The 72089-nt window shown below is 39.2% G+C and overlaps 1 protein-coding gene across 2 annotated transcripts; it reads left to right on the forward strand.

Annotated features, from left to right (window-relative positions):
- The first annotated feature begins 22125 nt into the window (after positions 1-22125).
- On the forward strand, positions 22126-49967 carry hdac9b (histone deacetylase 9b). Of its 2 annotated transcripts, XM_057340211.1 has the most exons (12): positions 22126-22323; positions 24756-24824; positions 31768-32009; positions 33082-33232; positions 34526-34649; positions 34934-35055; positions 41460-41591; positions 43014-43129; positions 44498-44620; positions 46164-46356; positions 47184-47395; positions 48468-49967. In XM_057340211.1, the coding sequence occupies exons 2-12, from the start codon at positions 24803-24805 to the stop codon at positions 48792-48794; spliced, it is 1764 nt and encodes a 587-aa protein (XP_057196194.1). In that variant the 5' UTR covers positions 22126-22323; positions 24756-24802; the 3' UTR covers positions 48795-49967. The 2 variants fall into 2 exon arrangements, with proteins under 2 accessions (XP_057196194.1, XP_057196193.1); XM_057340210.1 differs by lacking the exon at positions 22126-22323 and having other exon boundaries at positions 24047-24824.
- The last annotated feature ends 22122 nt before the right edge of the window (positions 49968-72089 follow it).

The raw sequence follows: 72089 nt of genomic DNA on the forward strand, positions 1-72089 counted from the left end.
CTCCCCGGGTCATTGTGAGAAGGCGGAGCCAGCATCGCTCGTTAGCTGTGTTGTTTTGTGGTGTTGAAAACACGTACGACTGCAGAGATGATAGCGTTAAATCGCTTGCACATACACGTTTTCATCATAAACACATTCAGTATTTGTTGTCTTAGTCAAAGTCAACATAATCATTCAGAAACGTGTGGCGAAACGTTTCCGTAACTTCAGGAATCGAGTTACAGTGGATCTGTCACAGCCCAAACTGCAGCGTCCGGATGAATAAGAAACCAAGGTTAATTTTCGTAAGGGCATATCTCCACTTTGGCAATGTTTATGTATATTTGTGCATAATCTATCCCCTTACACTGCCTCCAGCACGAAAGTAGCACAGTACAGACAGGTGTTTTTTCACGTGGAAGGATCGCGTTTGTGATTGTACAGTTAGTTACTGAAGAGTGGTCTCACAAAACGATTTCTGAACGATTGTATGAAGATATTGTGACAAAAAAAGACAATAATCTTAATACTGAATGTGTTCATGATGAAAACGCGTATGAGAAAGTCAATTTATAGTGATTATGAGACATTCAACAGGCGAGCTCACCGCTTGATAAGGCAGAGAATTCTCTACGAGATGTTCTAGCTACTAGTTCTATCGTCTACAGACACGTAATAATCTTTAAAAAAAAAGTTATTTTTGTCTTTGTGCTCCAATTCGTGTGCATGCGATTTAATGTTTTTATCAGCTCTGCAGCCGCACATCCATGCACATAACGAGAGATGCTGGCTCCGCCTTCACACAATGACGCTGTACGGGGAGGGGGCTTGGCCAGCTCGAAATGCATTTTCAAGTCCACATTGAATTTCACAACACCCAACGCGCTGTGTGTAAATGAAAATGCAATCCAAAATGTTCAACCTGTTTAATTTTGCAACTTAAAGAGCCTTAAAAATATCCATTTAAATAACACATTAAAATTAGTGTAGGAACTGACAAATGTAATTGATATAATTTAATTTTTATTTTCATTTTGCACTTAATGTTGCACATATGTTATTTAAAATGTATATTTAAATACACAATTGCATTGTCGTTTTACATACTGCATTGCCATTTTGCGTATTGCATTTCAAATTGAAAATAGCAACCAATATGCCATAATTGCAGCCCCACCCTCGTATCCCTCGCGCCATTCTGTGAAGAGAGGTCGTTTCGAGAGGGGGAGGATCGGTTAACGGTTTTGATTAAAGATTACAAGTGCAAATTAAAAAATAAAATGATGAGCACGGATAAATAATTTATAATAAATACTTCACCACTGTGTAAAACAATTAGAATGATAATTTTTGATTTCACGCTGACTTTAAGCTATCAAAACCACTGTCCTTGCTTGTCATTAATTGGATTAATTGAGTTATTATATAACTAGCTTTAATACTTAAAAAGTGTACCAAAAGCCATTTTGTAAGGCAAATCATTTTTATATTCAGACTTGATAAGAATTAAGTGCCAATACTTTGTAGTGTTAAAGCATGAATTTTGTGACAGTAACGTGGGACTGTGAATGTGTGACAGTAAGTGAGAGGCAGCCGGTGACTCAGTCCCCACATCATTGCTGTGTTTCAATCCTCTCAAACCCCTGAGCATGTGTGAATTGCAAGGGCCGTGACTTTCTCATATCCTCAGATAATTGTTCAGAGACCTTATAACATCAGATGCCCTCTGGTCACTTCCTCTAGATGTGACTGCATGACAGGGATTCTCTGCAGTAGACGTGTGTGTGTGAGTACAGTATCTCAGATTAATATTGTAGCAGTGAGAAGACATTTAAAGTGTTACTATGATGTGAAAATCAGATTAAGTGGTAAGATCAAGAAAGACACACGATGTGTGTCTAATGTCCCCACAAGTCTCATCCACGATAGAAAATGATTATAAAAACATTCTAAATTATGTGTTTTTGAAACTATATAAATGCAAAAAGGTTCTTGTGTTGGTCAATTTTAGGGCTAGGTTGAGGATTAGGGATAGAATAAACAGCTTGTACAGTATAAAAGTCATTATGTCTATGGAAAGTCGCCACAATGTATAGAAATGTAACACAGAAACCTAACCAATTTATGAGGGCATTTTAAGAGGTCTTCACAATGCTCATATTTTTCTCTTTAAAGGTAATAATGTCAACATATTTCTTTTAAGTTATAGGCTTAGTATCATATAGCAAATATTATTATGCAAGTATGAAAACAATTACATCTATAAAAGACCTTCAGTAATAGCTGCTAATTTGATGGTCAGTGTTTATCACAATTTGAGGATACAGCACCACATATCTTTGCCATAACATTTTATAGAATCTGTAACTAACTTGAAATGTAATAATAAACATTTCTTGAAATATGAGTCATTCTTTTCAAAAGTGCATACACAATAGTCCACATTATAATTGTGGCTTTCTCCCAAACGTTTCCTGTAATGTTATTTAATAATAGTTCAGGTTATTTCTGTAAAAACTGTCACACACAGACACTATAGACCATCTGTATAATGCAATGGCTCCTCCTTTCCTACACAATTTTAACCAGTCCACACAAGTCAGTCTGGGGCTATGACGAGGATGATATTATCTCTTTATCTCTTTAAAATGTGCACTGAATTGTCTATTTCATCTAGGATGCATAAACATTAGGGGTGGTTTCCCGTATAGGGTTTAAGACTAGTCCTAGACCAAAATAAATGTTAGAGTTGTCTAAACTTAAAACAGCTTGCACTGGCATATCTTAAAATACACCAGTGCCATTGTTTTGTCTCAAAATGCACGCAAGTAATATTTTTTTTGTAAGGCATGTTTGAAAAAACGACTTAAATGTCCTAATTTAACAAAGGCTTCTGACTTAATCTAATCCCTGTCCGGGAAACTGTCCCTATGTGTAGTAGTGCTATATTACGAAAAACAACGGTTATTATTTTTGTTTATTATTATTATTTTTTTTTTAATTATGTTTATTTCCTGGTTGCATTATCCTCTAGGTAGTTTATTGTTAAGTACTTTTAATAGTGTGGAGAGGGATTTGCTGGCTATTTTTGTGTGAGAGAGAAACTTGGACAGGGAAGTGCAGTGTATTTGAAAGAGGAAACATTGAAAGCTTCATCCACATCCGTGGACAAATAAGATGGTACATTCATGAGATGCCCTTTCACAAGCTTCCTGTGTGATTCCAAAACTGAAAAGCCTCTTTTGTAATTTGTTGGTTTCTGAGAAATTGAAGAGAAACTTAATATGAGCTGTCCTCTGAATTGTGAATAAGCCTTTTTTAAATCAAACAAAAAAGACAAGTTTATCTCATCAGTCCTTTTGAAATCTTCCAAGGTAAATATTTCCTTGTCAAACATAGTGTTTGGGTGGATTATGAACTCTGACAATGAATGGAAGTGGGTTGATTTCACACTTCTGGTCCAGTATGGATCTCAGTATGTCCTGAATCATAGAGCGCCGTAATGATGGACTTACATACTACCAGCGATCTAATCTTAGATCTAATCCATTTGGAGATCAATCAATAAGAGTGGAGACAGGGGTGGAGCTGCACAGAATCACAGCTATTGTATTGTGCTCTATATTAGGAGTCATTTCAGGCTTGACGCAGAACATGGTCTCTAAGCAACAGCATCAGATTTGAAAGAAACAGAGCTGTCAATGGGTAAATAACTCACCTGCATTCACTGGCACAGCATCTCGGAAACGACTATACATAGAACATACTGTATATTTTTAGAGAGATTGTAACCCTTGTGCGGTGTTAGGGACCAGCTTTCAATATTAACTAAAAGAAAAATCATGCGAATTAGATGTTTTTTTGTAAATGTATTCAAGATTAACAAATCTGTGTAAAAAAAACATGAAGATAAATGTTTTAAATTAATAAATATTAATATGAACAAATATACACTTTTAGACCACTTAAGAGGACGTAAACAACGCTGGTCCACCAGTGTTTACATCTTGCAAAGTGTCTATATTAGGGTTGTCACGGTACCATAAACATGTCTTACGATACTATACCAGCTGAAGTATCTCGATACCAAGTAGTATCACGATGCTGTGCCATATAATTCAAATCTATACAAAAAACAGATTTGGATTAAACATTTTGTATTTACTATAGTAAACTGTATTATACTTTGCACTAGAATATGTTGTTGTATTAACTGTAGTAATTGGATAAATTGTAGCAAATACATTTACATTTAGTCATTTGCAAATACTATAAATACTGTAGTATACTTTAATATTTACTATGATAAGACTCAAAAACACTAGTATCTATGAGTTAGTTTATTGTAGTAAATACTAAAGTACACTAGATCATTTTTCACGTAGGAACTAATTCAAATGTTGGACAAATTGAATTGATACAGCAGTCTTTATAAAGGGAAATATTAGGCTTACTTTAAATGCAGAACTAAAACGGCCAGTAGGTGGCGTCAATTTTCCACTGAGTTAGTGAATCATTTAACCAACTCGTTCAAATCGCCAATTTGAATCATTAACTCGTCCGAGTCATTCAAAACACAAATTAATTTCGGAGATAAACACCGCAAAAAGCCAGATGTAAGTGTTCAAATAAATATCAATGCGCAGATGCAACATTAACTACGGTACTACGATACTACCGTTTCAAAAATAGAGAGGCATCGCGGGTATTTTGAAGCTTTAGCATCGCGATGCTATCGTAGCACCGGCACACCGTGCAACCCTAGTCTATATTGGTTAAAAGAATCCACTTGGCCTCAGTAAACTCAGAGCCATTGAGAGAGAGAGAGTTCTGCCAACGGAAGTCCAAAACGCTGGAGCGTCACGTGATGGAGCCTTAAGATAGTTCTAGGAAGTTATGTTTTCTCTTTAAATGCTTTATTTCTTTGATTTTTTTATTCATTAAATGGCTTTAGTCTTTAAATGGTTAAAAGTTTACCTCAGTTGGTCTGTTTAGTCGCAGCTCCATGTGTAAATAGTAACTTCAGGGAACTATTGAGAGCCTCCATGAACCGCCATTGCTGTGAAAAACCTGTTCCATTGGAGTCAACGGAGTTGATGCGACTTTCTCTCTCAATGGCTCTGAGTAAACTTGTTGGTCTGTCCAATCAAATTCCTACAGAATTGCAGGTAAACTGATTTGATTGGTTAATGTGCCACTGAATTTGCCACCTGGGGCATGTTCAAGGTCAAACCGGTGCGCAACGTTCTGCATGACCATGCATGACCAATGGTTTGTTAATGTTGAGAATTGTTGAGAATTGCCCCCTATACTGAAGTGACCAAATAGCCTTCTCAGCTGCCATAGTTGCAACTCTTGCGTCATCAGAACAGGGTGTTCAACGCATCACCGTTTCAGTTTAAAAAACGTTTTGCAACATTTTGTCGGGCTGAACGCAGCCCTGCTGGTGGAACAAAAACAAGACAAGTACAGTGTGCACTGTGCAGCATCTTTCGTTGCTTTACATTCTGCTGCTTTTTATAAAAGTTGTCGGTTTGAATGCATTAAAATTGGACAGATTTTGTGTCTGCATGTGTTTGAGAAAAGAAAAATGTGTGATAATTCAGTGCAAATGTGTGTAGTCTCCTAACAGCAGTGGCCCTTCACACATTTTAAACTCAACACACTATTGCTGTGAATGAAGCCAAGGCGGCACAGACAGTTACACAGTTATTCCTCCGCTTATTTAAATGTTTATAGTCTGCGGCCTGCTGTTGCAGCCTGTTCTCGTTTCTTAGCCAGTTTTACATGATCAGAAATGTTATGACCAGAAACAAAAGTGACATAAAATGATTGAGAGCATATTAAAATCGGTGTACAAAAATAAGTTTTGTACCTGATTTGTTCTAGTTTCTTTTTCAGCAAATAAAATTAAGTGAACTTCAATAAACAATTAAAGAACTTCATTAACAGTATTGACAAATACAAAACTAAAGCTGTTAGATACTCTGAGGAAGAACAGGCCAATGACCTTCAGAGAAAAATGGATGCACGACTGTTTATAGGATGTTAAAAACCTTGACTTTGGGAGAACATGTCTGCTTACAGTGCAGTCTGACAGATTAAGTAATAATGAGTGTAATTAATTATTACAGGATTGTCTGTTAAAGTAAGGGCGAGAACAGTCTAAAGGAAAGAGAACAAATTCTTCCAGTCTCTGGGGGGTCATAAACTGCCTCTTTTACATTGAAGGTTGAGTTATTTTAGGACAGGCCTAATTTTCTTTGCCTTCTTTCATCTTCTGCTAATGTTCTGAACCACTCCCTAAAACCAACTTGTGCATTTCTGCTCGAAACTTCTTTATCCAAAAAAAAATGTGACAAGTGAACCCTTAGTATTTAATAACGTTATTTTCTGGAAATCACTGGAATGTTTCCGGTTGCGTATACGACAGGTGTGAGCAACCAAAGCCTTCATTCTCAGCGTGTTATCTGTGATTTTCATTACCACACATACCTGTCTTGACCGTGATGGCAGTAACAGACGGGTGACATTAACCAGGTCCCATCATCCTCGGGTCCCCAGGTCACCATGGTCTGTGATTGGACGGCCCTTTGTTCTGGCCTTTCATGTGCGGTGCACCTGCTCTGCCTCTCCATTGAGCTGTCCCGGTGAGTTATGGGATAGTGCGGGACGAAAAGGCGTGAAATGAGAAATGTGAAGTTGCTTTAAGTTTCCGCAGGCTTCAGTCACACTAAGTGGTGCCCCTGTTTGGGGTCTGAAGCAGGACGGCTATACACCCCAGATGTGCATGTGTGACTGACAGGAGGCTTCCGCGTATCCTCTTTATAGACTTTAAATATATTCACTGTTAAAATGAGGCTTCACACTACCATAGAAACATTATATATAAAAACAGATACACACAGGGAAAATGTAAAAGTACAACAACAAAAAGTTTCTCAAAAGATCTCAAATGAACAATTTCAATTTATATTACGGTATGTTGTTCTTCTCTATAAAAGAAGCTGATGGTGTGAATGTTTTCTTCAATTAATCCTTGCATTAGGTTCAGTATACTATTTCCATTTCTCTATTTCTCTCTTTTATTTTTTCTCTCGCTCTCTTCTTGTAACATCTGTAGCTTGATTATAATGCTGATAAAGGTGGTGAAGATCACTGAATGCTATTTAGTGCTTAGTGCTGCCAGTCTTGCTGCCCAGGCCGGGGGTGTAGTTAGTGGCTGATGTCCTGTTTGCTTGTGCAATTGGATTCTGTTTAATTCTGTTTGTAGTGGAACGTTAACAAATTGTAGAGTTGAATTTTTCCTCCAAAGAGATTGTTGTAATTCTTACCACTGCTGTCTAAAAGAGAGAGAACAAAGATAGGGAGGTTTACAGCCTGTCAGCTGGGCTGACATTGCAGTGATGATGTTGGAAAGGCCAGGGCGGAACTAGATCTGAGATGAAAGGAGCGGTTAGACTCTCTGAAACCACTCCTTAACACAGCATGAGGTATACTGTATGTGTGTGTGAATGTGTGTCTATACATAAACATTTACTTCCCACTAAAAATGGTGACTTTCGATGTTGGGTAAAATAAGCAATATTCCAGAATTACCTTTTTTTTACAGGGGTTTTTACAGAAACATAAAATATACAGTGGTTAGAAAAGTATTTTGACATAGTAAAAATGTGTAAATATGCACATATACATTAACATTTGTTTTGCGCAAAACATTTCAGGCACTTGCTAAATGTCAAATGAAGGAATCAAAGATGTATTGTGTATACATCTGTGTATACATGTTTCCAATGAAATATTGACATTTTGAAGGGTGTTGTCATGATTCTGCCTCATCTTGTCATGTCTTTCTTGGTCTTGTGGCAGGATCATGGCAGAGCCTCATGTTTTGTGTGGAGAGAGGCATGTTATTGTTGGTTGTGACATAGAATGCGCTCTCTCCGGTCTCGTCTTCAGCCCCGCCCCTCTCGTTTCCTTGTTTAGCTTTCCTTCAGTGTTTCATCCCCGACACCTGTCCCTTGTTAATTATCCTTTGATAGTCTTCCTATTTAATGCCCTTGTGTTTGCTGTCTTGTGCTGGTTTGTTTGCTCGTATCCTGTGTATGACGTTTTGTCAGCTCTTACTCTGTGATTACCCGGTCAAGTCAAGTCTTTGTAAGTGTAGAGTTAGTTCATGTCAAAGCGTTGTTTTAGTTTTAGTCCAGTTTCAGTTAGCCTATGTTATATTGAGTTTTAGTTATCATTTCTCCTGTTTTCGTCGTTTGCCCCTCGTGGGTTTTGTTTTGTGTTTTATTGTTTAATAAATTCCTGTGTCCATCCTACTGCCTGCACTTGGGTTCTGGCGTCCCCCTATCCCTTCCTTGACATAACAAACCAGCCAACTTAGAACCCAGCAGTCAGCAGTATGGACAGTTCCCTGCGAGCCCGCCAGGCTCACTTACTGTTCGGGCTTCGCCAGGGGGATCGGGGGGGTACCTTCCTGAACGCGGCGGCAGAGACGGAGTTCGGTGAGAAGGAACTTACCGTAATTTTCAATGGCTGTCTCACCGAGCCCCTCAAGCCCAGCAAGATGAGGATGTTGAGTCCCCTGTACTTTGGTGATATGGTCAGGTACGTGGTCAACCGGAAAGACCCTTGCCCCCCTGTTCCATCCAGGGTATCCTCTCCGCTGGCTACCGTCCCGGAATACCTCGTCCTGGACACCATGACTGTGGGGGACTCAGCTCTTCCATCCGCAAGCTCTGCTGCCCCATCTGCCTCAAGCTCTGCCGGTCCAGCTCCTCTTACCAGCCTCCGTGGCAAGGGGGGAGAAGAGCTTCTTGGGGAACGTCTTCGGACTCCTCCGGTGCGGAGCTTCCCCCGCCCCCCTACCGCTCCTTCACAGTCGGCCACTAGCCCGGTGGCCCGGCTAAGGAGGAAGATGCGACGGAGGGGGCAATCCAGTGATCCAGCAAGCGTCCCATCCGGCGATGCAGCCGGCGACCCAGCCAGCGTCCCAGCCGGCGATGTAGCCGGCGACCCAGCCGGTGTCTCAGCCGGCGATGCAGCTGGCATTCCAGCCAGTACCCAGTATTGTCCAGCCGACGGTCCAATCGGTACCCTGTCCTGTTCTGCTGGTGTTCCAGCCGGTACCCTGTCGTGTCAAGTCGGCACCCCAGCCGGTACCTAGTCCTGTCCGGCCAGCGTTCCATCCGGTACCCTGTCCTGTGCAGCCGGCGTCCATGTCGGCGATTCGGCCGGCAGCCAAGCCTACTCCTGCCCCTGTCAAGCCACCCCGGACTGCGCGCTCTCGAGCGCCCCCCAGACTAACCCCCCCACCGAGTCCCAACCCTTTTGGACTTCCCCCCATGGACTCTGTTGTTCCCCCAACCCCCTCCCTTGTTTGTTATTTTTATTATGTCACCCCAACCCTATGATTTTGTATTCTTGTCTGCTCTTAATTTTGTATTCAATGTTTTGTTGGTTTTTGTCACTTTCCCAGTCTGTCTTGTCCTGTAGGTCACCTTAAGTGTAGAGTTAGTTCATGTCAAATTGTTGTTTTAGTTTTAGTCCAGTTTCAGTTAGCCTATGTTCTATCGAGTTTTAGTTATCATTTCTCCTGTTTTTGTCATTTGCCCCTTTGTGGGTTTTGTTTTGTGTTTTATTGTTTAATACATTCCTGTGTCCATCCTACTGCCTGCACTTGTGTACTGGCGTCCCCCTACCCCTTCCTTGACAGGTGTTCAAAAATATCCTAAGACGTCGGTTGGCCACTGTATTGTTACTTACATTCATTATCACATTGATTGTATTGTTTTTTAAAACTTTATCATATTATATTTGTGTACTAAAAGTTTTAAAAGTGTGATGTCATCATATTACATAAAGGATCAGTTCACCCAGAAATGAAAATTCTGTCATTTCCTCTCCCCCAAGTTGTTCCAAACTGCATAAAGTCCACTGTTCTGCTGAACAAAAGGAAATATATTGGGAAGAATTTTTGTAACCAAACAGGTCTGGGGCAATATAAACTTCCTTATTACACGGCTAGTTGAAATGCTTGATTCTGATTGGCCAGTCGCGACATTTGCAGGTTCGTTATTCCCAGATAACAACCACTAAAAACTAATAACACACGGTAACCTTAAGGTTTTTTTAACTAATTAAATTTGAATGACAATATATTTACAAATGATTAAACCAAATTGCCTATTCACATGTCATGTCTAGTTTTTCATGTGGCAAGTTATAAGCGGGATACAGGCAGCCGGCTGTTATCACGAAATAAGACCCTTCAGTGTGATACTACTATGTTATAGTACTATGTTATAGTATACTACCCTCCTACTATGTTATAGTGCCCTAGGAACTACATTCTTCAAAACATCTTTTCTGTGTTCAGCAGAACAAAAAAATAATACAGGTTTCGAACAATCTAAGGGCGAGTAAATGATTGGGTGAACTATCCCTTTAATGCTATTGCCTATGTATATACAGTATTTCCTGCATTTATACACCCCATTTAAAAAAATCGAAAAATTTGTTTTGAGCCTTTTGGAAAGGAAAGGAATGAGAGGGATAAATTATGCATTGGATAGATGGGGCAAACATGTCCACACTAGAAACATTCAGCATGCCTTACTCGTAGGAGGATACAGCACTGGGAGCTTCTGGCCGAATGAGTGGGCTGACCTCATCTGACCTCTGATCTGTATCCCACTCCTCATAACAGGCTTCTGGGGGCTTCTATGACAATTAGTAATGATGATCCGCTACACCCACACAACATCATGGGGATAACAGGGATGAGACCAGATGAGAGAAGAGAGAAGAGAAGAGAAGAAAGCGAGAGCGAGAGCGAGAGCGAGAGAGAGAGAGAGAGAGAGAGAGAGAGAGAGAGAGAGAGAGAGCGAGAGAGAGAGAGAGAGAGAGAGAGAAACCTTTTTAACAGACCCGCCATGATAATTTGCAATGATAGCAATCATTGACACAGAAATGGAGATGCGCTTCTAATTCTGTTTTATGGAGACAGCATTTTACTTTACTTTACTTTCAGTATGATGAAGGTTTCAGGGTTTAAACTACTACACAAACTATATTGTAAAAATATACATAATACACCCAATACAGTTTTCAAGTGTAAAAAAAGAAAAAGCGTTCTGAACACACACATTTAAGGTCAGGGACAGTGTTGAATTGAACTTCACGTGGCTCACATGTTGGTCCAGTAAAAATAGTGCGAGAGGTTGTTTTGGTTCATTTCTTTTTATTCCACTCTTTCATTCTGAAAAGGCTGAATGTTAATTTTGCATTCAAGCAAACATGAGTCATTCTCCTCTGAGAAAATCATTCGTTCTGTAAATAATAACAGCAAGATTTGTCATGTGGTCCATCTCTCCCTGGGACCGTTCTCTTGGAAACCTTATTCATCCTGGTCATGGAAAACCACAATGGTGAATGTGGTCCAAGACAATAGCGGTCAAGGAAATCTGCCTTTTCCTTTGCTGTAATTTATAATTTCCTGTTTTCCCCCATTTGTACATAAAATGAGATGGGATCAGTTTTGATTGGTTTAAACTGAAACTAAGTGCTTTTCTCTAAATGCTGAGGAAAGTGCTACTCTGTGAGTTCTCGTCTTGTTCCTGCCTTGTCTTTGGGATTATTATTTAACGTTTTGGACTTCCCTGCCTTTTACTTTGACGTTTGGTCGTGTTTTGTTTTGTTATTTCATTCTGCTGTTTTTGGCCCCCTCGTGGAAAGTTTTTGTTCTAGTTTTGTATTTTAGTTCGTTCTTGGTTTGACACCCCCTCGTGAGTTTTTGTTTTGTATTTTTATTATTAAAGTCTTGTTGTTTTGTTAACCCCTTCACGCCTGCCTGCATCTGGGTTCTTCAGCCACGCCCGAGCGTGACAAGTATCACTCCTAAATAGGCATTAGATCAAGCATTACTGTGATGAAGCTTAATATGAACTTTTTTTTATTTTCTTGAAATCAGGATTTTACATTTTTTCATTTATATATGTTTTTAAGACTTTTTTTGTCAGTCAGATAGTTGCAAGTAAACACGTTGGCCAGATTAAACTACAACTAAACCACATGTAGTTTTAGAGCCTATTTGTTGTTAGATTGATGGTGGTCAAATATTTCCAGTGAAAGGGTTGAGGCTGCAGGTCCCTGCTGAAAAGGTTCATGATGTAAGCTGTCCAGGTTAAAGGTCAGAGACAGACTGTGCTTCTGCTCAACTCAATTCACCCGATTATTCCGAAATAAATCAATGTGCTCCCGCAGTCATGATGTGATTGATCTGGGGGATGTCAGTGAACTGTCCCCACACTCCCAGCCACATGCACAGCAACATGTCTATTTATAGAGCGTCATCAATACAGCACTAAAGGACAGACTACAAAGCCTCTTCAGAAACATGCAACGCACAGAGAATACCAATAAAAATGGCACAAAGAGAAATTTCTGGTTATCACTGCGGCAAATGGGAGAGTACATCTAGAAAAGAAAATTACTAACACTGGAGTATAATAAAATATTTGCAAAAAATGTATTCAGGCAGGAAAGCGCTGTGTTTATGGCCATCAACAGAAAAACTGTTAACCAGCCAAACCATTAAAGGGGTCATATGACACGGCTAAAACGAATATTATCGCTTGTTTTAGATGTAATGCAATGTGTATACAAGATATAAGGTTAAAAAACACTGTATTTTCCACATACCGTATATGTTTGTCTCACTCTTTGTCCCACCTCTCTGAAACGCGCAGATTTTTTACAAAGCTCATCGCTCTGAAAAGCGAGGTGTGCTATGATTGGCCAGTTAACCAGTGCGTAGTGATTGGTCGAATACTGCAAGCATGTGACGGAAATGTAACGCCTCTTACCATATTTGGAACATCAGGTTCCAAAGCAATTGTACTGACAGGTACGCCCACCTTACTTGCGAATACATTTGGGCGGTCTTAGTCAAATCATACCACGAACTGACATAGATTTGTGGGGGTGTGGTTACACGAGGCGTTTCAGGCAGGTCTGGGTGAGCATTTGCTTTTAGATAGAATGCATCTTTTGTTCCGACGCTTTAATTTTTGCAATTTTACATGAGGCGCCGTATAGGGTTTAAATCAAACTGCGCTTATGAATACATATATAAAAGCGTGCATACACATATATACATTGCTCACATATACATGTATACTATTGGATGTTCAAGCAAACACATATGAAAAACATGTGCGCACTAATGTGAAATGCATACTAATACATCTTATGTTAGTTAAGCTTGCATGTACACTTTTTCGCGCATACATATAAACTCGATGCGTGCAAACACACCTATACAATACTCGCATATACATATAAACTCTGCGTACATACACATCTATAAAACACTCGCACAAACATACAAACTCTGCGCACATAGACATCTATAAAACACTCGCACATACATACAAACTCTGCGTACATACACATCTATAAAACACTCGCACAAACGTACAAACTCTGCGTACATACACATCTATAAAACACTCACACAAACATACAAACTCTGCGCACATAGACATCTATAAAACACTCGCACATACATACAAACTCTGCGTACACACACATCTATAAAACACTCGCACAAACATACAAACTCTGCGTACATACACATCTATAAAACACTCGCACATACATACAAACTCTGCGCACATAGGCATCTATAAAATACTCGCATATACATACAAAATATGACATGCTTTAGTTTGCATGCATAGTGATTTCATATGTGGATGTGCGTGCTTTTCAGTGTAAACGGAAGGCATTTCAGTGTAAACGGAAGTCGTCTTCATTTAGATCAACATGAATCTAAAAGCGATAATAGCCTTAACGTTTATTAGTGCTTTGCTTGCTTGTGCAAGTTGCAATGCAGATGATGTAGCCGATTTCTTTAATAGCGTTTTAAAGTGCCTAACACCGTGTCCACACCGGACGCGACAAGCAAAAACAAGCAAAAAAATCTGCCAGTGGGGTAAGAAAAATAATCTTGAATTAAGGTTGACTTTTTCTTAGTCACTCAATTCAAGTTTATTTTTCTTACCCCATTGGCAGATTTTTTTGCTTGTTTTAAGCACAAATTCACTGAAAATTCATATTTTTTTTACTAAAAACATGACTTATTTTCTTAGGTCAGTTTGCTCATCAAGAAAATGCTTCTTGATTCAAGAATGTTTAGACATTTTTACCGGAAAATAAGAAAAAAAATACTTCGTAAGAAAGTCATTTTTTGCAGTGCAACCAGCATGTGCTTAATGGGTTTGTCGCTTAGCACTATTCGCCGGATCCAGCGTGGACAAAAATTGAAATTATAATGGGTTCATTTTCCGCTTTGCCGTGGACTCCCGTCATTTAAAAATTAACGGTCATTTCGTTTTACCTCACACACTAACACATTAGTTTAGCGGTTTATTTATTTTATTTTTAATTCCCTATTTGAGAGTAAACTTATATTTTCGTGATCTTCGAGTTATTTGACATCTAAATCAACAGACTGTGATGTAATGAAACTCAGGGCTTTTGATTGTTATATCTAAAGACGGAGCCGCGCTATACTTCTTTGGTGAGACAAGAATATTGTTAGCCTAGAAGATAATTAAATGTTTATTCTTCTGTCAATTAAAATCTGCTTTAAATATTGTGTAGACGTCATTGGTTATTTTATTTCAATATCTAAAATGTCTGATGTTGGCCTACACACAGTGTGGTTTTATTAGAAATGATATACTGCGCTGTTTAAATCTGCTTCTTCAGTAATGAAAACGGAATTAATAGGCTAAAAGAATAATCTAATGCAATGATTTCATCCTCCATATTGTGTGTGATGATTTATTTTACTTATTTTAATTAGATTAGACAAGCGATGGATAAAAACACAGCATGGATGTATTCATTACAGACGTGTAGTGAGGCAAAACGCACCCGAGAAAAATATTTTAGGCTAACGTTCTGGGAATGTTTCTTTCCCAGAAAGTTTTTTTAAGGTTTGTTTTGGGTTATCTTTACGGAAATAAAACGTTAGTTTCATGGTTTCTATAACATTAGAGTAATATTCCCCTAAAGTTAGTTTTTGGTTCCCAGAACGTTATGGGAACCAGAAACTAACGTTCTATTAACGTAAAGAAAACTTTCCCGGAGAACCAAAAATGAACCTTAGAAAATAACGTTCTGGGAACCAAAAATTGTTAGCTGGGTTGCAACTTGCACAAGCAAGCAAAGCACTAATAAACTGCTATTATCGCTTTTAGATTCATGTTGATCTAAATGAAGACGACTTCCGTTTACACTGAAATGCCTTCCGTTTACACTGAAAAGCACGCACATCCACATATGAAATCACTATGCATGCAAACTAAAGCGTGTCATATTTTGTATGTATGTGCGAGTGTTTTATAGATGTCTATGTGCGCAGAGTTTGTATGTATGTGCGAGTGTTTTATAGATGTGTATGTACACAGAGTTTGTATGTATGTGCGAGTGTTTTATAGATGTCTATGTGCGCAGAGTTTGTATGTTTGTGCGAGTGTTTTATAGATGTGTGTGTACGCAGAGTTTGTATGTTTGTGCCAGTGTTTTATATATGTGTGTGTACACAGAGTTTGTATGTATGTGCGAATGTTTTATAGATGTGTATGTACGCAGAGTTTATATGTATGTGCGAGTATTGTATAGGTGTGTTTGCACGCATTGAGTTTATATGTATGCGCGAAAAAGTGTACATGCAAGCTTAACTAACATAAGATGTATTGGTATGGATTTCACATTAGTGCGCACATGTTTTTCATATGTGTTTGCTTGAACATCCAATAGTATACATGTATATGTGAGCAATGTATATATGTGTATGCACGCTTTTATATATGTATTCATAAGCACAGTTTGATTTAAACCCTATACGGCGCCTCATAGAAAAACACGTATTCGCGGCATATGACCCCTTTAATCTCCTAACTTTCTCACACAGAAAACACAGATGTTGAAAATTGCCTGGTTATTTTACTCCTACATGTATATCAAGAGATTTCCTTACTTGCCATCACAATTAGTAAACACTTACGCTCACATTTATGAAGAAAATAATACAAAAAGCACTTTTCACCAGTGTTAATTTTGACAGCAAATTTTGATTTGGTTTTAGTCATAGTCTTTTGTCGAAAATGCAATTTAGTTTTAGTCACATTTTAGTAAACCCCATCATTTTAGTTTTAGTCTAGTTTTAGTCGACCAAATATGAAAAACATTTTAGTCGAATAAATATACATTAAATTTAGTCTACTAAAATCTAAATGGTTTAAATCATTTACTTGGTGTAATTAAATGTTCCATACAAAGATTCAACTGTTTTGACATAATTTACTTAAACTTAGAATGAAATTAAATCAGGTCATTACCTTTATTTTTCAGAAAAGTTCAGTAACTAGATATGCATTGTTAGAACACAGAATATTAGACCATGAACGACATGTTCCAGTTCATTCAATCCCATTTGACTCAAATGACTCGTTAAGTAGGGCGTATTCATTCATTCAGTTCATTCAACCAATGAAACTGTCATGGCTCTGCCTCTATTAGTCATGTTTTTCTTGGTCCTGTGGCAGAGCCATGACAAAGCCTTTGGTTTTGCGTGAGAAAACCATGGGGTGTTTATCTTTTGACACTCCATGTGTTTTCTCGTGTCTTGTCATTGGCCCCGCCCCTCTCGTTTCCTGTATTGCTTCCCTGCCGTGTCTCATGTTCCTCACCTGCCCTGTGTCATTATCCCTCGTTTGTCTAGCCCCATATAATGCCCTCATGTTTCATTGTCCTGTGCTCTTGCGTTATATGTACGTGTACCCTGTACCTGTTTAGGTGCTTGTTTGCCTGTTCCCTGTTTATGACGTTGTGTCATCTCACGCTTGTGGATTTTTCCAGTCTAGTCAGTCTTTGTAAGTGTTTAATGCAGTTGTAGTTTATGTCTAGTATGTTCTAGTTTAGTCCCTGTTCTGTCGTGTTTAAGTTATATTATCCTGTTATTTTTATGCCCCATCGTGGGTCTTTGTTTTGTGTTTTTGTCAATTATTAAATTCTCTTGTGTTAACCACCACTGCTGCCTGCGCTTGGGTTCTTCCATGCCAAACCGTGACAGAAACGTTCTGACAGGGCTCACACTCAAATACTATTGGCTCATGGCATGCCTCTTTGAAGAAAGAGCTGCACTGTCTTTGCTTGAGACAATGAATGAGAAATAGCTTTCAAAAAGACATATGTAAATTGTTTTACATTTCTTTAGTCATGCAAACATGTTACATATTTGGTTCAAATGTACAGTTTGACTCACTTCATCACTTCTATAATCAGCAGACGGCGCTGGCTTTCTTTTGGCGAACTTCATGTTGCATTTCACTTCATGCAGCAGCTCGTGTTAGCGGATAAATTAACATAGGTATATAAAAACATTTGAGCTTGCCTTTGTAATGTGTTATGGGGTGACCTGTTAAGTAACTTAATAAAGCCACAGCACCTAAATCATCAGAAGAAGCAAAAACATGGTCCCAGAACACAGCCAGATTGAAACGCTAATTGGGTTTTGACCTGCAGTCAACAGCTCTTATGCCTTTGGGCTTCTAGGTGGCCGATCGAGTGGAGGTGGACTGCGGTGACAAATTCTCACAGAGAAAGACTGGACGGGTCTTAGTGAAGTGTAAACGTCAAACACTGAGAAAAGGAAAGGTAATGTGCGTGTAGAAAAGGTATGCTGATGCAAGTATGTTAGCGTGATCGCGAAATGTTGCGGGGGAGTCTGTGAGGTGTGTGGCCCCTGATGAGCTGCGACCCAAGTGATTACAGAGATCTTCCCTTGTTTCCACAATACACCTACAGCGTTGGCCTCCCCAGCTACCTGCAACCTAAAATGGCTGCATTCATCTGTTAATGCCACAAACAATTATGATGAAACTCTGAAGGGAATAAATATGTACAAACACATTTGTGTTTGCAATATATTGACATGCTTTTTGTAGTTTTTACCAAAGGGTTTTACTATACTGATAGCACAGATGTCCACATTGGGTGGTTCAAGTACCCATACTTTGAGGTCTCAATGTTTTCAAAGCATGTTTTTAATTTTTAAAGCATGATTTTCCATAGTCAGGTAAGTGCCATTTTCAGGATTGTCACATTCGTAACGGTACATATTCCTCATGAAAAGAAACATGAAAATTAAAATTAAGTTGTATTTTATTCTGTTCTTTTTTTGTCACATTAGTGTCACATTTGCCTTATTAGTGCTCTGAGATTATCACAATTTTGGGGCTTCTGCTTGTCAGCTCAATTTTTGAGGATTGACCACAGGTTCTCTATGGAATTGACATCTGGAGAGTTGCTTTTTTTGTTGCAATTATTTAAAATGCATCGGATCACTCTGCATAATAATCTTTAAACAATGTGAATGAACACCACGACATCTTTTGCAGAAACTTTGCAAAACACAGCATTTATGTCACTGCCAATACTTTTGGCCACGACTGTATACTCTGTCAGCATGGGTTTAGTAAAATATAAACAGATGGTTCAGTATATTGGTAAAATACATTCTCTGATCGTTTATGTCACATCCATAACGCAAAGTGTCACATCCATAACACTGGAATTGCTCATGTACTTAAAATAAGATAAAACTATTTATTTAAAACCCAAACCCCTAATGGCTAGAATACACTACAAGACTTTTAAAATCTGAACAGATTTTTTAAAAACTAGACATCATACATTTGCAGACTTTTTGAAAGTTTCAGATAGAAACACACTAACTGATCAAATCTGCAGACTGGCACAGACTTTCTTTTGAAACGTTAACCTTAATAGTCCCGTCAATTTTGATGGGACTATATTACATAAAAAAACATAAGGTATGAATTTCGTATGAACCCACCCCCTAACCACTGTTAAAATCCATTAAAAAAGCTCTCATTCTCAAGAATATCACTGTACATTTCATCGATCTAATACTTTAGAGTAACATAACAGAGTATTTGTCAAATTGTAAAAATTTACACACCTTTAAATTCAGGTAAACTGAATACAGAACTGAAGAGGTTAAAAAGTTCTCTTACAGGTTTTCCCAATCCTAAATCTAAATGACTATTTAGATTTTAGATGTAAATAATTCTGGAAATGTTCTGTTGATTCCTCAGCAAACTCCTTTACTAGAATTACTAAAGCTTAAACCTAAGTATATAAAACTGGGCAAAACAATAAAATGGACTTTTCAAAGAGTGAATAAAATGATAAATAAAGAATAAATACAGCACAGTAATTACAGTAACTCAAACACTTATATAATATGACTAATTTGAAAGCATATTTAGAAATTACTGAATACATTTTTGTTTCTTTAAGAATCTTTTGAAGATATTCTTAAGTAGGCATTTATTCTTTGGATATTTTCCATCAAACCCTCTTCAAAGCACAGTCAGGTGACAGGTCACACCCAAGCCATCAATGAAAACAACATCTATTCAGTTCGACATTTCAGTTGGTCAGACAGTGCTCCTTATCTTTTATCAGACACAAAAAGAGTTGCAGAAAAACACGAGACTGTGAAAAAAGACAGAGATCTTTGAAGCAAAAGAAAAACAAGCGCGCACTCTGACACGTCCTCTCCCACACACAGTGGTCATCACCGAGCATGGAACAAAAACACGCTGCAGTCTGATCTAATTAACTAAAGAGCAATATTTGTTCACCCAGAGGACAACTAATGCAGCCCTGCCTGTATATGGAACGAGACGAGAGCAAGGAAAAGCCTTTCATAAGAACCCAAGAAAGAGTGCAGAGCTTTTAGAGTAAACACATTTGGTGCCCTTGGAAAAATGTTTATAATGTGTTGGGGCGGTATGTATATAATGCAATTGAGTCTTAGTGTACAGTATATGTGCGTTAGTCTAATTGTATTCCTAGTTAATCATATTTCTGATGCAAAAGGCAGCAATACATTTATTTAATATGCCTGTGTAACCACTTAAATGCAGCACAGAATACAAGCAGTCTGTGCCCATTGTGGTTACCTTCTCTTTTGATGTGCTCTCACATTCTCTTTTACCTTCTTTTGTTGAGAGCTCTCAATTTACCTCACATTTAAATTCAGAAAACGCTCAGGAGCTTTTGTCTGAAACAGCTCATGGGGGGGGGGTTGACAGCACAGAGAGCAGTCTGCGTATTTCTATGTGTGTTTGGGTGTGTGTGACTCTCAGCTAACACTCTGACGCTACACTTAAATGCTTTAATAAGACTAGAACGAATAAAGGCCACAGCTGACGTGGGTGAGCTATAACTGGCCCCCTGCCTGTCCGCTTTTTCTGTACCTCAATCAGAGCTTCTTGCGCTTTGGACACATGCAAAAATACATACTCTATCCCTTTAAAATATAGTACAGGAAGTTACGTACAAATATTAGAATGTTGGTGATCTGTGTGTAAATAACAGGGAGTATTTTTAAATGCATAAAAATGTAAAGGAAAAGTTCACCTCAAAATCAAAATTGTGTTGTTTTTTACTCACCCACATGACGTTCAACACGTTTTAAGACCTCCTGGCGTCTTCGGAACACAAATAGCATGTTCTTGTAAACTAACGGTACTGTTTAGCGTGCTGACAAAATGTTTATATGCTTTCCTCCTTGTAAGTCACTTTGGATAAAAGCGTCTGCCAAGTAAATAAATGTAAATGTAAATAAAGATATTTTAGGTGACATCCGAGAGATTTCCAGGCCTCCTAGACATCATGGTTATAGTTGTTTTCAAGGTCCAGAAAAGTACTAAAGACATCGTTAAATTGGTCCATCCGCTCATAGTGGCTCAATTGAAATTTTCTAAAGCGACGAGAATACTTCATGTGCGAAAAACAAACCAAAATAACGACTTTAATCGACATATTCTCCTCTGTCTTGTCAGTCTATGGTGCTTATTCATGAGAGCACTTTGACGCATGCACATTCGGTGGGGGCAGACGCCGGCGTTCTGAATAACAACCCCGGCTTTGTTTCTTCTTGTTGCTTCAAAAAAATTCAATTAACCATATAATATAAAAACCCTAAAATATAATATGTAGGCAGTTTGGGTGGCCATGGAGGTGCTGCCCGCACCGGGAGCCAGACGGTCGTCGTGGCCGTGATGCTGGGGCGCGGAGCTGCTGGAGGTGACGGCTGCTGCAGTCGTGGCGAGGAGGCCGGTGAGTGTTAACACGACCGCGGCGTACCGAGGCCGCTTGTAGTCGCCGGTCATAGTGGCCGTGTTGGGGGAAGCTGGCACGAAAAAACGTTCTGAAGTCTGTACGAACCCTGGCACTCCGCCGTATCAAGCACAGAAATACTATGTCATATGTCCAACTCGGTTTTTGACAAGTTGACCATAAGCATGAGAAGCCAGCATGTTTAACAATGTAAAGAAGTCAGAATGCATGAAATAGCTTGCTACCCCACCTTTGAAACCATTATCCATTGTAGGCCTGTATTATGAGACTGGTGGACTGATGGTGGGTGTTAGCGTTTGCCTGCTGTGTGTGTGATACCCATACATACACTTACTGTAACTACTACTAAAAGCAGCAGATGCCAAAGCCAGCACTAAGACTTAGCATTAGCTTTACCAAATAATGACCATTAATTAACCAGGATCAAGCTCTGCACACATGCCTGGGCTTTCTGAGTATGTTATTCTGTCTGGAGTGTAAAAACCATAACTGAGAGGGCTGTTAATTTACTAGCACAAATAAAATATAACAATATAAAGACAATATGTCAACATATTGTTAACAATAACAATATGTTATAGATCAACAGAAAATTTACATTGATTGGAAAACGAACTTTAGACGGAAAAAGAAATAATAATGCATGACCTCTGTGGGCTTCTTTGGTGTGTGTGCATGCAGTTCTTACCTTGCAAATGATATCGTGAGTAAACCTGTCTAGTAAACAAGGCTTTAACCACAACTTCTTCTTTGTAATAAACATCGCGGAAGTAAACAGACCTGCACGCGCCACCGTCACATGTTCGCAACCCGCGCAGCGATTCCTCCCCGACCGGATTGTTTATATTCTTTATAAAGTTGTAAGAGCTGTAAGAGCATCACGCAGAGTCGTTCAGGAAAAGCCCATGGTTCTTTCACTTTCGATTTCTCCATATATCAAACAAAACAAGTAACAGTACATATCACAACCATAATAGCAGTGGAGTATCATCCTCCCAAGATGGCGATGCCACTGCAACAGGCAACATAGGGCTCGGCATCAGCTTCACATTCTCTATTCAACGATTATATCAATTCAAGACAGATGATGTAAGTACTGAGCATATAGGTATTGTAGAATGTTTAGATCAGGAAGCGCCATTTATCTTCTGTCTACAAATCGTTTTGTTGAGGCTCCATCAGGTTTGTTTGTGGTTCAATTGTGTCTGACCAAAGTAAATGCCTTACATTTCACCAGCTGTACTTAAAAAATGTGAATAGTTTACAGTGCTTTCTTTCTGTAGTTTTAGGTAGTGTACAAAAAAAGCTGTCTGTCTTTTTCATTTTTTGGTCTAAAATGTCCTGCCAGCTGTTGTTATTCCAAACCTGAAACAAAATGAGAAGGATACATTTAAATTATGAAGGAATCTAGGTTTCCATTTTAGCATGACATCTCAGGCTGATGTTTATGTTTACCGTTGCTAATGTGAATGAGGAACGATTTCTAATGTAAACAGATACACTGATGTTAATGAAATATAGTCAAAGATATAAGTATTGCATGTCTTTTAGGAGACATCATCAAAAGCAAATTTAAAGGAGTTTTGATTTCAAATTTATGTTTATAATAGGGCTGTCACATGATTAATCGCGATTCAACACATCCAGAATAAAAGTGTCTAAAGTCTAAAATATGTCTGTATGTTTTGTATTTATAAAAACACGTATTTATAACGATAAACGTGTATTTTACATGAATAACAATGGTATATAATTTAAATTATTGGTAAATATAAATAAATACATGTAAATATTTCCTAAATATGTATACATGTACAGTATGTGTATGTGTTTAAAAATACAAAATGAATACAGTATATGCACAGTACACAGACATATATTACTGTATGTCAACACAAACTTTTATTCTGGATGCGATTAATCGTTAGAGAGCCCTAGATTCTAAACTGTCTCACACTGACATAAGAGAAAATAAAATGGAAATATAACATCTCACCTTAGAGCAGTGTGGCAGTAGCAGGGACTGTAGTGAGAGTTTTAAATAAAGTTTGACCCTCACACAGATGGCTCTGGTGCGCTCTGAGCTACTAATTCATCTTAAACACACTTGGCCAGCTGGGAAATCCCTCCTGAAGAGCAAAACTGGCCTCAATATACAACCTGCCCGCTCCACAAATGACCACACATGTGCAAACAAGCAAAACAAGCCTAGACATACTGTAGCGTGTACAAATGTTTACAGTAGAAGAGCAAGCATGTGTTCTCTATACTAGAAAACTGTACCTGCTGTAACTGTATCGAGCGATGAGATGACACATATAGTACATACTACTTATGTACAGAATGCCATGTTGTGAAATTATGTCCTTGTTATGCCTCCAACACACGCATAATTGTAATCAATATGATGTGCCATGCATACTACTAGTTTTGAATTCTAGATCTGAAATGCAGATTGTAATCAATATGATGTGCCATGGATACTATACTAGTTTTGAATTCTAGATCTGAAATGCAGATTTCAGACGGACCAAGAAATGCTGCATTTGACTTTGTACATGCTCTGCACGCTAAGCACACAAACCCTGCGAGGGCTCTGCAGCACGGCTCCCAGCAACACGTTGAGCAAAATGCAGGCAGAAAATATTTATATCTCCTGAAAAAAACTGATTGTGTGTCTTTTTCATACAGGCCAAATGAGAGAAAATGGAAGGGTGGAATGAGACAGTTCAAAAAGAGCGAGAGAACAGATAAACAGAGATAAAGAACGACAGCGCACTAAAACGAAAGAGAGAGAGAGAGATAGACACATAGAGACATGCCTTCTGGCTGTAGATGAGGGCCACAGCTGTGTTTGGTGTGGTATTTTTAAACACATCTATGCTGCTCCAATCCCCGCACCGCGCCTGACCTATTTATAGCCTGAGCCGGCCATTGTTCTATTTCTGTCACCTGTGGGCCAAGCTCTTGTTGATTCACATGCAAATCAGCCTCCTCCTCTGCAGCAAGAAACCTGACAGGAAAAGAGAAGGAGAGAAAGACGTGAGCAGGAGGTGAACTCAACTCCTCGGCCACAGAGATCTCAGCCACCCCGGAGTGGAAAAGAAACCTGTTTGAGAACGGCGAATCTGACATATTGGAGCGAAAATAACAAGCAGTTTTGTCAGGACAAGAGGAACGAGAGAGTGAGAGACTCTCCCGCTGATTCTCGGAAGCACTTCGGTGTCGACTGGAGGAGAAGAGAAGAGCGGAGAAGAGGAGTGAAGCTTATAGCGTTAGTGAGGGAGCGCTCTGTCACTGCGAGTGTCGCTTGAGGAGGAGGAGGCAGAGGCGAACGCTCCTGGTCTCTTGAGAGAGAGAGAGAGAGAGAGAGAGAGAGAGAGAGAGAGAGAGAAATACAGTGTGAAGGAGGGAACAAGCTGACAGCAATACAGGAAGAGCAGGGCTGGCAGACGATGTGCTGCTAACTGAAGCACTCATGCTCCAGACCATTTACGAGGCTGAATCCTTTTTCTCCACAGACAGCATCGGCAAACACCGGCTGCCTCGGACCCCCAACGACTCCGACATGCACAACGTCAACAACTCAGGTAACTTTTAATATGTACACGTCTTTATTCCTGTTGCTAAAAATGATGACATCTTAAACTTGCAACAACATTAGTGGTCGTTCATGCACAAAAGTGCATTTGCTGCTTAGGGAAGCATGTAAGACATGCTAAGTGTCTGAACTGCATGTTTGTGTTGTGGATGTGCCCTCCTCACACCTGTGTGAGGAAAGTTCTGAGGAGGGCAGCGCTCCGCAGACGTCTATTAGCGGGGTTAACGCTAAATCACTAAACTAACAAAGGGGCGGTTTGAGGTCCGTGCAATTATCCTGTCAGACGTCATTCTGGCAAAGCTGGCAAGCGGCAAGGAAGAGTAGATTATAAAGGATGTAAAAACAGAATATAGAGTCTAGTGTCTACAGGATGTTGTGTGAGTTTAGCATTTAATTGAAGGAGAGGAAACTTGCTGACAGAAATATGTTGTCAAGATGAAAGGCACATTACTTTTGGTACATGCCAAAGACAATGAAAAGGTCTATTTTCGCCGTGATGCTGTTTGCGAAGGGTCTGACATCACGAGGAGAATGTGTTTGCTTTATTGTATGAATTCGGAGCGTGACTCATTCATTTCTGCTCTTTGCTGTTGTTTTTGACTCGTGGTCGGCTGCTGTCACAACCTCTGTCCGGTTTTGCTAGAATGTGGGGTTTTCTGGGAAATCCATGATTTAAAGTTTTTTAAGGGGTGAGGAGGGAAGGGGAAAAGGAAGTGCATGTATAATAAGAGGACAGATGGAGTTATTTCGGTTCCTGAAAGAAGGGTGGAGAAGATTGCTTCACCTCTGAGTTTTCTTTATTGCATTAAAATGCCTTATCATTGCTGAACCGCGCAAGATCGCCTGGTTAGATTTCAGCTTCGTTGCAACATAACTGAAAGTTTGCTAATTTATCATCTACTCCGTCACACATCGGCACGCACACATGCACAAACACACAAACCACACACAAGCATAATGCAATCCTGTCTTTCTAAATATACTTCAAGCCCTGATTATCTGCAAAGAGGTGCATTACGCATAGACATGTTAAATGTTGAGCTGTCTCCTTCACTAAGGCTCAGCAGACTGGATCAACCTGTTAGAGGGCCAAGTGCAACCATCCAGGGCAGTAGGGCACCCCGTTCTGCACAAAATATCAGGCGGTGACCGTGAACATGCGTGAAACTCCTCTGTTCTGATACAGAGCGATTGGGCTAATGCTCATCTGTCCAGTGAAAGCCTCATACAGGCATGCGTGGCATTATACAGACGTATGGTTCAACAACAGCCATATGAGAAAGGCAGGCCTGTTGCTTGCTCTGTGGGTCAGCTATTCTTAGTATGTTATTTTCAGCTTATAGCATTGGCGTGCTAAGATTAGCCGCTGTAGCGCGCTGCTATCATACCATCCTCACACATTCTTAATATAACCACAGTGGAACAGTTATTAACAGAGTTTTGTCAGTTACATCTGCGGTCTGGTACATCTGTTGTTGTTGATGGTTTTGCGCTTATTACAAAGTTTCTTCATTTGAATTTTATTTTCGTCATTTTCCTTGATGCAGGTAGCTCTGCTGAAGAGATTTCATTTATCTTAAGTTTATCTTGCAACATTAACTGTGATATTTTGACTGTGTGATCAAAAACATTACGGTTAATGTGTTAACTGAGGCAAATAGGTCAGGTTACGGTTTTTTTAAGAGTGTAGACTTAATCTGTTACTGATGTCATCGAGCTCATGGAATCGGTTCTTTGGTTCAAAGCAAATCTTGAGAACCTGCTGCCATCTGAAGATGTTTGTTGTTGTGCTGTTTTGCAGTGACTGCGAGTTTAAAGCCATTGATGACAGTCTTTAACAAACATTGTAACATTTTCTTTTAATCATTTTGATAACTAAAATGTTAGAATAAATCAAACAAGAGAACAAGCCAATTGTTGAATGAACAAGCCAACAGGTGTTCAAAATAATCTTGATTGTCAGTTTGACGCCTTACTTAAATGATGAATTGATCACTTCGGTCTCATGTACTTGCATTTTTTTGTATTTTTTTTAAATAAATGTTTTTTTTCATCCACCATCTTGATTCCTTTTATTTATAGTCTTTCACAGAATGGCTTTGCGCCATATGGCAGTGAATATCATGTCATTATAAACTAAAGAATAGTGAACCTTTTGTTGGGCTGACATTTTGCTGTATTCTTCATCATAATGAGTGGAACATCTCTCTGATGCTCAATATCTGGGCTGTGATAAATGTGATCCTGGTGCACAGTAGGGCCAGTAAGAACTTGCATAGATTTTAGAATTTGTAATAATAATTCTGCTTGATTTAGAGTAGTGATATATGTATATGCTGTATATAATATAAATATTTAGGCAATTCCATGCAAATGTCAACTTTAAGATGAAAAAAGCATGTTTTACCAAAGGTTTTCATCATACTGATCAGATGTGCCAATTTTTGTGTTTTTAAAGCATAGTTTTCCATAAGCAAATTGTCACATCCATAACTGTTCACATTCCTCATAAACGGGCACATGAAAATTAAAATAAAATAACTATTTTGTGGTCTTTGAAGAGCCATCCCTTCTCCATTTGTTGAGTATCGTTGCTCCTGATTTGCGCATTTTAATTTGACGAAGTATGTTGCCTCTCAAAAAAATGCGTCCTTTTTGTCACATACTTTACGCATTAATTTTTCCCCTTTTAAAGTAGAAAACTTGTGCACAAACTGATATTTTTCTGATGTCTGGACTCTATCAACAGGGGTTTAGTAAAATGTAAAAAGATGTTGCAATATATTGGTAATAAACATTCTCTGAGAATTTATATTTCATTCTTTGACTGAAAATGTCACATCCACAATGCTGGAAATGCCCATTTAAGTCATATCCATAGTTGTCAATAGGTTTACCAATCAATAGCTCTACCAAATAAAATTGTTAAAAATTTATTTAGTAATTTACTATTAATTGTCACAAATCCTCACATTGCACTTGACAATAACACCCCTGAAATCTATTTGCATTTTATCTGATTAACAGAAGCTGGCTCTTCAGTGATACGCGTGTGTGTTATGATGTGGATTCCCCTGCCTTGTTTCTGCTGTGAGGTATAAGCTACTACTTAAAAATACAGCAGCGTTTCCTGCTTTAGACATGCCTGCAGCCCAGAATAACATCAGCCGTAATGAGCACTCACTCACCGCAGCATATGCAGCCAAAAAACATCCCCCCTCCCCCCAAACATAAAAACTCAGACTGACAATAGAGGTTAAAAAATATATTTCAATTTAAATGTGCCGGAGGCTTATTTAGGGCCACCTGATTATTTTGCGGCTTGTTATCTGTGTGGTGTATATATGATGTGCAGAAGCCACCCTGGGAAAGGTTAATGCATGCAGCATTAAAAAAAGCGAGCTAAAATATTAAGATATTTCTCTATTTTTTATAACAGGACATTTAAATGTCATGGAAACTGTAATTTGGTTTAGTTATTTATGCAAAGTTGTTGAAGGTGAACTAGCAATGAAAACGCACTTTACAAAAGTAGAAAATCATTTTCTATCAAATTAATACTAAAACGGATCCAAATAAAGAGGGTTAATTAAGAGTCTGCTAAGTGAAAAGATACTAAAACAGTGTGTGGGAGGTTTGCTTTTGTGGCTGTACGCAGCGCTATAAAGTCATTTGATCATCGCTTTGATCATCTCTGTAATCAGCGTTAATGAGAAACATCAGTACGTGTGGTGCGTGGCTCAAGGGATTATGGGAAATGTAGTAGAGCCGATGAGTCACCACATCCCCTGAGGCCGGCCCTGTGGAGAAAGGGAACCATTTGGACACAGGGCAGGATGCTTGTCATCCCATGCTGCTAAAAATAAAGCAGAGCGCTTTCGGTCATCTTGCGTTCACTGCTGCACTGTGCCACATCTGCACCACAATTCTAAGCATTTCCCAGAATGCCACTCAGCCAAGGGTCTAACCCATCAGAGGAACAACATAAACAGAACGATAACAGAAGTTACGGGAACGTTAGTCTGCGTGAAACTGTTGTTAAAGCGCAGTGGTGGGGGTTAGGGGGGCGAGCAGCCTAATAGCTTTCATAAATTTGTCAGGGTGCTCTTACTTTTGCCCGAGTTAAAATGACCAGATGGCTCAACACGTTTGACAGTCTTTCACACATACCTTATATTAAGAGCGTGCTCAGAAAAGAGGTTATATTTAGCCCTGTTACTGCTGGTTTGAGATTGTCTTTTTCAGTTCAGCTGGCGTTTGTAATACTTCAACAGCTCATCTTGGCTTCATTACTCGTAATGTTCTCATGGAGGCTCGGAGCCAAAACACGAGGTGCGAGCGCGTTTCGTCTCGTAACATTGATTTAGTGACTGATGGTCAGGTGATGCCAAAATGGACCGCATCCCGCTGCACTCAACAAGTGGCTTGTTAACGTAATTAAAAGCGAGTGACGAAAAGTCAACAGCATCTCGAGGGATCCAACCTGTTGCTCCGTTACCTCATCAATGGGCTGTGAAAGCACAACGCAGCGAATCTATTCGTTTAAAGAGGTCAATCGATTGACACGCAATGACATCCGAGCTTCTATTTCCAGCGTTGTGTTTTGTGTCACGATGACATCCCGCTGTCTGGAACAGGGTTAAGGTGTGGAAATGTGCCAGTGGCTTTAACCTGGTCTGTCTTAATCTCCGCCTGCTACCAGGTGAGCAGGGAGGTCTGAGCAGCTTGACCTGAGGTTTCTTCGCAGAGAGCTCGGCCGCTCGGTCGGATCAAAGTGTTTCTTTTTAATGATGGTGGCAGGGAGGGGGGCATGTAAGGAAACATAAGACAAATGAGATATCACTGTGGCAAGCGCTCCAAGCCAGCAGGTGTTTCTGGGGCTATTTTTAGCTCCATTAGGGCAGTGAGCCCAACGCCTGTGACTCATTGTTGAAGCTCATTGGCTGACTCCACGAGTACTGTAAGAACACAGGCTACTCTTTGTAAAGTGCTCTTTCAAGTCTGAATTAATATTCCCCAGGATGCTTAGGGTCATCTCTGTGGCTCACTGCAGCATGCCACTCCCGTCGCTTCGGACCCGGCTCTCTTCCCAGAATTAGAACCCAAGGTGAATTTTTGCTAAACACCTAGAGGTGCTTCAACCTGAACCGGAGCTGACAGGCATAGCTCGTGTGTACGAGCGAGCGCTGCAGAAGCAGAGTGCGTGTATCTGTGTTTGTGGGTGTGTGTTGCAGACTTATATAAGGGATGATATAATATCTATGGGTGCTCAAAGGGAGGAGACGCCACACAGCGCAGCTCAGAATCTGCAGGAAGAGGAGTCATTATGATGTCGCCAGCGTTGCCATGGCAGCCAGTTTGGGTGGTGGATTGGGTGTGGGTTTTGTCATAGCCTGAGATTGCACCACTTGCTTTTATGATGCTATTTTTAATCATCAGTTGCGCACGCAGACATTTTTGATGATGGTGAAGAACATTACGTTCAAGCAAACAGGCGCAGAAATGCTTCACCATTAATGTGTGAATTGCCACTTGTGTTACAGTAAGTGCCTTGCTATGGCAACTCATTACGGGAATTCGTGGGCTTAGGAGACACTGGTTGATGGACAGGATTCATTGTTTGAAGGTTTTACCTCTCTGTGTGTGTGTATATATGTAAACATGCAATTTTGGATATGTTATTAAACAAGAGGTGTTTTAGCGAGCTATGTCAAGAGTATCTATCTATCTATCTATCTATCTATCTATCTATCTATCTATCTGTCTGTCTGTCTGTCTGTCTGTCTATCTATCTATCTATCTATCTATCTATCTATCTATCTGCTGTAGCTTTACAGTAAAGTTTCTCTGCAAATTGCATTACCTGGAACCATCAGAAAATCAATATTCTCAGTTAATGATTTTCTGCAGTTTATCAGCCATTAAGGTTATGTACTGAAAGCGGTTATGATAAATTAGTCACCTAATCCATCACGCGAACCAAAAGGGAAAAAAAACTTCCAGATATTTGCTTACATGGGGGTTCCTTTTGTTACATCATCCTCCATTGTGCAAGAACAGGCGTGTGAGTGCTTTTCCTCAATGTGAAACCCAAGACTTATTGAGCCATAAGTACTGTATATCCTGTCAGTCACTCTGTATGCAGTTATAGGGAACCACCCGCCAGACTGGCAGGCTTGTGTCATACAGAGAGCAACAGAAATCCACAACTGCATAAACCATTCTGTTCTTTCATACCCCGTCATTTATCTCCCGTGCAAACAATGACACTTTACAATCCCCTCTTCTCTCTGTCTAATCGTTCTTTGGCTAAGCAGAAGTGTAGATGTGTCACAGTCTGTTATGATGAACATCTCCACCATAAGAGGCTGTCCTCCCTGCTTGCTATTGATTTTCGCTATCTGGTTGGTTATATATAGTTATCGGGGCATTGGGGATGCCCTCTGCTTTTTGTACTCAGTGTATTACTTGTAATGAGGCACAGCTTGAAGAATACAGCAGCATTTTCCATCATGATGAAGGTGTGATGGTGGGGGAATAAGAGACAGGAGCACAAACATCTCGACTTTCTGGGAAACAGACTGCCGCACTGCGGTCTCCATACAGACCAGAGGGGTCAGTGGAACCCATTGGACCTAACAAGCAATAACCTTCGGAGGGGAGGACTTATATAAAGTTTCTTTGTATCTCTATGTATGAGAAGCACAGAGACTCCTGTGGAGCTACATTCAGAAAGTTTTGATGACTTTGAAGTGTACTTGCCAAGGATTACTTAGCACGGTAGCACGGTCAAAGGGAAATCAGGACCATTTTTGTGCTTTATTATTGGCACCAAGTGTTTTTTCTTTCTAATGCAACTCAGCCTACATAAGGGTATATAAACTGAAGTTATGTGACTATAATAAAATCTTTGTATTCATCTTCCGTCTCAGTGGACGTTAAGCCAGAGGTTCCCTTGGCTCTTGATCCGGGCTCCCCGTTGGATCTGCGTACGGATGTCAGGATGCAGTGTTCCACTTCAGAGCCCGGCGTGTGGGAAAGACAGCTTCAACAAGAACTGCTCCTCATTCAGAAACAACAGCAAATTCAGAAACAGCTACTCATCAATGAGTTCCAGAAACAGCACGAGAACCTGGTCCGCCAGCACCAGGCCCAGATACAAGAGCACCTGAAGGTAAAAACACAGCCCTGCTGACGTAATCATTTAAATACTTCACAACATTTTGTACAGTATCACACATGATGAAAGAGAAAGCAAGAACAATTATCAAATCCACACAGTCCAAATGTGAAACAAGGGCTGTGTCATAAAACCGGTGAGCTGCCTACATTGTAAAAAATGTATTTCTGTTATTATATCAAAACAACCATACGCTGAAATAACTTATACCTGCTGTTTCGTCACATTGGAAACAATATAATTTTAATGGTATCGCTCAGGAGATAAATGGAGCTCTCAGTTATGTTTCATTTATCAACATGTGTCAACTTGGTTGAAGATGTTTCTCCTAAAATTGCTTTGGAATAAAATAGAAACAAAATAGATTGTTTCAATACATTGGAGCTAAAAAATGAATGAAGATTGTACATGTAAAATAATCTGAATTTTGGTTAAATTTAATGAGAAATGTGAGTTCGTATTGAAATCTTGTATCAAATTGACTTTTGATTGCAGACTGGGTAAATCTGAGCTCACTTTGTGACACTGAGATCTTTTCTGAAACTCTTAAGACATTTGAGAGATTTCTGGATTTCTTTTTCCTCTGAGAACTATCTGAGATGAAGGAGACTTAAAGGGATTGTTAACTCAAATATTTTTCATCATTTACTGACCCTCTTGTCATTTCAAACATGTATGGCTTTCTTTCTTCTGCAGAACACAAAAGAAACAAATATCTTCTTCTGTGTTCTGCGGAAGAAAGAAAGTCACACAGATTTGAAATGACAAGAGGTTGAGTAAATGATGACAATTTTCCTTTTTGGGAAATCCCTTGAGGCAAACGTTTCCATTTGCTCTTCAATGAATATATTTGATGTCTACGAGGAAAAAATAAAATATTACAAATATTTAATCTGTGATTTTTCTTTCTTAAAAATACAAATCTTATTTTCTCAAGTGCGTTTAAATATTTTTTAAACTTTCGAACATACTGTGATTGTAAAAATGAATTCTAGTTAGGCAGCTCAAGTCAAAATCAATGTCAAGGATTGCGAGCATGTTGAGTAATAAGACGCCTGTCTCTCAGCTCCAGCAGGAGCTACAGGTCATAAAGCAACACCAAGAACAGTTGGAGAAAGAGAGGAAACTAGAGCTACAGAGTCAGGAGAGAGAACTGGAGAGACACCGTCGAGAACAACAGGTCCTGGTCCTACGCAACAGAGAGCGAAGCAGAGAGAGTAAGAGCTTGTCGTCATTCTCACCCACACAACACTCAACAACCTGGCCGTCTCTAATGCTATTCAAATGTCACCAGTCAAACGGCTCATGTCTGTACCAGCATTTCAACATTTAGTGAAGCGTTTAGTGATTCAGGATCAGGGCTGATAACCATGAAGTTGTGGGTTCAACTTTTTATGGGGTGACCAGGCGACTCTAGTGGGGACTGCCCCCCATCAAGCATCACTTTAACAAAAATCTGTGAGATAAATGACTAATCAGCCCACGTGGAAAATAGATTTCTAAGAAATGGGTGCAAATTTCTGCAGAGTTGGAATGATTATCATTGATAGAGTTATGTGCATGTTTGTTTAATTATTAGTTGGATTAGTTGGATTATACTTTGTTACCAATAAGAGTATAGAAGTTCAGCTGAATTCTGCTTATTTCTATATGACAAATTTAAAACAAGGACAGTGAAGCATTCCCTGCTGAAAAAAACAATAGAACCCTGACCAAAACACAATAGAAAATTCAATGGTTATAATAGGAATTGTATTGGTTTTAGAGGAAACCATAATGGTGTCTACTGGTATGTGATGGATTCTATTGGTTGGTGAGTTCATATGCCACCTGGCAGTTTGGATCCAATAGAGCATCATTAAATCCTATTGAAATAATGCCTTGCCTATAAAACACTACAAAAGGGAATTTTGTAATGGTTTTAATGGAAAAGCTAATGGCTCATAATAGCATTTTAATGAAAACCATTAGAATTTCTGTGATGGTTTCGATTGGGTTTTGATTGTTTTTTTTTCCAGCAGGTTCCTCACAAACCCTCACATTTCACCCTAAATAAAAAAAGATATTAAAAATAAATTGTATCTCCCATTATTCTCAGTAGTAATTCTCATTAACACAATACAATATTTTTGTGAAATGTCTGTCATGTTCTTGAGAGATTTACTAAGATTCACTCATAATTGGTTCTATTAGTACCTAGATCAGAAATAAGCATTTGAGACAGACCCTTCACATATGCCTCACTTCTGCCGACCAGAAGAGGGAGATATTCCTTCATTTGTGTTAAAGGTGCTCAAATCGTCAGCCAATAGTGTAATAGAGATTTTTCAGCTTTTAAGAAGAGTGTGGATGAATGTGCAGTGAAGACGGTGTTGTTTGAGTTCAGGCCGGTCCTGCTGCGTCTGGGAGTGTCAGTAAAAGTTTTCTCAGGCCTTGAAATGGAGCCAAACTTACGACTGTACAGGGTGTGATGTTTATGGTTTGTGTGTGTGCTTCTCCTGGTCTGACAGGTGCGGTGGCCAGCACTGAAGTGAAGCAGAAACTCCAAGATTTTCTGTTGAGTAAATCCACTAAAGATGGTACATCAGCCGGAGCCCCCTTGAAAATGACACAGAGCTCCAGACTGTGGTACACGTAAGTGATGTACCTCGCTTATCTCAAACCATCTTTATATCTTTTTTTCAGCTTTACTGTATTTGAGCGTAGTATCCAAATAAGTGAAATGTACGTATAGCTCAAGGAGTAGATATAAATTCAGATAAATCAAGAAAGCCTTCTAAGATAGTAAATATCAGCAGATTTTTGCTAATAATCAGTAATGTGATCCTGAGGTTGTATAGAGCACAGGAGAGCTGTCAGCTGTATTTATGACTGTGAGGTAAGTTCAGGAGTTCAGTTTGCATCTCCTCTCTGTTCAGGGCCTCCCATCACACCTCTCTGGAGCAAAGTTCACCTCCTTTGGGAGGAGCGTCCTCCTCCTGCAAGGTCTCAATGCCCTTCCCACAAGACTCTCGAGATGACTTCCCTCTGAGGAAGACAGGTAGGCCTCAAACAGTTTATTTAACTTTTATTAAATTGACTGTATTATTATTGGTCAAAGCGCAGTGTATACATTGCATATAGTAAAACACAAAAGAAACAGAAACTATATTTAATTTGTGGTTATGCTAGCAAACCATAGCTTTACGAAACTTCTAGGGAGGAGTTCTGACTGGAGTCTTTTTTCACAGAATTACAGCATCCCTCGAGAGGTGACACATAAGCTCATACGTGCATTGCTTGAGAGATTAAGTAAATTCCATTCGGTTCCCTACAGGAGGATTTCCCCAGCTTAGAGCCCGCAATGCTAAGAACCACAAAAAAACGTTGCTAAAAGATGTATAATTTTCAGGGAATTTAAGAGGCTTTAATTATTTCGAAAATCCTTGACTTTTCACAGAATGCACCACAGGTTTGTTGACTCAGTGCTGGAGGGAGTCTTGTGGGAAGTCAGTATTATTGTGAGTTATGACTCCCACTTGGTCGGCCAGTCATGAGTTCTTGCAAAGGCGAACTGTTCATAACTGTGCTGTTAAGTCACGGAAATGACATTACATTCCTTCCCCTCTGTGTCCCTTTGAATTATGACAGTAAACAATTATACCTGCCTAATTGCTTTAGCATATGGCTTGGCATGTCGTGTATATACACAGTTTAAGGGATCAGACGAGGGAGGTTTAATCCCAAATTGTGTGGACTTTGTTTGCCAAATGTACTGTAAACTAATCTAAGGTAATTATGTAGGTTGTTCAGTTCAAATAGACACATGAAAGAGACGTGTTTATTGTCTTAGCTATTTGAACAGTAACCTCCCAGTTTCAGCATCAATTTCTGCTTCGCTCCACTGAAACCAACCAATATCCTGAGAACTGAGAGGAACGGAAGGTTGTAGAATCCAAACAGATCATTGAGAAAGCAATGGGAAAAGAATCTGAGCTGGTGCTATTGAGGAAACCTTAACATCTGAAATGCACCAGGGTCATATTAAAGAAACTTCCTATGCTAGAGTTTACAACCCATTCTCACAAAAAACTATTAAAACAACTAAAATGCTAACTATATTAGCATCCACACCAACGTCTGTTTATTCTAAGCTAGCACGCTGCAGTTTTACATTTTAAAGGCGTGACCTATTAAAATTAAAATAGATTTTGATTGGCTGTCAATTATTTATTGTTTATCCGATATTGTTTATTTATTGTTGATCAGCAAAACCTGGCTCTGAAAGTGATCACAATGATAGAATTCCTCTTATTGTTGTGGTTGGGTAAGGACTCTTTTCTGTTTTTTAAACTTTATCTTTATAGTTATAGTATTATTTTAAAGCATCCTCTGTGTGAACCGACCTTTAAGATCTGTTTTGCGTTGTTGTAAATGACATCCTGACTAAAAATCTATACTTGGACTAATCTAAATCTTGATTCTAGATCGAGTCTGTTTTTGTAATGCAGCCCATGGTTTCCATCATGCAATATTAACAACATAATTTAATTCCAACACATTCTCCAAACGTATAAGAGTGATGCGCTATTCAAACAAGCCATTTTGTAGAGGAATAAAGGCCATTTCATATCAATATGCCACGGAAAGCCAAACGCGATGAAACTAGCCATCCTCATTGCCTAAACCTTTTAAACGCCATTTCCTGCTTGTTGGATTCCAAGCTCTATATGTGGTCACACCCGTAATGAGATCCCTTCCCCCGCTTCCTGTCCATCTCAATTAGAATCCCCTGAAAGTAAGCACGCAACAGGAGCGACACAAAGGTGCCGGTTGTTCCACATCCCAGAGTTCATCAGAGATTTTTGATTGGCATATGTCAAGGGGTTAGGTTAGCACCGTGAGGACAATTGACCAGGGCAAGGCTGTTTTGGCAGGCAAAACAATCTCTCTCATACGTTTTTGCTGGAGGAACTGACATTTTCTCCAGAGGCAGTTTATTCCCCTTGGGTCTTCAAGACCGTATCACCTGCAAAGCCTCGGTGTGGCTTTTGTTTGATCTCATTGTCGTGGAAAAGCCAAGTTGAACATAAACAAGCTATTTATCCACAAAGCCTGTTTAATTGTCACTTGCTGGATACGTATTGCCAAGTGCAGTACCAAAGCGGATTCCTGCGGGCAGTAATAGTCCAGCTTATTGAAAAGAGGAAAAACCTTTATCTTGACCCACATACCAAACATGTGGAGCAGGTGCAGTTGAGGGAGTTTGTGAGTCTTAAACAGTAGATATTTTGGGCTGTCGGACCAGACGTGCTCTATCCTGTGTACGGCACAGTATTTCCCACTGGAGACACGTATGGGAAGGAAAAACAAGAAAAATATACTGAAATGCAATGATGAAGTAATATGCATTGCAAAGGCAATGTTGTTGCATCACATGGTTCCTGTCTCTTGGGTAAACAAGCGTATTTTGACTAATGAGAGAAAAATAAGAGAGAATGCAGGATGTGTACGTTTACAGATGGAGCAATTTATTAACCATTAGATTTAAAGAAATCTTTAGATTTTAAGTAAAACGTCATTTCAGTTCTGAGGACCACTTGGATGTGCCCAAACGTTGTTTTTTAAATGTTTAATTATATTTGTGAGGACATTTAAAAATGTGGCTCTCACATGTATTGTCAAACTGGTACACATGCATATTTAGCAAATGGTTGAAAATTATCAAAAAGTTTCAAAACCTTTTGAAAACCAGATAGAAATAAACAGAAACTTATATAATTATGAAAAGTGTAAAACAAGAAAAAGTAAAATGTTTAATAAATTAAGATTCTGCATTTTTTCAATAAAATGAGCACATTTGTTTCATGTATCATGTTACATTAACTCTAAAAAACTTTTTTTTCTTGCTTCAATTAAGTACACAAGATGCTTTTTAAAGACAAAAGGCAAGACATACCAAATACTGAAACATTCTAAATTTCATGTTCATTTTTCAATTCAACTTTTCATTTTTTATACAATTTACAATAAAAAAGATCATGTACAATCAAAGTGAATTGTATTAAATTAGAAAATGTAAAAATAAAAGTTTTTTTTACTTGGGGTTATGAACTTTTGAAACTCTCTGTACATGTGTTGTATTCACACTTGCCAGACTCTAAATCTAATTTAAAACCAAACACTCTGAAACACAACTTCATATCTGGGTTGAGATAACATAATAAATATAAGTCAAAAGTGTGTTCCCTCCGTAACTGCTTTCCAGTGTAATAATATGATTGATTTACAGGCCTGTTAAGTCTTCACCTCATACATATTCTTGTTTAGCTTGGCTTCTGGTTCCATACAGTACGAATGTCAGCGCCGGGAAAAATCAAGCAGGTGTCAGAATCATTGCTCACGATCACTGTTTTTGACTGAAATTGCGGAGCAGAGCTGCATGTTCTCCCATCACGTCATGATCGCGGCCTCCCACTGAGCCAACCATCAACTGAGCTTCCACCTCCACAGCTATAGGGTGGTGTTCCCGTGGCGACAGGCTGTAGCACGAAATAAAAATAGAAGGCAATCAGGACAGTGTGGGGTGCAAGGCGGATTGGAGGAGGCTCCCTGCAGTTCGCTCTCAGCCCACTTCGCTAGCGGGATTTACATCCCATTACCGCACTGCTGGATGAGAGCTGACGCTTCTGCCGATGGTGTCTGAAATAGCAGCTCTGCCTGTGGTCCATTCTCTCTTTCTCTCACTCTCCTTTGAGATTACCACTTACAGCTGTGTCTTCCCATGACTCCCAGCTCTCAACCTCTGTCTTCCTGACTGCAACCTAATTGGTCATCTGCTTTGTCAGTGTAGAAAATCCCTCTGATGTTGTCAGTGAAGCTCCACCCCTTGTTAACAGCTGCACCTTGCGAGTCTAATTAGTAGCCTTTGAGAAGCATTGTTTGAGTTATAGCAGCAGTTTGCTCTCGTGTTGTGCTGCTTTGGATTCCTTTTTGGTGTTGTGGCTGTGTACAAATGTGAGTTATCTTATTTTTGATGGGTTTATTGATTTATTTGTATTGTATTAATTTGTCTTTATGTATTTAAGTTAAGAAACCAGCCTGATACACCTATGGAATGAACTACTATGTACTGGCATTGGCTTATTAAAACTTGAAAATGGATGTTTGCCTCAAGTGTTTTGACTGACACTCCACGGTGATACTCCCCCTGTGAGCTAGCAGTAATCTAAGAATCTTTTACAGTCAGTATACTATATTCCAGAACAGTGATTCTAATCTGAGGGAAGAAATAGGATCCTTTCTAATAGAGTAAAGGATGGCAAAGAAAAGAATAGCTAGACACTGAAAAAAGCAAATTTTTATTTAGTATTTTTTGAAAATTCTTATTGCAAAAAGAAAAGAATTGCTAGGCACTGGAAAACACATTTTTGGTCATACTTCAGAATAGGGGGCTATTCCCGCTATTAACAAACCATTAACTAAGACTTTCCCCCCAATAAACTCTTAATTTGTTGCTTATTAATAGTAAGTAAGGTAGTTGTTAGGTTAAGGTATTGGGTAGGATTAGGGATGTAGAGTATGGTCATGCAGAATATGTGCTTTATGAGTACTAATAAACAGCCAATATGCCAATAGCAGGCATACTAATAACAACTAGTAAATAGTGAGAATTGCCCCCTATACTGAAGTGTTACCAAATTTTTTACTAAGTAGGGCCTATTAAAAAAATCTTATTGTAGAAAAAGATTTTAGACACTGGAAAAACACAATTTTTAATGAGTATTTTTATTCTTATTGTTAAGATAAAATAATTACTAGACACAGAAAAAGCACATTTTAACTCAAGTATTTTTAAAATTCTTGTTTTCTGATGAAAAATAAGTTTTACCTTAAAACAAGAACCAAAATTTGCCTATCACTGTAAAATCAGAATTTTTTACGCAATTTTACTTTTTTTTTAATTAAGTTTAAACATATTTTTTAAATGCGGTCAAAAAACACCAAATTTACAATCACATTTAAGAAAAACAGGGGGAAAGTGTAATTTTACAGGACAATTTTTATTTTACAGAATATTTCTGGCGCCCCAGCTGCCAGAAAATGTAAGGTTTTTTTGTTTTTTTTTCTTAAAAAATCTTGTTTTAAGCATGAACTCACTTAATTTGGACTTTTGTAAACCAGAAAACAAGATTTAATATCTTACACTGTGTCTACACCATGGCGTGACACGACATGACAACCTGCTTGTACCTAATGGGTTTGTCGTGTCGCACCGCACCCAGTGTGGACGAAATTTTAAATTATAATGGGTTCTAATGCGTTTCTAATGTCTTTTGTCGTATGGCGTCGCGCCGGTCGGCGTCTGGTATAGACATGGTGTTAGGATATTTTTTGCTTCTCAAGTACATGTACCTTGATTTAAGAATTTTTCTCCATTTCTACTGGAAGGCAAGACAAAGATACAGCAATTCATTTTTTGTAGTTTAGTATTGTTTGTAAAGGAGCAAAATAAAAGGCTTATTTACTGTATTTTCAAGAAGGTATAACACGTCCCATATTTATTGTTGCCGATTAATTTTTATAAGCTGTGTTTGATTCTGTAGTTATTTGAATTGAGGACATGTGTGAATTTAGTTGTGTTGGTTGGTGAACATGAACGTAAACAAGTCAAGCACTGCTGATCCAGAAAATAAACAAATAAGATGCACACTACTGTGGGCTACATGATGGTGTTACTATAGCACAATGGGGAACTGAAGGGCAAATTTAACAGACAACTCATTATAATGAGACCAGATTTCTGTATTTTTGGCTGCTGCTTGGGATGTGGGTGTTTCCCAATGGGAGGCGCTGAATGTGGGTGGCTGGCTTAGTCACTCACTTCCCATTAGAGGGTTATTTAGAATCACTTGCCTGTACTGTACATTACAGTTAAACAAACAGATGCTGCTCCAGAATTCAGGAACATGTAAATCATTACAAAATACTCCACAGGGTGTGACTGGAAAACAAAGATGTTTTATTCTTTCTTTTGCATTTATTATCTTATTTTTGTGTGTTTTGCATCTGCATCGGAGGGCATTTAGCATGTTAACTTCCCTCAATAAACATCTTCCACGTCAGTATGTTAATTCCTATGATCAGCTTGCCTACAGGTCAAGTTTGTTTCTTGAGTGTTGCATAGTCTAATTTATTCCAGATGATGAGAAAACTCTGATTTTGAAAACGACCTGTAAATGGCCACAGAGCTGAAAGCATCACGGCACAAGAATGTTACTCCACAACAGCGTGGATTTCCCCCTCCGTGATAAAAATCATTCATGCCGGCTTAATAACATGCGTTGCTACAAATAGTTTGGCTCAAAAAAATGTTGGACTAAACCTGCCAAACAGAGGAAACTCGCAGTGGAACTACTTCTACGCTTCGTATTTGATTTACATGCGTTTCTTTTCTGTCCTCAGTTTCAGAGCCCAACCTGAAGGTGCGCTCCAGGTTAAAGCAGAAGGTTGCGGAGAGGAGGAGCAGCCCACTCCTCAGGAGGAAAGAAGGGAGCATCATGACACCCTTTAAAAAGAGAGCCCTGGAGCTTCTGGGTAGGACTGCCATCCCATTATACATGTCATAATTAGACAACACACCTGGGGCGTACACAATAAGACTTCCTATTGGCCGTCTCTCAACTGGTAGTTTCTCACAGCAGCTGTCCACCGTCTGTGAGGCTCTGCGTGCAGCTGGTATAGTTATGTAACAGCTGCTCTGACAGGTGACATCCAATGAGGGATCCAGTGTGGTCTTTGATGCTTCGCTGGTTGAAGGATTTTTCCATAGAATTACATTTGCTTGTGGATGTTTATTATGTATCAGTGGAAAGTCTGTTTTACATTAACGTTGCATTTATGCATCTGGCAGACTTTATTATCCAAAGCAACTAACTGTGCATTTAAGCGTACATTTCATCAGTATGTGTGTTTACAGGGTTTGAACCCATGACCTTTGCACTGCTAACACAATGCCCAACCTGTTGAGCTATACACGAAAAGTGATAACAGTAGCTTTTTTTTTTACAAAAGCAGTGGCAAGATTACTATCTTTTACATCTCATTTAACTCAATGGTGTTCAGATCGATAGGACCTGTATTTAAAAAATGTGATTTTTCTTTAACCTTAGACATTTATTTAGTAAGAAAACACTTTACTTAAAGCCTTTATGTATAATGCATTATAAAGGCTTATTAAAGGCTATGATGCATTATAATGGTTCGTAATGTGTGTTGTAATACATTAAAATGGTGTTGTAAACATTTAAAACCAAATTAAAAATGCAAAGTTTAACAATGCATTGATAAGTGTTGTAATGTGTTAACTGTAGTTACAATTATTAATAAGACATTTTAAGGTGCATTAAAAGGCATAATTAATACATTAAAACTACTTTTATAATGCATTATACATACTGTATATGCTTTAAGTAAAGTGTTACCAAAAAGTGTTTTTTTACAGCCTTTAACATTTGTCAGTGAAGATGACACATCAATTATATATACTGTCTATGTTACTTGTAATTGGGATAAAGTAAACATCAACTATACATACATTTTTATGGTTGTATTGATTATGCAACAAAACTAATGTAACAAAAACATGAACACCATACAAGGGTTAATATGCAGAAGCTTGATTATGATGCTTCACTTATAGCAGACCATCACATATCAGTCAGTATTTACAGTATCGGAGAGATCGTCTTCATTCAGCTGTCTTCAGTATGAAAAGATGGATAAGATGGACATACGTTCTTAGTCTTGTGTTGTATTATGGACTTTATATGAACATCTGCTACAGTATGTAAAATATCTTGAGGGCAATACTAAATTGAAAAGGAACAACAAAGTATAATTTCTCTTAATTTTTCCTCTTAATAAATGTAATATTATTTTTTCAGATTGTACGAGGTGTATGTAAACGCAAATCTATAACATTAATGCTTTTCTTCCCATTTATTTTACATTCAACAGAGTCCACAGCCAGCAGCAGTGCTCCTGGATCAGGTCCCAGCTCACCCAACGGGGCCTGCAGTGCCTTGGGGGCTGAAAACGGACCCTCCTCTCTACCAGTCACCACACGCACTGAGGTACTGCGCCAATGTCACATTTGCACTTTGGATAAAAGCGTCTGCCAAATGAATGAATAAATAAAAAATGAATAAATGTTTAACCGCAGATACAAAAGACCATTAACAGTCAAGACTTCTCATCAAAGCTTTTCTGAAACATTAGAACCCGTAGACTTAAAAATGTTGATGGCCAACAGGCCGCACACATAAATTTCATAGACACAAGCCCAGCCTGTCGTTGCGCAGCTATGAAAACAGAATGCTGTTTCTACGGCCCGTGACCTGCTTGTCCGTCTCAGTCCAATGAAAACTGCTCCCAGCGTAGACAATAAAGAGTCCGTTCACTTCCTGTTCTCTACCACTAACCTTTACTGGCATAGCTGTGCGGTTTTCTGTACCCGCAGGTCTCGTAAAGCTCGGGCCAAGAAAGAGTAGATCAGATATTCTGTGCTTTAAAGGCGGCGGGTTTGAGTTCAGAGCTCACCCTTGGACTTCCTCCAAATCACGCTGAGATGAACGTTCTCACTATTAACCCTCAAAATAGTGTGTATAATAACCTCATATGTCTTTATATTTTATCGTGGAAGTCTTGTGCACTTCCCTAATGTTCATTAGCTCCCTCTGACTCACTTCCTGTTGGCTTCATGGCTTGGTTGCTTCGGATCCCTGTGGACTTTGCTCACACAGAGGTGTGTTCTGGGCAAATGTGACATGTCTCTGTGAAGCCTCGGCTTAGCAGCTGTGTTATTCTTCAGCACCACTGTTTACACTCCCATGGACCTCCAATGCAATAGCTGACAAGGAATGCGTAGTGTGCCCTGATCCACTGCCGAAGTGGTGGGTGGTTGAGCTTAATTGATCTGCCAGGCGCTAGTAGCCAAAGACACGCTAACGACACAAACACGCCCGATCGCTATTGTATTGACATAAGCCGACTGGACTGGAGGGTCGAGGCGCTTTCCACAGACGCCGTGCTAAATACGAAAGGGAACCACGTTTGTGAACCGTTACATTGGGTATCCTCTTTCAGAGCGAACTGGTCCCCTGGGTCAAATAAAGGCAGATACAGGTCAGTAAATAGGCAGGAGGGATTATGGGTAAACAGGATAGCTAAAGCTGATGAGAAGATCATGCGCTTCTCTAAAACTGTTACTGCAAATGATCTGGGATACGATGGTGCTGTCGTGTGCGTCTCTGCAGCCCTGGTTTTATTTCCTTCAGTTGAATTCATACAGCTCCACTGCGGCAGGAACAAAACCGTCATTCGTCTTAGTACATTAAAGTTTATTGTTCTGTTGCTGTTGCTATTTCCAATGGTCCATAGTGGGATTTCAAAATGTCTCTCTCTTTCCCCTCCCTCTGTTTTGCTGGCTTTTTCCATCACAGCGTTGGCCGTCGCAGTCGAGGTTACTAGGACCTGAAAGCTCCATGTCTATGTTAAATCTCTATACATCTCCATCTCTACCCAATATATCCATGGGTTTCTCGGCCGCAACCTCTCCTATCAGTGTAAGTCAAACAATCCTCTTTCACAAACTCTGTTAAGGCCTGTCCACACCAAGTCTGGATTCAGTAGTGAAGTTTTTTTTTTTCATTCATAACGAGACATCCATTGCTGTCCTTATGAAACCTTGCATGTCCAAATTTGCTGTTTTTCAGGAAATGGGAAAGACATTGCACTTTTTCAATGATTGCATGCTGTGTTGACAAGCACTTTTTAATACTTTATTGGTTAGATATTTGCAAAACCTAGTGACAAACACAAAGCGTGACTAATAATAACGATTAATGACAAAAACAACAATCACAAAATATAGAGATACGAGGTTTCAGAAGGACAGCAGCTTTTTTTTTTCATTTCATATGCATTGTTTACATGCAATTCTGAATATAAACATCTGAAATCTGTGCACGTCATTGGAAAAAATCTAGATTTTATTTGAAATCATTATACTATTTACAGAGTTGCTTAATTTTGTCTTACAAGCAATATTTTCTGAATTGTTGTACATTGATAGTTTTGGTGTTTTTGTGAATATTTACATATCGCTGCTGTCTTTCTGAAACCTTGTATCTCCATATTTTGTGTTTTTAGTCCTGTACCTGCCATAAATCATTATTATAAGTCACCATTGTCACTGGGTTTCACAAATATCTAAGCAATAAAGAGTTTTAAGTGCTTGTCAACTTTGACAACACAGTTTTTAATCAATTAAAAATACAGGGTTTTTTCCATTTCCTGAAAAACAGCAAATTTGGACATCCGAGGTTTCGGAATGATACCGACGATATTTAGTTGCATCAGACAATAAATTCTATTTTCCCATTTTATTTCTATGGCACTATTCCCAATTTTGAATGTTTGCAAAGCATTTTTACACGCATATAGGAATACTTGAGGTTTCTTCTCTCTAACTTGAGGTTAGTCTCATCTAGACTCTCATTTAAGAGTCACCTATACTGATTGAATTGAATGTGGATGTTTATACTGATAAATGAGGGGAAATGTCATTTATGGCCTCGGTTCAGCTGCATATTGTGCTGACTGTTGAAAGAGCAGCCATCCCGGGCTGACTGGATGATATGTGTAGCCTCAGGGTTCTGCCCTTTGACCTTGGGGATTTTATAGGCCTTAGATAAATATTGTGCTTAAGTGTCTGGTGTCGGTTGCGCTCCAGCCTCCCCCCGGTCACCTCATTCATTACTGCTGTTTAAAGTCCAGCCAAGCCAGAATAATCAAGTGTAGCTGCAAACAATGTTTAATCGTGAGGTAATTTTGCAGTTTAATTACTTTATAGATTCTAAAAAAGATTAGCCTTAATATGAATTAGCTTAGTGTTTGTTAGAGACATTTAAGCAACCGCAACCCTTTTTTATAGTAATTTATTTGAGATGTCTGTAATGTTAAGTAAAAGGATGGATCTGAGCAATCCAAGACTATTCCTCATTCTTTAGGTTTACAGAAGACAGATTCACATATGAATCTTCTTCTTGCAGTCTTTTATCGGGCCAACTCAAATGGTCTATATAATATCTCTCAATCACATCTCAGGCTGCTTTAGGACTTCAGGACAAGCATGTTGAAGGTGGGGTATCAGCAGTCATGCAGGGTTTGTCCACGCAACTTCTGGGACCAGTGCCCCTGTCTGTTGCCATGGAGACCAAAGTGAGCCTCAGCCACCAGGCTCTTCTGCAGCATCTTCTCCAGAAGGAGCAGCTTCGCCACCAAAAGATCCTTTCCACAGGTAAGAACCTCAAATCACCTTTCCCATTTCAGAGGAGGATTAGCAAAACGTACATACAGGAATCTAACTGTCAGCCTGTATTGTGACGACACAAGTGAAACTTGTTTTTGTAACTTTCACACAACATCGGCATGTTAAGTTACAGGTTCAGTCCCCCTGGAGCAACCTGAGGTTAAGTGCCTCGCTCTCGGGCACAGTGGTGAAAGCTCATGAATGTCCCTTGTGGTGTTTGAACCTGTAGCCTTTTGCTTTTTGGCCCCGTTTTTTCCGGGATCAAATTTTCCTTCATCTTTAGAGATGAAAGAATTTGTTGTACAGTGAAAACATACTGTGAGAGTTAGAACTCAAAACTTCCTCCCAAGGAAAGTTTGAGAAACTAAGCTACAAATGACATGCATACAGGACATACCACGTTGGTCATTTCATATATGAATATTACGTTTCTTAAAGGCACAGTAGCACTATTTAAGGCTAATTAAATTTTAGGAGTCAAAGAAAAGGTGGATAATGGTTCATGAAAACTACACTGTAAAAAATACAGTCTTACAGAAGTCTTACAGAATTTTACTGTTTTTACAGATTTTTACACATATTTTTGAGATACAGAAAAATGGTCAAATTACAGGAAGGCATGCAAATTTACATGAAAAGCGTAATTTTGCGTGGAATTTTTTTTATTTTACGGTATTTTGCTGGCGCCCCAGCTTCCAGAAAATTTCAGTTCTTGTAGTGGATTTTTTTCTTACAGTGTATGACTGTTCATGGCATTAAAGGTAAAATGTTTGATGTTTTACATTGTATTTACAAAATCCATTTAACTCACATAGGCCAAAGTCATGTGCATCCTCCCTCTCCGCTGGCCATGAGGGACAGTTCTCCTGGAAGCACCCGGCCCAAGCTCCCACGTCACCGACCCCTGAACCGCACCCAGTCTGCTCCACTGCCCCAGAGCACACTCGCTCAACTCGTGATTCAACAGCAACACCAGAACTTCTTGGAGAAACAGAAACAGTATCAGCAACAGGTCCACATCAACAAGGTACAACCATTAAACCAACCAACATAAAAATACCAAGGCAACCACATAGTATTTTGTTTTGACTTTAGCGCTATCCTGGGAAGATGATTGTGAAGGATTAAACTGTGTTACTGAAACACCATTTAGTTGACAGCCCATCTCCGTTATGTGAGAAAAAACCTGTGGATGTTTTAGAAGTGGCACTTGAATTAGCATAGCTTAAGGCATCAGTTGCATGCTAACACCACAAAATTGCACAGGGACAAGTTCAAATGGGCACCGAAGTGGATAGAATACATACTTTTGTTCCCCTGTGGAAATATTTGTGTTTCTGTGCACCAGCAGCCGTGACCTGGCCATCCGTTTAAGTGCAATTATTCAGCCGCGCATGCAAGGTTAGCGACACGGGAGGCTCGCGCACTGAAAGACTCCTTTGTTAGCGCGAGTTTGCAGATTGATCTGCCTTATTATTGCTGAGAGCGCTATGGGAAATTCAAGGTTACAAGAGCAATTTTTAGACACGAAGATCAAAAGTGCCTAGAGAGCGGTTGTTTTGCCTATTATTGTTATGGCCTCAGTAACCAGGGGCTGGTCTGGGTGGTGTGCGTGACTGTACTTTGAAAGTTACTAATTGATTTGTTTTGCATGTTGAAATGATGTGAGGCTACGAAAAACTGTAGCAAACCGTGTTTGAAAACCTAAAAAATAAACTAATTTAAAGGTATAGTTCGTCCAAAAATGAATTTTTTCATCATGTACTCACCCTTATGTCATTCCAAACCTGTATGACTTTCTTTCTTCTGCAGAACACAAAACAAGATATTTTGATGAACGTTAGTAACCAAACAACATGGGCCCCATTGACTTCCATTGTATGGACACAAAACCATTTCTCAAAATATCTTCTTTTGTGTTCCACAGAAAAAAGAAAACATCTTAAAACAATAGGGTCGTTCTGGATAGTTTGGCTATTTTTATTCTATATGTGAGATCGTATTCTGAATAAATGACACTAGTTTGTGTTGCACTTGAACTGCAACAAATATACCCACATGCAGCAGATCCACCAACAAGTCGTTACGTTTCTCCACAGATGCTTTCGAAATCAATCGAGCAGCTGCGTCAGCCCAACGTCCACCTGCAGGAGTCAGAGGAGGAAGAGGATTCGCATGAACAGGCCATGCAGGAGGACTGCTCGCCCTCTGGTGGCGTCATCTGGAGGCACAGCCCTGACAGGAACGTCACAAAGAGATCCGGCTCACTCACCCAGCCAATGGACATTCATCCTGGGGTCATCCGGGTGAAAGAGGAGCCCAATACCAGTGATGATGAAACACTGGCCACTGAAAGCCTGGCTGACAAGCAGAGCTCTTACATTAACCAGGTTAACGGGAGGGTCGTGATTCGGGCCATGATATGAAACGAGAAACGTCGGCAGATACGCACACACGCACACACACAATGCTTAAAATGGTCACGCGTAACGGGAGCTTCAGAAGTGGTTTCATTTGTGAACTTGTGAAGTGATCTCCGTATCGTATGTTCAATGTGTTGTATATAATTGAAGATGATGAGAATTTAGCTGACTTGGTCTTTTAAATGCTACTTTTGATTGTTCAAGTTTGTTTAAATAATTTAAGAAATTCTGTATCTACCTTATACCCACCATCTTGTAGGATATTCTGTGATTTCCCAAGGCACTTTGAATTTCTTACAGATTTTATTTTGCTTTATATAAAGCTATGTTTATGTAAGAGGTGAAAACAATGTCGTTGTCTGCTGAAAGATTAACAAAAGTCGAAAACCACCTAAATCCAGGCACGAAAACTCTGGGAACACTTCTAGAATCACATTCTTTATTCCTCGGTCTCCTGTGGCGCAAACCGAAGGCTGCGCAGGATCACGAGCGGGACTGCGCTCCTCGCTGAATTTCGAGAGGGAGAGAGTCGTAGAGGAAATGCCTGGTGGAAGCCAGGAATCAGAATGATTCATGAGCGCAGGAATGCTGGGAGAGGACAGCTCCACGCTGAAGTCAGAGGGCCCAGCAGTGAGCTCTGATTTACTGTTGAGGCAAATTACAAAGTGAGTGGGGAGACAGTGGTGGGAGCCCCCTTTTACAACCAATCATTTCCTCTGTATTCCCACGTGATGTGTTTACCAGGCTCGATGTTAAAAAAAGGTAATTGTTCTGTTCTCTCTCTCTCATTCGGTCCTTTCCTGAGGCAGTGTTGCTGTTTTTCAGTGTCCTTCTTTAACTCGTGTCATAGGTTCAAAAACTGTTCTGTTGTATTGTATTATTCAGGTTACCAAACCATCTTTTCTGTCATTTATTTTGATGTTGCACTTTCGATGTTTAATTGTTCGTTTCCGTGTATGTGATCCTCTGAAAAACAACAAACTTGCAGAGGAAAATGTTGCATTGGTGTGAGCCATCGCTGTCTACAAATAGCCCATGAGTCAACCTGAGCTGGCCTGTTTCGTTCCTGTCGTCTGTTCAACTGTTTGGGATGTTAATGGGAACGTTTAGTTTGTAACGTATGTGTTCCCTTCCTGCCTTGTCACCTTTTATAAAATAAAGTCTTTTTCCATCCTGCACACTTCTTTGGACAGTCTTTTCACCCGACTACACTCAGAGCGAAGTTCCAAAATAAACAAAAATCAAGAATCGGAATCAGTTAAAGTGAAGAGCTGTCGATCCCTGACAAACTTTCCCACACTCAGCCAGAGTCCGGCTTCTGATTCTGAGGGCGATACAGAGGTTTTACACTCTGCCTTTGAAGGCTTTCTGAACAGGCCTTTGAAGTGAACATGAGAGCTTTCTTAAGTATGCATTAAAGCTGCTAAGATAAAGTGAACCTCAAGCTGGTGATATATAACCTGGGTTAAAGCCATCAGGCCAAGTTTAACCAATTATGCAGGGTAGGCTTAGCCTGAGCTCTTACTATTTCCAATCCCAGCCAATACGCCAAGCACAAAACAGTCTATTCTGTGCCACCTGTAAATAGATTTGATATTTCAGAACATTCAGTTTTTGACTTATGTCTCAATGTTCTCAACCTTTAAACCTAGAATACATAACGCGGCACTCAGGTCAGATTCACTACACTGACACCGGTGTCCATGGCAACGTTGTATATAGACCGGGGATCACCCTCCCACTGCGCTCTTTTATGTTAACGGAAGTAACAATAGGCTAATTAGTGACATCTTGTGTCTCAAACGAAGCAAATGTCCGATAAAAGTAAACATGCCCATGGGTGAATCCAGTATTGGCATGCTGTACACAGTCTTTATAGATGGAGGAATCTTTAATAAATCATCACTCGGATAAACTGGTGAGTGACAGAAAAACATGTGTGGATTAATATCAATAAACACTTTAAAATTGTTGCTGTAACCTAACGTTATATGTGCTAGTAGCCTATGCTAATCAGCGATAGTTCTCTATGAAATAAAGTCATATTTAAAAATAACGTAGCAATAAAATCATTTCCCATTTCGTGCTTTATGATGCATTATGCTTGTTGATGCTACTTGGTCTTGTTTAATTGATAAGTTAGTTAAAAATGTCCTTTAAAGCCACAAAATAATGTTGTGAAGTAGCCTATATAGACTACTTCGGATGACGTAATCAACGCTCGTTTAAAGGGGCCATAACTCAACTCAACTGATTTATATAGCGCTTTTTACAAATTTCTTTGTTACAAACAGAGGTGGACGAAGTACACAACTTCCTTACTTGAGTGAAAGTACAGATACTACTGGTCAAATATTACTCCACTACAAGTAAAAGTTGTAAAGACAGATTCTTACTTAAGTAAAAGTACAGAAGTACGTGCTTTTAAAAGTACTCAAGTATTAAAAGTAATTTTCCTTTATGTCAGCTGCGTGCATTGTTTTATTGTCGTATACCTTATGCCTCTGAAGCAGCCTACTGAATACACCAAGTAGCTCACAGTATCAGTTGTATTAAAGGAGTAGTTCACTTCAAAATTTGCCCCCATTGACTTTCCATAGTAGTTTTTATTCCTACTATGGAAAGTCAATGCGGGCAAATTTTGCAGTGAGCAACTCCTTTAAGAGCTTTATATGTTTAGCACATATATGTTTAGTTTAGATATAATCCTGTATGATCATTTAGCCTAATTATCCTCATTAGCCCCCTAGGCCTATATGTATTTATGAGCACTGAGCAGTGTTCTTTTATTTTGTATATTCCCTTTACAAGTTTTAGCAGCAATTTACCAGTAAGTAGTAAGGTTATTGTAAATAGTAAAGTGTAGAAGCCATGTGTTTGTTGGATTTATTACCATTTGTATTACCATAATTTAACAACAAACATAAATTATAGCTATAGTATAATGAAACTATGGTATTTTTAGTTGCTGTGGTTTTACTAAAGATTATTAATTGGAGTATGGTTCCTATATATAGAAAATGGTAAATTTGTGATACTGTGGTTTTACTGCAAATACCATCCCTGCTGAAAAAAAACAATGAATTTTTTAATTAAATTCCTCTTTGTAGTGTGTTTTGGGTTTTATTCCAATAGGATTTACCATCCCACCAATAGAATCCATCACATACAAGTAGACAACAAGTATCCATAGTACAATTCCCATTATAACCATTAAATCCATTACATTTTCTGTTGTATTTTGGGCAGGGTTCTATTGTTTTTATTTCAACAGGAATACTTCAACTATAGTTACTTCAGTAAAAACATAATTCATTTTCCAAATCGCTTTAAATGATATAGCAGCAGATCAGAAGTTAACACGCACGCGTAGCTCAAGGTGTATGTGATGCTTATTTACCGTTTAGCCGTTATGCCGATCATTTTCATGACAATGTTTCTACGATCTTTGACTGATCGTAACCCACAGATGATTACACCACACGTTAACATGTGCCTTTTAGTTTTTCGACATGTTTCTGGATTTCCACGTCCACACTGAAATGAATGTACGTGTATTCCTTCTGTGTGGCCACCGGCGTGTCCTGAACTGGATTCAGATCTATTCCGTTCACATCTTTACTGACGGTGATGTAAGGATCAATGCATTGCCCTGCGTCCTTCAGACCGATCTTCTCTATGTCTCTATGTCGTCTTTTATTGTTCTATTTGTCTTTTTAGAGCGCTATCAATGGTGTAGCAGCGCCTACGTTTACATTAGTTTAGCAGGGTAGATCCCAGAGTTGCCAGATTTGCGTTAAAAAAATCTGCCTAATGGCCATTCAAAGCTTGCAGGAAAAACGCGAGAATAGAAAAACTGAAATACTTGGCAACAGTAAAAGGTCCTGGCAGATCGCAAGCCAGATAAATTGCGCACACAGGAAACCCCGCTGCATAGAAACCATTTTCTACTTTTGGACCTTTTTATAAATGTAGTGGAGTAAAAAGTATGATATTTGTCTTTCAAATGTAGTGAAGTTAAAGTACAAGTACTCAGAAAAAATAATACTCAAGTAAAGTACAGATACTCAAAAAGTGTACTTAAGTACAGTACTCAGGTAAATTTACTTCGTTACTGTCCACCTCTGGTTACAAATCTGCTGTACATGAAAACTTGTTAACTGTAACCAATACATTAAATAACATACACGCACTGACAAACACACTAACGCACACTATCAATTCCTATATAGGGTAATATAATAATTCACGCAAAATGTTACATTTAAAAATAATATTAACAAGTATTCTTTTTTTGGCCCACCGGCAAGCAAAACGAGTGCAGCCAGTGTGCAAAACAGTGGCAAGGAACCGAAAACTAAAGTGGAGAAAAAAAACCTCTGGAGAACCCAGAGCACGTGCGCACCCATTGCCAACAAAACACAGACATATGACTCAGTTTCACTTACAGCATGCGGTTCATGTCCAGCATCTTTTAGCGCTGGGACCGCTCCATCTATCAGTTTCAAACGATCTCCAAATCCAGCGTTATATCCACCGTTTATATAACATTCCGAAATGCTGTGAACAAACAAACACAGAACTTCGCGAACGCAGTGCTCTCTCTCTCTCTCTTGCTCCAGCTAGTTGACATTTGCACATGATCCGTCTCCCGCTCTCCTTGATTGACGCGTGGGCGTGCTCTTTCCTCTCGCTCTGACGCTCGTGCACGCTTTTCCGGGAGAGTTGTCCAATAAAGGACTAAGAAAAGTTGTTACGAAACAGATTTTCATGTTCGAACAAAACTTTCCCAAGCCTAAACAAACACTGAGGGAGTGTATTGAGCACAGAATTACTACGTCATACGTCCAACTCGTTTTTTGACAAGTTGACCAGGTTAAGCATGAGAACACAGCACATTTACCATTGTAAAGAAGTTAGAATGCATGAAACACCATTGCACATCCCCTGTAACGCTGGTCCAGAACTCACTACAAACGTTTGAACAAAATACAACCAACATAATATTTATGACCAATTTGAAATCTTAAACAAATATCTTTAAGATTTAATATATATGTGTCATAAAATAAAATCATAAATAAATAAAAACTGAAACTGAAAAATGCTTCTGAACCAGAGTTTACATCTTGCAAAGTGGTCTATATTAGCATCATCCATTATCCATAGCATATCCAAGTCATCCATTTAAAAAAAAATTAAATAAACTACATTAAATTAGAATAATTAGAGAAATAGTATTTTTCTCCACATAACAAATTTCAAACCGTCAAACATGCCTTCAAATCAAAGGTTTTTAGTGACCCAAACTAAATGCCCAGCCTTATTTCTCTTTCAGGTTGAACGGAGAGTTTTGTTAGAAGTTTGTTTGTATGACATTGACAGTGAAATAAGTGTTTTCTGCCTTGATCGAACTTAAGGTGTGAAGACCACAAAGACAGTGCTGGCAGAAAGCAAACAGCATTTCTTTTCGAGTGAAAGTAATAAAACACCCACCCGGGTTCCAAATGTATATAAAATAAAACAGAAAAGGGAGCGTGAGCTGTAATGGCTTCTCTCTGGTGTCGAATCATTTATTTTGGAGACACGTCTATGCCCAGGTCTCTGGGGTCCGGTGTTGCTGTGTGTTTTGCAGGCTGTTAAACCAAACGTACGTGGCGTGCCGTCCAATTGTTCCACTTTTTCCGAGCTGGCTGACTATGATTGACTGGAAATAAACCACGCTTTGCTTAACTGACAGATCACAGGCATTACATCAATGGAGAAATTCTGTCATTGGGTTCATCTGGAGATATATAATATATCTGCAAAGCAAAATAAAAGAGTGGTAACTGCTTGATGGGGACGTTTTGGCTCACGCTGGGTTATCATTACCCATTTTGTAAAGATATTTGGTGGTTTCGCAACATTTCACGTTGTGTGGTCAAGACCTCGTCCAGGAGACGTCAGCGTATTGAAAGCAGCCAGGTTGGTAGGGTGCGACACGAGGACAGCCAGTTCTGTGCCATTAGTCCCCCACCCATAACCGTTGCGGTGACATTGACCCCAAGAGACGTGACATGTAAAGTAGATGTCATCATGTCTGTTATTGTGACTCTTAACAGCATTGATGTTCTCCGTCATGTTTTATGAGATGACTGGAGGAGGGAGGAGATGCTAAAAGGGTAGAATCTGTTATTTGTCAAATTCTGATTGGTTAAGCTGATAGGTGAGACTGAGCAAGAGCAGTGGCCCGGTGATAAAGGCCCCCATGGGAAGTGCTGACTGCACTTCATTTTGGATTTCAGAAAAGAGCAACATAGGGAGTGGAAGTGAAGAGAGAGAGCGAGAAGTGCAGAAGGTATTTTCAGGATTATGGTGCTTTGATATCCATAGCCGGCATTTTTATGGGCCTACTTTCCCTAGTCTGACTGTGTGTGTGTGCTCCAGGACTCATAAAGCAAACTTTTGGCTGTGTGGACCTCTGGAGTTAGTTGGGCAGGATGTGTTTGTAAGTGTTGCTTGAATGCACGGTCAGGCAGAACAGCACCCGGAGGGCCCTTAACGCTGTGAATTCTGGTGGCGTGAGCTTTACGCTACTTCCAGCTCGATACTTTGTGTCATTTGCAACCTGTGTGATCACGGAGCAGAGGGGCCACAGACAGCACAGTCTATTAAAAATGGAACACGTTCCATTGTGACCTCAGAAGTAATCATCATACTACCGTAATTGTGTTTGAGGGAGCAGTCACGGTGCTGTTCTCAAGCTTGTGTTATAATAGAACGTGACACTTGTGCTCGGGTCTGTCAGGTGTTCTGTAATTCCACTGTCACAATGTTCCTCTGGACGATTGTGAAACGGTGGGGAATGATGTCACAATCATTTCATCTCCAGTACATGATACATTATAAAAAGACCAAAACACAAATGCGTATATGTAAATGCTCTAGCAACGCTGGCAGATATATACACACAGAGCATCAATACGTTTTGGCTTCAGAGTTTTGGGACTGTGTTGGTTGAAATATAATAAATGGAGTTGTCAAGTTTGGTTGAGTTTGTGCAGTGACATCTGGCAACAGCCTAGATTGTTTTCCTTGCAGTTTAGCATAGCAGAAAGGAAGAGAATGACACTTTCCAAAATGACTCGCTTCATCTGCTTGTAGGTGAACTTTTAAAAGATAAGGCAATCTGTGCAGAAACCATACTTCAAACATATAACACACAGGCCCAAACACTATTGCTGTCATTACCAGGTGAATTCTCCCTCTGAGTGTGTAAATAACGTCATCACGCAGTTGGTAGGAATAAGCACCGGGCCAGATTTATACAACGCTCCTACGATTTCAAGTCACTGCGCGAGTCTGGGGGACCATAAAAATCTGTAAAGTTCACGTTCGCCTGCCTCGGGCTGATGATTATATTAAATGTAGCAGGTTTGTCTCACTCTGAACGAGCGAAGTTGGCTGAGAGGAACGTTTTTGTGCACAGTCGAAATTGCTGGACATCAAATCAAGGGTGCAATATAAATCTATTACAGCCAAACTCCACATAAACATTTCCGGTACGAAGTTGTTCACTTTTTCCTCATACCTATTGTGTAGACTTATGATCAGGGCTGGAAATGTGGGGGGATACGGGGAAAGAGTCCAGGGAGTGAATTTCAAGGTGGAAGAAGTTATATGTATAGAGGATTTTCATGTTTTATCCTTGAAATGGCCTCCAAACGCTATGCACATTTAATATATACATTAAATCTAGGGTAGCCATACTTTCTTGTTATACTGGTTTAAAGATGCTGTGTGTAATTTTTTGAAGGATCTATTGACAGAAATGCAATATAATATACTGTACATAACTATGTGTTCAGAGGTGTATAAAGACGCATAATGTTATGTTTTTATTATCTTAGACTGAGCTTTTTCTATATCTACATATACTGCAGGTCCCCCTGCATGGAATTCACCATGTTGTTTCTACAGTAGCCCTAAACAGACAAACAGCTCTACAGAATGCGTTTCATAAAATGTAACGTCATCTTAGTCCTCTCTTAGCCACCGTAGTGCTTTGAAAGGGAGGGGTGGAGGGAGCGGTTGGTGGCATTTCGTAACCTCACCACTAGATGCTGCTAAATATCACACAATGGTCCTTTAAAATCTGTTTGTATCCTGATAGCATGACTAAAAAAAGTAGTCTAAATCTTAAAATTATAACTACGCACCCTAGCAATAAATGTCAATAAGCTGTTTACATTCATTATTATTATAATGTTATGTGCTTTGTACTGTAATGAGCCATGATGAGGTAATTTACATGAGGGGGCGTGGCTTTGGATAAAGTGCTAAAGGAGGGCAGGATCTTCTCCTGTTTTGTGCTTTCAAAGCAAGCTTTCTATTTCTGCGTTATCTTTCTCACACAGAATTAGGGATGCACGATATTATCGGCAGATAATGGCTTATAAATTAACTATCGGCATCGGCCCGATAAAGAAAATAACGCTGATATGCCTCGCCGATAGGAAGCTGTGTTGATTAATATACGCATGCGTCAATTTGCGTGTTTGTGAGTGCTACAGCGAGCATGTCGGCGGTGTGGGAATATTTTAAAGTAAGTCAGACTGATGTCAAAGTTGCTGTTTGCAACCACTGCAAGGCATCAGTCTTACGAGGAGGACACAAACGACACTCCTTCAAAACCACAAATTTAATAACTCATCTCAAAAGTCGCCATCTCGACCTTCATCAGCTATTTGTGAAGCAAAAAGAAAAAAACGCGTCAGTGAAACCTCATCAGGAGAATATTCTGGAATTGTTCGAAAAGTCAAAAAAGTTCAGCAACGACCACCCAAAGGTAAAAGCAGCACATTCTTACATTAACTGAGTGCGCAAAGAAATCCATCTCTGCAAACGTCAGCTGCGCACTGCCTATTTATAGACTAACGTTTTTAACTAAAACACAGAGTAAAAATAAAGTTGAATCCTGCCCATCGTCCATCGGCAGGGCCGGATTTAGGAGGATGGGGGCCCCTGGGCTTGAGTTGTTTTCGGGGCCCCCGTACTATTTAAAATCATATGGTTGTTAGCATTAGTAAATGTTTTGACCAACAATGACACTTGTTCATAGGTTTACACGTTTATAATGCTTGTTTTGACAGTAGGAGCCACAAGTGGTGCATTTATAGTGTGTAGGAAGTTTCAAACATACTTAAATGCAAAATCCAACATTAATAATCAACATTACAATATCAAGGGGACTACAGTTTTTGACATAACCATAAAGCCCTACCATTATGTATATTAAAATTAAATGTATTGATTCATAATAAGAAAACTACTAAAAAGGAACAAATGTGTGTGTTCTCCCTGTATTTCTGGAGGATCTTGAGAGATTATACGTCTCGGATCTAAAATTTGTGAACCCCTGCATTAACATGAAACCAACAATGAACAATACAGTCAGCATTTATTAATCTTGTTTATTGTTAGTTAATGCCTAATACAATTGTTCATGTTAGTTCATGGTGCATGTTCAATGTTTTTAAAAATATTAGTAAATACTGAAAATAAAGATTAACAAATGCAGACATGTAATCTAATGCTTAACTAATGTTAACAAATGCAACGGTGTAAAGTGTTAAAAATATATTAGTATTCTATTGCAATTCCATCAGTAAAGCATATGACAGATCTATGAGTTTGAAATGCACATTAAAATTGTATTCATATAATGAGATGAAACGTCTTATTATGGCTTAAATAGTTTCATAATAATGAGATGAGTCCATAGTTTTGTAAAGTCTAGTTAACTGAGGTTGTGCAGGGCAAATAGGGCACCCCTCTGTTATAAATCGTTTTAATTACTTTATGACTAACATAACATCATTTTAATGTCAAATTCTTAAATGTAAATCTAAGAGACAGTTTAATGCAGCTCACAGGCCATGAATCCATGAATGGTATATCTGCAAGGTATCATCTTAATTTAGCATTTACATTTTGCCAGAGATCTCAACGTCAGAAATGAAATAACTATCTAAACGCAGTTTGTCCCTTCACGCGTCCCGTAGTTCGGTTGTTTTAACTTTGTTTATTAGTTAGCAGAATGTTTTCATTTTTTATTTACATGGATGGATTTAACAGTGTTTGCATATTATTTACAAGAACCGCTTATGGTCACAGAACGGGAAATATTAGAAATAAACTCTATATTACCAGTTTTTATTCAGAGATGTCTGCAGAACACAACACTTTTCATAACACGTTTTTTGTAAAAGCAAAGAAAGTGTAACAACAACAACAGCTAGTAGACTCTACTGCATCTACCTGTCGATGAACCGATCTGTCGTGTTCAGTGAGCGGACACAGACTGTGAGGAGCGAGCGTCAAACGGATAACGCGGAGTGGAATCATATAGCGGTGTATTCAGAGACAGTTTTTCGCGGGGATGTGAATCCTCTCTACTCTACTTCGTCTACCAAAGGGCGCCAGCCTGTGAGGGCAAATGGGCAGCGGCTCAAGCCACAGAGCCACCCAGTGAACGCGTTCCGGCTCCCGTCGGTCCGCGAGTTTCAAAGGAGAAATAACTGAAATAAAACCGGAGGGCTGGCGGGAGATGGGTGTGAAAAACGGGAGTGTTGACAGGTATGCTCTGGATTCTCTGCCTAAAGATCAAGGTGTGGTGCCATGGGTGTAAAGAATCATTATTTTCTAAATGCTGTTCTTTCGCATTCTTGTCTCTCCGTTTTTGGTTTTCTTTAAGCGCGGCACTGCGATTGCGCTTGTCAGCCATTAGAACAAGCGTCTTAACGAGCACGAGCAGACAGGTTTCAACTGAGGAAAACTTGATGGATAGAATCCACAAATAACCAATCAGGAAACGCCAACATGACTGACGGAACGTTTAGCCAATTAAACGACATCATTCCTTACATAAGGCAGTGCTATTGAACCTAGGCCAATGCACAAAGTTTAAATGAAAAATAAAATGATTGGCATATAACTAAACAAATCAAATGAACGAGAGCAGGCGGGGCCCCTGAAGGGCGGGGCCCCTGGGCTGGTGCCCAGTCAAGGCCAATGGTAAGTCCGGCCTTGTCCATCGGGAGTAGACTTTGAACTTGAGCTCAAGCGTGCATAATGTGACTTTCGTCTCTGCACACTGCCGTTTTGTAGTCTCCATTTCAAAGACACCTTAGATGCTCTTGGTGCTTCTTTAATTAATATTCACCAAATTAATTTTCCAAATGTTTTAAAATTATTTCGTTTATCATAATTTTAAAACGTGAAAAGGCACAGTCACTGAAGTGACCGGCTATGCCCCCTTGTTTTTTTCCACAGGTTCAGTGCTGGCGCTTATTTTTTTCCCATGCAGCTTATAATTGTGACCAAAGCACATTGGTTGAAAAAACGCTGTCCAGCGCGTAGCGCTTTTAGCTGCCTAAAAACGCCCGGTGGATATATCGGTATCGGCTTAATTGAGGTGGAAATTATCGGATATGGGCAAAAATCCAATATCGTGCATCACTACACAGACTAATTCTACTAATGCTGTGTAACAGGCAAGTTCAACTTCTAGTTTTATACAGTTGTTAAGCCATGCCTGAATGTGTTAAAGTGTGCATTTATTTTTCTCTTTTTTACCCAATAGCTGCCGCAAAATTTTTCCTTGAAGATACAATAAGCATCTGTCCATAATTTTAGTTTCAAAAGCTTATTTTTAAACCTACGTCACAGTTTCCCCATGAAGCCCGGTTTCCCCATTTTGTTTTTGCCATTCCATTTAAGTTAATTGAATCATAGCCAAAGGAAGCAGATCTCAGATAAGAGCTTAACAGAGACTAACCTGGTTAAATGTAAATAGAGTGACATTAGAATCTGAAGGCCTCCATTATATGTGGCCCGCCAAAGATTTGTACTGTTCTCTATACTGTAAATGGTAAAGCTTTCGTTTCCACCCACTGCACCATTGCTTCCAAAGATGAAGCACCATTCAACAAGCAAGTAAATCATGATCAATCTACTGTTGTGGAAATGAAAGTAAGCCCATGCAGAGGTACATAGTATGTGCGAAGAGTGTTGTTCACATCTGTTAGATGAATTAGCAGCGCTGACTAAGCACCGTTGGCCCCACCATCTGCCCGACGCCCTGCTTAAATGACCTGAAAACAGTTTTAAGTCCCTCAGTCTTTCTCTGTGTTTTCTGTTGTATGCGCATATGTATATCACACAAAACAACTATTTTGACATCTCCAAAACATTCTGTACTGCATAGCCTTTCAAAATATTCATTGCTTTAAACTTTTGAAAATATTAAAATGATGTATTACAATATTTATTTGATCTTTTGTCTGTAAGTGTGAAGGTGAAATGCAGTCAGTTGTTGGATAAAGCCCCTTCCAAATGCATAAAAATGTAGTTGAAATTGAATGAAGGCTGTGTAGTTATAAATCGGCTGCAGTGAGATACGCCCAGTTTCAGCTTCAACCCAGACAACAACATAGGCCTAGTCATTCTGGTAAGGCTGGTGATGGCATACCGACAGTAACGCTATGGGAAATGCTCTTTATTAACGGGGATTAACTGATTTCAGTTACTGGATGCCACGGTGCTCAATGTACTGAAGTTAACACTGCCCTTATTTACGTTTGGAAACTCAGCTGGCACGGTTGGCTCGTATGGCCCGAGGGTACTCTGCCATGAAAAATTTCACCCTATGCCAAGAACTCTGGGAATTGGCGAGGGGACAGGTGCTTTCTTCCACAGCTGCCCTCTGTATGGTCAGAGCTCTAGTGTGGGTCTCATGCGTATGAATGGAGAGACTGACATTCTTCCGATTGGAATTTTGTTTAGGCCTCCGGCATGCTGAACGAATGCCTGAAGTTTCACACGTTACATTGCCAACACACGCATGCTTGCGTTCCTGGTCGTCTTGTGGTACTTTGGCAGAAAACGCCCGATACTTAATTTTTATGCACAAAATATTAATTGCATTGCTTTTTTTTATGTCTGCAGCTTTAAAAATGACAGTAAAGACTCTCGCCAAGGAAAATAAAGGAGGTGTTAAGATGAGTTGGAGTCTCTCGGTAGGATTTACTTATTTCATGTCAACAAAGTGGCAGATGTTTTCTCCATTCACTGTATATGATCTCTGTGGAAAATGCACAGAAATCGCAGCGCAAGCTAAAAATAGTTTTCCCAATTTCCACCTCCACCCACACGCAAGCACTTTCACCTGGCAAAAAAATAAAGGCCTGGAACTCTTGGGCTTTTTCCATATGTTTATGTCAGTTGCTCGATCTAGGTTTTTTCTAAGAATGTCGTCATTGTAACTTCAAAGGACCTCAGGCACGTTTGTTATCGTTTATATCTTGGACTGGAATCATGTGCTTTTCCCTGGATACACAGCCTTAAATTGATAACAGATCGCTTGGGATCCTATCCTGTGCTGAAAGAGAAGGCACTTTGTATTTTTTAAGAAGGGTGGTAAAGGCTTGAGACACTGTAATTTACCTATGAATGTGGAATGAAGATCTGCAGCGGGACAGAATTCAAAGGGGTCAGCATAAAATGGCATTGAAACGCTGCACCACGCAAACAGATGATTAAAGGAACAGTACACCCAAAAATGAAATTTCTGTCATCGTTTACTCACCCGTTCCAAACCTAAATTATTTATTTTTTCCATAGACCACAAGACATGTTCGCAGCTATTTTCCAAACAATAAAGGTCAATGGTGACTAGGAGCTTAAAAAGTGGGCAGTTGACAAATAAACTGTATGTGTCCTATGCCTAAATATTTGCTGTCACACCAGGACACATTTATATGTTTTTTTTGTCAAATACCCATTTAGATTCCAAGTCATCTGAACTCATACGATTTTCCATATTATTATATGGAAAAGAGAACAACATTCAACATTCTAAACTTCTCCTAAAGGTCCAATGTGTAATTTTTTGGAGGCTCTATTGACAGAAATGCAATATAATATACATAACTATGTGTTCAGAGGTGTATAAAGAGCTTACATAATGAACAGTTATGTTTTTACTATCTAGAACAGGACCAGCCGTCCCTATAAGCGAACTAAATGGCTGATTAGGGCCTCACCGCCACTAGGGGGCCCCCAAGAGCACATGAAATTACAGCTTTTTTGTGATAAATTCACAACACGCATCCATTTTCTCACGCAGGGCCGTACCCACTATTTTTTTGGTGTGTGTTAAAAATTTATGAAATTACTGACTAAACACAACATTGAAGTATCAAAATAAGTGAGGTGGCCAATCAAATGAAAGGAGGCGGGAATTACTGGTTACATAGCCGAGCAGTGACTAATCAAATCAAAGAAGACGGAGCTACTGTCACGTCTTCGGCTGTAGTTCAGCAAGACGCTTCAGTTTTAAAGTTGAAAGAGTGCTGTGCAACACACGACATACTGTAAGTGACTAAACTAAACATTCAATATTGTTATTGAAACTGTTTAGTGTTTAATGATATAAACGACAAACTGCTGATTTAGATTAAAAATATGTAATTTATAATTATCTGTCAATTCAGCGTTTTTATTTGGGATAAGGTTAAGAATAATTGTGTGCATATTGTAAATTAATTTAATGGTTATCAAGTAAATACACTAAATAAAAAAATAAAATCAATCATCAAATAGATTCAATCATTCTCGAGGGCTGTGTGGCTTTAAAAGGGCGTGTTTATAGGTTGTGATTAAAATAAAAATAAAAATCTTCGCAAATAGTTAAATGCATTGAACAATAAATTCTACAACCTTTGTTTGATTAGTCCTTGTATGGTATGTGCTCAAAATTTAAAGGGACAGTTCACCTAAAATTCGAAGTAATGAAATTATCAAATGTTGACAATCACAATACACTTGTAATGCAAGGTTTATGTGATTTTGTTTTTATCAAGTTCAAGTTAAATTTTATTTATAAGCACATTTAAAAACAACAAGCGTTGTACCAAAGTGCTGTACAATGTATAAACACAATTTACAGTATAAAAAACAACATGAAATAAATGAGAACTCATCAAATACAAATAAAAAGCCTGCAAGGTAAATCATAACAACTATAAGACCCTAATGTTCTCAAGCAACACCATAAACTAAAGAGAATAAGTGAGTCTTCAATCTAGATTTAAAAATGACCAGCGAGGGAGAGGATTTTACGGCAACTGGAAGTGCATTCCACTGTTTGGGTGCTGCTACTGCAAAAGCTCTGTTGCCCTTAGTCTTTAAACGAGACCGAGGAACAGAAAGGAGCAATTGGTTTCCAGAGCGGAGAGATCTTGATATAGAATATGGTTTAAGGAGGGCAACAATGTACTGGGGTGCTAGCCCATGCAGAGTTTTGAAAACAAACAACAAAACCTTAAAATCAATTCTGTATTTAAGTGGTAACCAATGCAGGGAAGTGAGCACAGGAGTAATGTGCTCACTCTTCCTAGTGCTCGTCAAAAGTCTAGCTGCCGCATTCTCGACCAGCTGCAAACGCGTAAAGAGGAATTAGATAGACCCATATATAATGAGTTACAGTAATCAAGCCGACAAATAATAAGTGCGTGAATCACTACCTCTAGGTCCTTCTTCGAGAGAAATGGTTTTAATTTGGTGATGAATCGGAGATAAAAAAAGCTTCCTTTGACGACTGAATTGATCTGTTTGTCTAATAATAAATCAGAGTCAAAGACAACGCCTAGGTTCTTGACTCTGTTTCGCAGCGTTAAAGACAAGGAACCTAGTTGGTTTCCAATCTCAGCGACACACAATGAAGATCCAAAAGTAATGGCCTCAGTTTTGTCATCGTTTAACATTAAAAAGTTTTCTGACAGCCATATTTGAAATTCCTCTAGACAGGAGATACGATTTAAAATTGAGTTTCCTTTGCTGGGCTTGACAAGAAGATAAAATTTTGTATCGTCAGCATAACAATGATAAGAGACATCATGTTTCTGAAAGATAGATCCAAGAGGAAGCATGTATAATGAAAAAAGCAGAGAACTCAAAATGGAACGTTGTGGGACACCACATGCGATCTATGTTGAGGATTGAATTGTGCTTGCCCATTTTTACTGAAAATGTTCGCCCTTTAAGATATGAGGAAAACCAATTTAATGCAACCCCCTGAATGCCGACCACTTTCTCTACGATTTAATAAGATAGTCCCATCTCCAGAATCCAGGCAGCACAGGACATAATTTGTTACTTTCAGCAAAGCAGTCTCGGTACTATGGAAAGCTATTAATTCCTGATTGAAATTGATCCAACATGTTACAATCCGTCAAATAAGAAGAAGGCTGTGAATAAATTACCTTCTCTAGGATTAATTAGTTTTTTTCAGGAGAGGCTGCACCACAGCATGTTTGAAACTTGAAGGAACCACTCCGCTGGTCAAAGAACTATTTATAATGGCCAATATAATGGGGGCAACTGAATTAAAGATATGTTTAAGAAAACGTGACGGCATACTATCCGTAGGACAGTTTGTCGGTTTCATTGAAGAGACTATATCATGCAGCTGAATTAGCGAGACCGAGTCAAAATGCTTAAACGATCTAAATGGCAGCAGGGACTCAGGACGAACCACAACTAGTGGTGATATGTGTGCTCTGATATCCTGAACTTTATCCACAAAAAATTCAAGAAACTTTTCACAAATCTCCAGTGTTGCAGCCGAGTAGCCTACTGTGGTAGGGTTCAGGACAGAATCAATTGTTCTAAAAATGACCTTAGGCCTATGGGCATTAGCAATTATTTCTTTGAAATAAGGTAATTTTAGCTTTGTTAACAGCACTTTGATAGTGCTTTAAGGATTCACAGAACATTTTATAAGAAACCCTAAATTTATCTTTCTTCCACTTACGCTCTACTTTCCTGCATTGCCGCCTAACAGCACGGGTATGATCATTTAGCCAGGGCTGGATATATGACTTCTTTCTGGATCTCAGTGATTTAAGCGAAGCAACCTAGTCCAGAATATCACTACAAGTTGTATTAAATACTTCCAACAACAGTGATGGGTCTATTGTACTAGTTAACACATCTGTAATATGAGTGAGATAAGTGGAGGAGTAAATCTCTTCAAATTGCATAACTGTAGAGGAAGTAATAACCCGAGTAGAATGCCGGCTCTCTGGGGGTGGAGAGATAGAATGTGGCTGCAGAGATTCAAATAAAACAAAACTGTGATCAGAACATCCAGATTCTGACACCTCAAGATTGTTCACATGAAAACCGAACGTTAATACCAGATCAAGCGTATGACCTTTGATATGAGTGGGACCTGTGACTAACTGTGTCAGATTAAGGGAATCTATCATACACAAAAATTTCTTGACTAACGGTTGTGTTTTACAGCAAATATGAATATTGAAATCTCCCAGGATTAACAATCTATCACAACGAGGTACCAATGTAGACAAAAACTCGCCAATGAAGTCCTTATTATATTTAGGTGGTCTGTAGATAAGTGCACAAAGTATGGGAGGTTTGATCGAGCTTCATTAGCTGCACTTTAAAGGTTGTAAAGGTATCAACAGGCAAAAGTTTGCAATGATAAAGGTTCCTAAACACAGTAGCTAAATCACCACCACCGGCCAACAGACCTTGGAGTACTTTGAAAGGTACAGTCCACTGGGGTGGGGTTTATGACATTTCTACATCCCAAACACAACTACAACTAATCAAATTGTAAGATTTAAAGTGTGCATGCAAATAATCAAACATTGACAATAGTCGATTGTATTGGGGGCACAGGGGGACCCCAAATAGAATTCTGCTTAGGGCCCCCTAAGGCTTGGGCCGGCCCTGTCTTAAAGCTTGTAAACACCGGGACGATAATCGCACGGCTTTATCGTCCCGGTGTGGACAAGCCCTTAGAATGAGCTAATGAGATGCAAAATGGAGTGGCACTCAGCATTTGATGGCTGAATGTTTAGACACTAGGGGGTATGACGAGACACTTATCCCACGAGATGAGACAAAAATAGTGTAAAAATCTTGTCTTGTTCTCGTGAAACCTATCTTGTGTTTTAAGTAATCCTCAATGATGAAATATGTGGAAAAAAGTATTTTATTAAATTGAAAATCACAAAATGCAAAATAGGTGCATTGTGAAAATTTAGCTTGAAGGAGAAATGTGGGATTTTTAGGAGGATCTTTTGACAAAACTATTTCTTCAGAGGTGTATAAAGACCTTACGTAATGAACCGTTATGTTTGTATTACCTTAGAATAAGCTATTTCTATTTACATACAGAGCGTGCTTACATACAGTACATTGAATTCGCCATGTTGCGCCGCCATGTTTTGTACAGTAGCCCTAAACGGACAAACAGCTCTACAAAGTGCGTTTCCTCTTTCTCTCCCTCTACCCTGCGGTACGTAATCCGGTTGTCCCTGACTTTACAAAGGGGGGAAAAACATCTACTAACTTCCTCCTAACTGCTATCTTGCTGTCAGATCAAACGTGCTGTGCAATGCAAGCATGAAATGTTTAGCTTTTTCATAGCTTAGACCACGCAAATAATAATGCAAATGAATAAAATATGCGAAGACGACACAAGTATATACAAGCAGCACACTGGTTCCAGATAAACAATGACGCTCAAAACTGCTCCGTTACCCAGCTAATATTACAACAACAACAACATATCTCGGTTCTAACAAACAGAAAAACAAATGTTACTCATATACTGATCCGAATCAAATCAACCTCCTCAGGGGTGATTTTTAGACGATCTTTCTCTCCAACGTCTCTCTGCTGGAAATATCCGCTAAAAGCCTTAGTACCGCGGGTCCTAATGCGTCTCTGCTGGAAAGTCTTTATAATATTAAGGAAGGTCCTGACTTTTATCCTTCATTTCATACTTAAAATCCACAGACCATTTATTTTGTGTAGTAAATAAGACATCGCTCTTTCTACAGTCTTTCTAATTCCCACATGATCTCTTCCCTGCGTCAACATGAGAAGACACACTGTCTCAGCTGACAACATCTTTTGTTCTGTGGTGGCCACCGTCGTGTTTCGAAAGGGACGGGTGGGCGAAGGAGTGAGAGATTGGTTGCAATTCTCAAGATCACCACAAGTGGCCGCTATAAATCCCACTCTAGACCTTTAAATGAATGTAATTTTACGTCTATTTTTATTAATTATAATATGATTTAAAACTGGCAGGACATCTTTAATACTAATTTCACCATCAAACTCCCATCATGCTAATATCACGAGACCTTGACGAGAAATCACAATTTAATCTTGCAAGATCTTGTCACACCCCAAATAGACACCCTTTCATTTTTAAGGAACCTCGTGGGAAAACTATTCAGTGTTACTATCAGTAGACACCAACAACAAGTTATATGAGTGTTAGTATTTTGTCCGTACTGTACTTAAAAAGATGTTGAGGCTCTTGTTGGTGATAAAGAATGGAATATTTTTCCCCGTTGTATCCATCAAAATAGTACAAAATTATCCTGCTTCAATATATGTAACATCAAATAAGATTTAAATCAAAAGTAATCTAAATGTAATCCAAAAGTAGTCAGATTACGTTACCAAAAACTGACTACAAATTTTGTAATCTGTAATCAGTAAGTGATTACAATTCATAAGTAATCTATACCCAGCTCTGAAAACATGCACACAAATATTGCATCAAGTATTTGTGCCTTTTCATATTTAATAAAAAGGGATATTGTCTTTTTAATTGTATTTTATATTCCTTACTGCGTTAGTTTACCCAAAAATGAAATTGCTGTTAATTTACTCACCCCCAGTCCCCCAGTACTTCCAAGATGTGGGTGGCATTGTGTTTTCAAGATGATATTTATGAAGATTATGAAGATGGTTGAGTAAAAGTCAAATTAATAAAAGTCAAAACGCTAATACATTCAGCACAAAAGTTATCCCTGCCCCTTGACGTTAAACTGGCATCTTATAAAGCGAATCAATTGGTCTGTGCAAGAAACTGAATGGTATTATCATAGATATGGCTATTATCACATCTTCGGGTGAATTCCAATCACATTAATTTGCCCACGCACTTAGAAGGGCAGATCCTTTTGAAGTCCAAGTTCTGGAGGGAGCTGCTGAACAGCTGTTTTCTTAAATATTGTTGTTTAAATCATACATAATGAATGCAGTAATAAAAACAACATAGTTTACCTTAATTGAGACAACAGTTCACGTGGTGTACCCTTCCTGCAGTTCCTTTGAAGGACAGAAGATGCGTTTTGGAACGCGACCTATCGCATACGCAAACCGACTGCCTGTGGCTGTGGATTGCCGATTATAATGTTGAAAATAACATTACGTTTCTTGGACAGACCGATCAAATCGCTTTATAAGACGTCAATGGTTATGAGCTGCGGGAATTACTTTTGGATTGAATGTAGCAGCGTTTTGGATTTTAAAAAATGTGGCGTCTCAGGACGTGCATTTCTTAAAGGTGTCATGAACTGGGCTTGTTTATTATTTTATACTGTTGTATGAGGTCTACTTATGACGTTCGTGTGGTTTTAACATTAAAATACATCAAAATCAATAAGTAATAGGCTATTTTCTACCCAAGTTTTGAGGCCGGCTCCAAAAACGCTTGGTTTTAATGGGCGTGTCGCATTGAAGACTTGGAAGTAAATGCCCACTGCTATGATTGGATAGCAGTTTGCGTAGTAAACTTAGTTGGAGCCTTCTGTGAATTTGGTTAGACACGTAACGTTGGGTTACACATTCGACCTATTCGCACGGGTTTAGTATTATCTGGGGACCTTGTGTGATTTAGAAATTATCTCCCCACATCTGTATTTCAAGTGGCGCATTCGCACGGGGTAAGTGAAGCCTGTGATTTTAACTCAACTCAACTCAACTTTATTTATATAGCGCTTTTACAATTTTCATTGTTACAAAGCAGCTGTACATGAGACACATTGACTACAAGCAAAACAATCAAGGTTGTACCTGCAAAAACAAGAAAAGGTTGAAAACACAGAAGACAGACACACCCACACACAAAACACTCCACACACACAACACGCACACACACCAACACACACAGACACAGAGACACACACACACACACACACACACACACGTACGTACACAGACAAGTACGCACACACACACACGCTCAGTGAGAGCACACATTTAGGATAAAGGAGAGAGAAGCACAGGTCAAATATAACAGATAATAAATTCCTATATGCAATATTAATTAAGTAAAACTTTAAGATTCTAAAGCAGCCCCCCCGGTCAGGCAGATAGTGCAAAAACAGTATGCAAACGGTGGCGAGGAACCCAAAACTCTAATCGAGAAAAAAAACCTCAGGAGAACCCAGGCCCAACCAGGGGATTCCAGTTCCCCTCTGGCAAAAGCTGCTGCCTCTGCACAAGCTCCAGAGAACTTGCACAACAAGGCTAAATAAAATAAATAAACTTAATAATAAAATAAATTATAGTTTAAGATTATCATTAATAATCTAATAGCATTTGAAGTTTTGTGGTGAAGACATGTCAAGAGACCGCGTCCTTCTTTATCCAGCTCTATCATCTCAGCTCTTGTCAGGTCCCCACTTCCCATTCTCCGCTCTACCATCAGGTCAGGCCATGAACTGCATCCTGCTCGCTGTGGTAACCTTGGAACAATGAGACAAGACTGGCTGAGAGTAGAGTACTGTTCTGTACTCTTTGATGCAACAAGTACATCAGTTGTGTTTTTGGTTCCGGTTGATCTAACTAATGCAGCCTAAACCCTCTGAAGATTTATATTATGGAAGAGTAGTGTATGCAAGATTAAAAAGATGCGTCTTTAGTCTAGATTTAAACTGACAGAGTGTGTCTGCCTCCCGGACAGTGCAGGGAAGACTATTCCAAAGTTTAGGCGCTAGATAGGAAAAGGATCTACCACCTGCACTTGATTTTGAAATTCTAGGTATTACCAACTGACAGGACGCCTGAGAGCGTAATGCACGTGAAGGACTGTAATACAAAAGGAGTTCATTCAAGTACTGAGGAGCTAAACCATGTAAGGCTTTATAGGTAATAAGCAAGATTTTAAAGTTAACGCGATGCTTTATAGGTAACCAGTGCAAGGTTGACAGAACCGGGCTAATATGTTCATACTTTTTTGTACGTGTAAGAACTCGAGCTGCCGCGTTTTGGACCAATTGGAGTTTTTGTAATAAGCCTGCAGGGCAACCACCTAACAGTGCATTACAGTAATCTAGTCTTGATGTCATGAATGCATGAATTAACTTCTCTGCATCTGAGATTGACAGCATATGACGTAGTTTAGATATATTCTTAAGATGGAAAAACGCAATTTTACAGGTGTTGGCGACGTGGCTCTCAAATGACAGATTACTATCGAATAGAACGCCAAGATTCTTTGCTGACGACGAGGGTTTTATGGAACATCCGTCAATAGTTAAACAGTATTCTTGGTTGTTACTTATAGCAGTTTTCGGTCCAATAAGTAACACTTCCGTTTTGTCCGAGTTCAGTAATAAAAAGTTGTTACTCATCCAGTTTTTTATATCGACTATGCATTCCATTATTCGATGGAACTGCTGTGTTTCATGAGGCTTCGAGGAAATATAAAGTTGAGTATCATCAGCATAACAGTGAAAGCTAACTCCGTGTCGCTTTATTATATCTCCTAGAGGTAGCATGTATAATGCGAAGAGCAGAGGCCCTAAGACTGAGCCCTGTGGTACACCGTACTGGACTTGCGATTTGCGTGACACCTCATTGTTTATTGCTACAAATTGAAAACGGTCGGATAAATAAGATTTAAACCATTTCAAAGCTATTCCCTTAATGCCGACATAATTTTCGAGTCTATGTAGGAGTGTGCTGTGGTCAATGGTATCGAATGCAGCACTAAGGTCTAGCAGCACCAATAACGAGATACAACCTCGGTCAGACGCCAATAGCAGATCATTTGTAACTCTGATCAAAGCAGTCTCTGTACTGTGACATGCTCTAAATCCAGACTGGAATTCTTCATTGATGTCATTCCTTTGGAGGAAGGAGCATAATTGAGTTGAAACTACTTTTTCCAGAACTTTAGATATGAAAGGTAGATTCGATATAGGCCTGTAGTTCCTTAGTTCTCTAGGGTCGAGTTGGGGTTTTTTGACAAGGGGCCTTATAACAGCCACCTTATATGCTTTAGGCACATGTCCTAATGTCAGAGATGAGTTAATAATACCAAGAAGAGGATCTATAATTTCTGGGAGCATCTCTTTCAGTAGATTTGTAGGTATAGGGTCTAGTATGCATGTTGTTGATTTAGATGATCTAATA

The sequence above is a fragment of the Triplophysa rosa genome, linkage group LG8 (assembly GCF_024868665.1).
Source record: "Triplophysa rosa linkage group LG8, Trosa_1v2, whole genome shotgun sequence".
Taxonomy (NCBI): Eukaryota; Metazoa; Chordata; class Actinopteri; order Cypriniformes; family Nemacheilidae; genus Triplophysa; species Triplophysa rosa.

Coding starts and splice junctions, on each gene's coding strand:
- hdac9b (XM_057340210.1), top strand. CDS start 24,713: ATGCTCCAGACCATTTACGAGGCTGAATCCTTTTTCTCCACAGACAGC. Junction 33,233..34,525: donor CAGAGAGCGAAGCAGAGAGA/GTAAGAGCTTGT, acceptor CTGGTCTGACAG/GTGCGGTGGCCAGCACTGAA. Junction 43,130..44,497: donor CAGTCACCACACGCACTGAG/GTACTGCGCCAA, acceptor TTTCCATCACAG/CGTTGGCCGTCGCAGTCGAG.